Here is a 58,275-nt window from a genome sequence, read left to right as displayed (position 1 = left end):
GTTCCAGCCCATTGAACTATCTCTCTGGCCATACCTATTTTACAATAGGTGTGTGTGTGTGTGTGTGTGTTTGTGTGTTTTTACAGTTTCCAGAGAAAAATTAAATTTTTTAAATTCTTGTATCTCAGATTTCACATACCCCCAAGTAAAAATCCTAAATTATTCCTGGTTTATTCTGCATATAAAAATATATTCTAAGAGGGCCAGAAAGATAGTACAGGAGGTTACACACATGCCTTGCGTGTGGCAGCAGCAGCCATGACCTTAGTTCAGATCCCCAACTCCATTTATTGTCTGCTGATCACGGCTAGAGGTTACTCCTGAGCACAGAGCCAGGAGTAAACAAACCTGATCACATGAGCTCTTCGGGGGGTTACCAAGTACATTCCCACCGCCCTTCATCTTGTGGCTTGCTTTGTTAGGGAATTGGATTAGCACTTACAATGACTAGCTACTTTTTTTCCCCCGTTTTGCTAAACTTCTGTATTCAATTACCTAAATTCTCTTAGTTGTGTCAGATAGGTTGAGTTAGAGTATTTGTTACAACTTTATCCAAATGTATACGTGACAAAATGGGTGGTCATAACTGATCTGTACTAGTATTTGCCACCATGATAAAAAGGTATTTGCTGGCCAATATTTTTAATAATCAAATTATTTTTATTTTTTATTAGTGAATAACCATGAGATAAAGTTACAGACTTACAAATTTTCATGCTTGCAGTTCAGTCAGTTCAGTTCCCTCCACCAGTGCCCATTCTCCACCACCAATGGTCCCAGCATCCCTCCCACCACCCCCACCCTGTCCCCTTCACCCCACCCTGCCTCTGTGGCAGGGCATTCCCATTTGCGAGCTCTCTCTTTTTCGGTGCTGTGGTTTGCTACAGAGGTATTAAGTAGGCATCATGTTCAGTCTATAGTCTATTTTCAGCCCGTATCTCCCATCTCTAGTGGGTCCACCTAGCACCCTTTGCTTGGTGATCCCTTCTCTATCAGAGGACTAGCTACTTTTAAGTAAAAGACTACTTTTTCTTTTAACTCAGATGTCAAGTATGCAAATTTTAACTTTTTAGTGGATAGGAACTTAAATGGTTGCCTGTAACTAAGACTGGTGAGTAGAGTATGCAACAGATTTTAAGCAAATTGACTTTTAAGGAATCGGTGGGGATAGGACATGCGTGCCGAAAGTAGATAATGGACCAAGCATGATGACCTCTCAGTGTCTGTGTTGCAAGCCATAATGCCCAAAAGTAGAGAGTATGGGGAATATTGTCTGCCATGGAGGCAGGGGGAGGGTGGGAAAGGGGGGGATATACCAGGATATTGGTGGTGGGGAATGTGCACTGGTAGAGGGATGGGTGTTTGATCATTGTGTGATTGTAACCCAAACATGAAATCTTGTAACTATCTCACGGTAATTCAATTCAATAAAATTTTTTTTAAAGAACTGACTTTTAGTGGGGAGGTTTTTAATTTTTTTATTGCATTAGTTGAATTACAAAGATATTTGATTTTTTTTAATTTTTGTGTCACATCAGTGATGCTCAAGGGCTGCTCCTTGCTCTGCACTCAGGAATTGCTCCTGGCGGTGCTTGGGGGACCATATGGGATGCCGGGGATTAAACCCGGGTCTGCTGAGTGCAAGGCAAACGCCCTAACCGCTGTACTATCACTCGTTTGATTTTTTTTTTTTTTTTTTTTGGCCACAGCCAGCAATGCTCAGGGGTTGCTCCTGGCTCTGTGTTCAGGAATTACTCCTGGCAGGATTAAGGGAGCATAGGAGATGCCCAGGATTGAGGCCAAGTTGACAAACTGCAAGGCAAGTGTCCTACCTGCTGTCCTACTGCCTTTGATCCCTTACAAAGATATTTACATGGCCTGTGTAATTCCATCAACAGCCAACATCCAGAGACTATAAAACCAAGCTCCCAGGAGACATCTTATAGCCTAGTTCTCCTTTTGGAGAACCTGGCAAACTACAGTTTCCTGTCAGCATGGGAGAGTCTGTCAAACTCCCCACGGCGTATTCATATGCCAAAACCAGTAACAATGATGGGTCTCATTCCCCTAACCCTGAAAGAGCCTCCAATGCGGCACCATTGAGAAGGACAAGTAAAGAGAGGCTTCTAAAAACTCAGGGCTAGGACGAATGGAGACGTTACTGAGACTGCTCGAGAAAATCGACAATCAACGGGATGATGATGATGATGAAAGACCTCAATGTTTAAAACAAAAATTTAAGAGTTCCAAACTCTGGGCTGGAGCGATAGCACAGTGGGTAGGGCGTTTGCCTTGCACGCGGCCAACCCGGGTTCGAACCCCAGAATCCCGTATGGTCCCCTGAGCACCTCCAGGAGTGATTCCTGAGTGCAGAGCCAGGAGGAACCCCTGTGCATTGCCAGGTGTGACCGAAAAAAGCAAAAAAAAAAAAAAGTTTCTAACTCATTGTGTCAATAGATGAACTCACCCAAAGTAATTATTGACCTTAAAGATCCAGACAATGATAAAGTTGAAAATAAAAAGGGAAATATATCTTGAATCAAGAACTTTGCTCTTTTAACTACTAAGTAAACAGACTTCAAAACAGTGACCTACATAGATACAGTGTTCCTTGTCTAAAGAACAAAATGTTCATTATTTACTTCATTGTTTTAAACCTTTTCCTAGATCTATAAACTGTTACAATTTCATTCACTTTCATTGTCCCAGTAACTACAAATAAAGCAATGATTCACACATTTTTTGCCTGTAGGCTATTCTTTCCCCTGAATTGATAACATATACAAACAATTGCCCACTAGATTCTCATTTATTAGATAATCAGCACAGTGGAAATACGTAGATTTCTTTAAAACCATTCATCTTTCAATGTTTGAAATATCTCAGTAAAAATATTTAAGTAATAGCCCATTTTGGCACCCAGAGCGGCTTCTTACAGAAATGCATCTAGACTGTGAGCTGTGCTACAACTCCGTGCCGCCAGGGGAGGGATTTTTCCTCTCCATCGTTTTTCTGCGCGGAAAAGGGCGGCAGCGGCATCATCCACGTGGCGAGAGCCACCTTCTAAAACTCCCAACTCAGAGGTATGAATTTTGCAGTGTTGTGGCTCATAGGCGATCATGGGAAGGGGGCGTTACCGGCACGCCCGTGGCCCAGATAAGATCCAGAGCTGCCGGGCGTGAAATGGACCCTCTGCTTCTAAAGACTATGATCCAAGAGGTCTTCTAACCCATTTTGCCATCCAGAGCAGCTTCTTACAGAAATGCATCTAGACTGTGAACTGAGCTAAAACATCAGAAATCCAAAACTGCATGGCCACGACAGCTCATAGAATCATCATTCTCAGCAATGAAAAGAAATTATTAAATGATGCCTTTTCAGCAGGCCTGATTGTTGGGGGAAAATTCCAAACAATAATAGTGAGTTCTCTATTGAAATATTGAATGTATTCAAAGTATAGAGAGAATAAAGTGAAGATCATTAGCTACTTAGGTGGGGGCTGGGTGGGAGGGGCGTATATTGGGGTTCTTGGTGGTGGAACATATGCACTGGTGAAGGGATGGGGATTCAATCATTATATGACTGAGACTTAAACCTGAAAGCTTTGTATTTTTTCCCACGGTGATTCAATAAAATAAAAACTTTAAAAATATTTAAATAATAAACCCAAAGAAAATTTTTTTAAAAAAACAAATTTATTTTTTCTACACTTTAAAATATTACAATTTTCACAACACATAAAAATATTTTCTTATAAAGGGATAAGCATTTCTTTGGTATAAGAACACAGGTTGTTTCTCTGTAACACATTATATTTCTACTACATATAATACAAGAATGTGTTATTTTTTACTTTAAAAAAATTGGGGCTGGGAAATAGCTCAAAGGACTGGAGTGTGTCTCTCTGGCACGGGATGGTCCCCCAGCGCTGTGGGGAATAATAGCCCTAAGCACCACTAACCAAACAACACCAAATCTCCAAACTGAGCACTCAAACTTTACACCCTGGCTGGCTAAGTCCTGTAAAAAGTACCCCACCTCCAAGTCCTTCCCTGCAAAAACAAGAAACAATCAAGAACTATGACCTAATATGCTACACAAAGCATTTTTTTTTTTGCCCATCTATCCCTTTCACAGACCCACTGTATAGGTTTTAGAATACAGCCCTGTATATTATAGTATATATACATATATTTATTTATATGCTCCATTACTATAAAGCATTAAGATTACAAATCAGAGATACGCACAAGTTATTGAAAATTGGCTTAACTCTTGAAGTAATGATAGAAACCAAAAAAGACAGATTGGGGTGGGGAGGGAGGAGAGAGGGTAAAACCAAAGAAATATTAAGATACAGGGCATGCAAAATATAAGTTTTTCATTAAAGTCAAACAATATGAAAACAATCACATCTTTTAAATTCAATGTACTAAAAAAAAAGATAACCTGTTTTTGAATCACAAACATGCAAAGTTCAAAATAATATCAAGTGGTAATTTTAATAAAATACTTTAAAAAAACAAAATAACAAACATAAGAAACATAATTTATAAAAACAACTAATAAAAAGTAAATAGGGGGAAACATGCATTTTTTTTACAGATAGGATTTCACTTTCTGAAGTTTAAGTTTTTTAGAAAACATCACAGAGCAGGCTGGAGCGATAGCACAGTGAGTAGGGCGTTTGCCTTCCACGAACCAACCCAGGTTCAATTCCCAACATCCCATATGGTACCCCGAGCACCACCAGGAGTAATTCCTGAGTGCATGAGCCAGGAGTGACCCCTGTGCATTGCCAAGTGTGACCCAAAAAGAAAAAAAATTTAAAGAACGGAAAAAAAATTGTTTTAAAAGGCTACAATCAATTAGGGCAATCATTTTCCTTCAAGTCAATGTGATTCCGATTCAAATATTGTTTTTTAGAAAAACTATTACAATCTTCAAGCAAAATCACGAAGAAAATAATAGGTCTTAATTGTTGTCAACTTTTATTCAACAAACACTTCATAAATGTTGTATGACACAGTGTTAGGGAAAGGAAATCAACACAATCATTGGTCCAAGGTTCAAAAAGCCGGACCCAACAATGGTGAAGCTTAAAGTTCCCTCCCATGGTCAATAAAATGAACTCAACCTTGAACTTTGCCATTTTGAGGCATCTTCTTGAAAAATGAGCAGTGGTCTCCCTATTTTGCTACTGATAACACTATGGCATTATCAAGGTTGGCTACTGATGAAGTAACTTTCACAAAGAAGTCTACGGAAGTTTAAAAGATTGAAATTATTTAAAGATAAAAAACAGCCGACATAAAAGATATTGGCATTCTGCTTTCACAAAAGTGGAGCAAACCAAGATGCATTTTCATTTTGCATATAGAGAACTACTAACAAAAGACTATCCTATAATATAGTGTGTGAGTGCCCATATCTTAAATGAAGAAACAGAGTCTGTTCCACAGAGAAATCAGTTGTCAGGCTTCAGAGAATCATAGCCTTCTTTCAAAAGGTCCCGCCAGGTTTTAAGGAAACGTGCGTTTTCTGTGCATTTGAAGGCAAGTTCGTCAACTTGAGCTGATACTGCAGACGTGGCTTCAACAAGCTTGGTTAATGAAAATGCTGCCTAAAACAACAAAGAAAAAGTCAAGTAATAAGGTTTGTTTACATTCTCTTACCATTTAATAACTAGCAAATAAAATGAAATTTAAAAATAATTTTTAAATCTTGACAAACTGACAAAATGTTAGATATGCTTACAAAGAGAAAATACAAACAGAATAGGAAATTAAAGCAGATACCAAATACCACAAAAGATTACAGAAGGCTACTGTGAAAAACTTACATGTACTGGAAGAAATAGTACAATCTGTAGACAAACACAACCTACCAATATTGAATCAACTGGAATAAACAAAACCTGCCAATATCGAAACACAAGCCTTCCAAAATTTGAATCAGCTGATCACGTCTGAAAATGAATATATAATTTAAAAACTTCCCAAAAGCAAGTCTTGAAATAGCCTATCAATGAATTTCATAAAGATACCTTATCCTGGATATCAAAAGCAGACAAGGACGTTACAAAAAGAAAAAAGACAGAAAGACAGAAAGAAAGAAAGCTACAGACCAATATCCCTGATAAAAACAGAAAATTCCTCAACAAAGTACTAGCAAATCAAATTCAATAATACATCAAAAGGAACACATATTACCAAGTCATGATGGGTTTATGCCTAGCACTCAGGGAAGTTCAACATACACAAATCAATAGCATAAATCCTACCAATAAAAGGAAAAGAGCAAAATTTCCTAATATTAATAGATGTGCAGAAAGCATTTGATAAGATTCAGCACCCATGGATGATTCTTTATATCTGTAGCATGGGGGACAGAAGATACATAATCTCAACACAATAAAGGCCATTCACTATAAGCCCATAGTTAATATTATGCTCGCTGGTAGAAAACTTTCATCTTTTACTTTAAAATCAAGAGTAAGACTTCACAGTCACCACTTCTGTTTAATTCAGCATTAGAACTCTTAAAAGAATTTAAAAATAAAAATCTGTCAGAAAAGAGCAAAATTATCGTTATTTGGAGATAATCTATGTAGCATACCCTAAAAATTCTATTAAGAAGTCATGAGAGGGCGAGAGGGGCTGGAGCAATAGCACAGCGGGTAGGACGTTTGCCTTGCACTCAGCCAACCCGATTCGATTCCCAGCATCCCATATGGTCCCCTGAGGACCACCTGGAGTAATTCCTGATTGCAGAGCCAGGAGTAACCCTGTGCATCACCGGGTGTGACTCAAAAAGAAGTGATACAGAGGTCAGTGAGATAGTACAGCAGGAACTAGCCCTTGCACACAATGGACTGGGCACTACATGTGGCCCATAAGACCAGTAGGCGTGATCCCTGAGCACAGAAGCAGGAGTAGGCCCCGAGCATTGCCAGGTGTGGTCCAAAAGACAAAACAAAAAGCTAAGAAAAACAATATAGCAAAGTGACTGGTTAAAAAAAAATCAATAGACAAAAATCTACTGCATTTTCCTATATAAAATAAGAAACTCTGGAACCAGAGAGATAGTACAAGGGGTAAGATACCGCGAGATTTGCATGCAGCCAGCCCTGGTCCAATCCTGAGCACAGAGCCAGGAGGAAGTGCTCCCTGCGCTCCCCCTGTAGCCCACCCCATCCAAGGGAAATGAAAGCAATCAAAACATGTTCCAGGGCTGGAGTGAGAGCACAGTGGGTAGGGCATTTGCCTTGCATGCAGCAGACCTGGGTTCGATTCCCAACATCCCATATGGTCTCCTGAACACCGCCAGGAGTAATTTCTGAGTGCAGAGTCAGGAGTAACCCCTGAGCATCACCGGGTGTGACCCAAAAAGGAAAAAAAAAAACAAAAAAACTAAAGTAACAACATCATCAAACATCTGTTGGGGGGCCTGGGGTATGGGGGCAGGCTCTTGTCGTGGCACAGCCCACAGGGCTTGGCTACCCCCAAGCAACATCAGGAGTCATTTCTGAGTGCAAGGCCAGGAGTAACTCCTAAGCACCACCGGGAGTGGTCCTAACACCCCCCTCCCAAAAAATAAATAAAAAATAAATAAAACACATGTTCTTAAGAAAGTCTTTAATATGAACTAGGTGAATTAAAGAACACACCTCCTTAAGCAGTAACAAGTATATATGAGAAAGGAACAATCAGATGGCTTTTATTGCTTTTACTACTACTGAAAATACCAGAGCCTTATTTAGCTCAACAAGTTGACTCTAGCTAAGTACCAGAAGTATGTGAAGGACTTCACAATGAACTCTAACTGACACTAGGGAAGTAAGAATACCGTTCCACTTTATTTTAAAAAAGAAAAAAAAAATCTGTGAACGCTTCAGACCGTGAAAATGTAGAGATAGGAAGAAAACAGAGCAACCATATCAAAGGCACACTAATGTGGAGGAAAATACTTCTTAGTCGAATGGTATAAAATTGTAGGATTCTGGGATCTGTATACTGGCCGGATTCAGCCAAAACACAGAGGCTGGGTAGCGCCTCAGTCACCGTGCAGAAAACAAAGTACTGGGAGCCGGAGGAGAGCGGGAGCTTGCTCCACCGAGGGGGTGGGGGAGCCCAGGCTGCACCCCCAAGCACCGCTCGGTCCGCACCCCACCCGCGCCCCAGAGCCAAGGCCAGGGGCAGACCCGGAGCATCTCTGGGTGTGGGAGGGGAGGTTTCTGGGGTACTGGGATCACAGCCCAGATGAGATCATCCTCGCCGTGCAAGGGGGGAGGGAGAGGGAGAGAGAGAAATAATGGGATAAAGGGGGGGGGAGAGGAAAGAGAGGAGGAGGAAAGAAGGGAAGGAAAAGGGGAGGGGAGGGGGAAAAAGGGGAGAGGGAAGAGAAAGGAGGGAGAGAAATAGAAAGAAAGAGGGAGGGAGGGGGAGAGGAGAGTGAGGAAGAGAGGAGGGGAGGAGAAGGAAGGGGAGAGAGGGAGAGAGAAGTGAGAGAAAGGCAGGGAGGGGTAGAGGAGAGAGGGAGAGAGCGAGAGTGAGAGCTAGAGAAAGAGAGAGAGAGGGAGAGGGAGAGCTAGAGAAAGAGAGCAAGAGAGCGAGGGAGAGAGAGGAGGAAACAGGAGAGGAGAGGACAGGAAAGGAAAGAGGGAGGGAGGGAGGGAAGGAGAATTGGAGACGAGAGGGAGGGAGAGAGAGGAGACAAGAGAGGAGAGGGAAAGAGAAGGGAGAGAGAGAGAGAGAGAGAGAGAGAGAGAGAGAGAGAGAGAGAGAGAGAGAGAGAGAGAGAGAGAGAGAGAGAGAGAGAGAGAGAGAGAGAGAGAGAGAGAGAGGTGGAGAGGATAGGAAGAGGGAGGGAGGAAGAGAACGAGAGCGCGAACTACGCCGTTTACCCCAGAGCCGAGACTTGGCACCGGCACCGACCAACATCTGGGTCTGGGGTCCGGAGCGCGAACCCCCGCCCCCGCCCCCCTGCGGCAGCGGGGCCCGCGGCGGCCGGCCCGGGCGGACGAGAGCGTTGCCGCTGCGGGGCCGGCGGCCAAGTGGAGCAGAGGCGCCGAGTCGGGCGGCCGAGCCTGCGCGGGGGCCGGAGCCCGGACGGCGGGCACGGGACGGGGGGCGCGCAGGGCCGGGGAGGGGGCCGGGCGCCACTCACGTCTCCGATCCGCATCTCCACCTCTTCCAGCGGGTCCACGGCGCGGCCGGCGACCCTGCTCGGGAGCGGCCAGTCCAGACTCCCCGGGACGCCGGGGGACGCCACCGAAGACGCGTCCGAGGACGAGGGGGAGGAGGGCGGCGGCGACGAGGGCGAAGCAGCCCGCAGCGCCTCGGAGTCGGCCATGGAGCGCCGTCGGGGCGGCGGGATCGCCACGGCCGCCGCCGCCGAACCGCCGCCAACCGCCTTTCAATCGCGCGCGCCCAGCGCCCAAAGGCCCCGCCTTCGCGCCCCCGGTGCCGCCGGCTCCCCGCCGGGCCCCGACGCCCAGAGTTTCCTGGGGTTTTTTGTTTTTTTTTTTTTTCCTCGGGACAGACCAATCAGCTGTGCGTAAATTCCGCTCCAGCCGAGTTTCCAATCGGGCGCCGGGCGCGCGGGCGCGGACTACAACTCCCAGAATGCACGCGGCGCCCGCCCCGCCCTGTTCCCCCCAGGCCGCGCGCGCTGCCCCCTGGGACTTGTAGTCTTTTTTCCCACCCTACGCCCTGACGCCGGCGTGGAACGGAAACCGCCGACCCAATCCGCTCCCTGAAGCAGCGGGAAGGGCTGGAGACGCGCCCTCTCTGGGCGTTTTTTGTTGTGTTTTTTTTTTTTTTTTTCCTCCCCACTCCTGAGGGACACGACCCGGAAGCCTGTGCCGGCCTTGCGTCCTGCGTGGCGCCGGCGCAGAGCGAGGAGGAGGCGGGAACGCCGTGGAGCCGCCGCGGGTCGCCTCGGAGGAGAGACAAACTTTCGGCGAGGCCCGGTGCTCCACGGCGGCGGATGGCGCCCCCCGCGTCCTAGGGGTCCCGCGCCCGCGGCGCGCCGCTGCCAGGCCTGTCGGCCGCGTCCCGCTCGCAGAGTCCCGCTCGCGGCGAACATGTCGGTGCCACTGGCCAGGCTGGCCAGCCCGGGTGAGAGGAAACTCCGGCGCGGCGCGGGGGAGGGGGCGAGCGGGGGAAGGTCGCGGTGTTCGCGCGACGTGGAGCGGGGCCCCTCGTGGGGGTCTGGGGGCTTCCCTCGCGGTCAGCGTCCGCGCCCCAAACTAGAGCAAAGGTGGCGCGGTGTCGTCCCCCGGCGCCCTCCTCCCGAGCGCGTCCCAATTGGAAGCGTGAACTAGGCGAGAGGTCACGCGCCCGGGGACCTTGTCAACACCCGCACCCGCACCCGGCGGACTCCTGACCTTGGGCTTTCCCGACCCGGAACCGCTCTGACCCCGATCTCAACCGGTCACTCACACCCCCCCGCCCCCGGCGTGTTCTCTCTCTTGCACCGTCGGGACCGGGGACATCGGTCATCTCTGTCCCGTGTCCCGCTCGGTACCGACCTAGCGGGCGTCCGTCCGCCTGCGCAGCAGCCCGGTTCGGGGTCGGTTCGGGGTCTCGCTGCCCTGCCCGCCGCCTCTTGGTTAGGGACGTTCGTTCCGGTGCTGCTCGAACCCGAACCCTCGGATGGGAGCAGGAGCCGGGGACGTTCCAGAGTGTCTCAGAGTCGCGCCACGGCGGCGGGCAGTGGTCGTGGCGTGGGCTCCTGCTCGGGTTCAACCGGAGGGGAGAGACTTCGTCCCCTCCCCTTTCCCTTTTTCCTAAAAGTGAGCTTGTGACTTCGTTATCCCGGAGTGGACGTGTCGACCTCCTGCCGTCCTGGGGCACGTTTCATCCGAGGAGAACTTTGCCGGTCCTGTGAAATCATGGGAGCTTCATTTCAAGTGCCCACCCTGTGTTCAGGGGACAGGCTTTGTTTGGGGGGGACCCATCAGAATACTCAGACGCTCGCCACCCTCCTTGTTGAGTTGGAATTATTCTTGGGCCAAGCGGGCATCGAGTCCCAGGGAAACGGCCGTTGTCGTTTTCCTGGAGTTATTTATTTAACCCGTTGCCGTCTTCACAGCCAAGGCTTTGGCGTTCCTTCGCCGGGCGGCGAGTGTGACCTTGCTGCTGGCCGTCTTGAGTTCAGTGGGCTGTGCCACCCTTACTTTTCGGCCGAAATGGGGGTGTTTGGATGTTCGGGTCTCTCAAGTTGAGATGAGCACGTTGGATGGCAGAAAACAGTGAAGGTCATGACTCCTTTTCAACCCCCTGGAGGAACTGGGAACTACCCAGTTCCAAATGCAAGCGAAGGATCAGCTGCACAGCCAAGTGGCAGTTCTGTCCGATTTTGAATCATCGCCCAAATAGGAGTATAGGAAGGGCGATTTAGTGTGAAATCAAGAAATACTTATGCCTGTGCATACACGAAAATATAGGAAAAGAACATTTTGGCAGTATGTGAGATCCTCTAGGGAATATAGACCAGAAAGGAAACCTTTACACCAGTTGGGTTGTACAGGTGCTTTTAACTTTCAGTCAGATGATTTTTGTCACACTTAAAGAAAGCCTCTCCAAGCCTGTCATTTGTTAAAGAACTACAGTGTTTTCCTCACAATCTTTTTTTCAAACAAGTTAGAGGGGCTGGAATCATAGCACAGCGGGTAGGGCGTTTGCCTTACACGCGGCCGACCTGGGTTCAAATCCCAGCATCCCATATGGTCCCCTGAACACCGCCAGGAGTAATTCCTGAGTGCAGAGCCAGGAGTAACCCCTGCGCATCGCCGGGTGTGACACAAAAAGAAAAAAAAAAAACAAAGAAGTTAGAGTTTATTCTTCAGTTTAAATAGACGAGTCTGTGTCCCTCTCCAGATGTCGAGGTACTCTGCCTACGAGTGACATCGTTGTCCTGTCCCTGACATTGCCTTGTCCCATGAAGACCTCCCTGTCCTCCCACGCAGCCTGCTTGCCTCCGGTGCTATGGCCAACTCCCAACCCGCTGTCGCTCGGGCCTTGGTACCCTTTCCTCAAGTCTCCAGCCCTGGCTGCAGGCACATGGGCGACCCTGTGTGCTGTCCCTGTCACTGGGCCTCCCAGCTGTCCCCCAGCAGTTCCCACGTCCTCCCTGGGCTTTCCTAGTCTCCTGCCCTGGCCACACGGTGAGTGAGGCGCCCGTGCTCAGTTTCTGTCCCTGCCTATAGCTGAGGTTTCCTGGGAGTCCGAGCCCCGCCTGGGCCTGTGAGGCCTGACTGTCCCCGGGCGTCTGGGCTGGCCAGGAGCCCAGCCTTCCTCTGCGGTTTGCAGGGAGGGAGCTGCCAGATGCAGTCTGGGAAAAGAGTCCGAGAACGCCTCACAATCTTTGGAGTGTAACTTTTGTACCGTCTCTATTTTTTTTTTCTTTTTGGGTCACACCTGGCTCTGCACAGGGGTCACTCCTGGTTCTGCTCTCAGGAATTACCCCTGGCAGTGCTCAGGGGACCATATGGGATGCTGGGAATCGAACTCGGGTCGGCCTTGTGCAAGGCACACACCCTACCTGCTGTGCTATCACTCCAGCCCTCTGTACCGTCTCTTTCTAAATAACAGCTTTGTTGCTGTAGTACTCATATCACAGTTTACACAATTACCATGTTCAATTAATGGTTTTTCGTATATTCGCAGTTGTATGATCATCACCCCAGTGTATTTGAGAATCATTCCCCCAAAGAAACCCCTTACTCATTTTCAATAATTCCCCAACTCCCTGATCCCTCAGCAACAATTAGTCTACTCTTGTTTTTAAATTATTCTGGATAATTCAGATACATGGGAATCACTTTCCATGTGTTATTTGGGAGCTGACATTCCCAGCATCAGTGTGTGAGGGTTCCAGTCTCTAATCTCTTTCATAGATGACAGCATCCTAGTGGGCCGAGAGGAACATCACCGCTGGGATTTGGGTTTGCATTTCACAGATAGTGGTCCCAAGAATCTTTTCGTGGCTTATTGGCCACTTGCATATTTCCTTAGGAGGAGTGTCTTAGCACTTTGGTTTTTTGAAAATCTTTTTATTATTAGAGATGAGTTCTTTGTTCATTCTTGTCACAAGTCTCTTACAAGATAGATCGTTTACAAATACTTGGTTCTATTCCATGGGCTGTCATTTCACTTTCTTGATAGCATGAAGCTTATTTTGTTTGGGTTTTGTTTCATCGTATTTTGTTTGGGGCTACCAAGTGGTGATCTGAAGTGGTCGCCCAGGAACCACTCCCCGCAGTCCTCAGCCTGTTCAGCCAGCTGGCCAGTGCTTTAATGCTAAGGCCCAGAGATGTGGAGGTACCAAAGCTCCGCTTGCTGGATTACATGTATTGATTTTTCAGAGACCTCCAAGACAACATCCTCGAGTGGTTTTTGTTGAGGGGGTAGCTGGTGCATGTGACTCTAACTCAGTGCCCGCACATGCCTTACACATTGGGTTTTGGTTTTTTGAGTCACATCAAGTGATGTTCAGGACCTATTCCAGCCCAGCCCAAGGTTTTAATTTTGATGAACTACACTTGCCTATTTTTCTCTTTTGTGTTTGCCTAATTCAAGTTCACAGAGATTCACAAACCTATTAAAGTTTTATAGGTTTTTTTTTTCTTTTTGGGTCACACCCAGCGATGCACAGGGGTTACTCCTGGCTTTGCATTCAGGAATTACTCCTGGTGGTGCTAGGGGACCATTTGGGATGCTGGGAATCGAACCTGGGTTGGCTGCGTGCAAGGCAAATGCCCTACCCACTGTGCTATTGCTCCAGCCCCACAGTTTTATAGTTATAACTCACATTTGACCTTTTTAGGTTTCTGTGTAGCATCATAACTTGTTATTTTGGAATAATTTTCACCTTACAAAAGAATTGCAAAGTTAATGCAGGTATTTTTATATTCTCAGCCCCTCTTCTAACATTGCTATAGTATAATTAACAAAACAAAAGTTTTAGTATATGTGCAGTATTATTAATAAAATTGCATATCATATTTAGGGTTCCTTTTTTCATTCTAGGATACAATCCAAAACACTACATTATTTTTAGTTGCCACATATCCTTAGTCTGCTTCAATGGGACATTGAAGACAAGTCTTCACTTGTCTCTTACGACCTTGACGCTTTCAGTGTATATTGCCAAGGAATTTTCTAGAAATTCCTCTATATGAGTTTCATAATGTCTTCTTGTTAGATTGAGATTATTGGTGTTGGGGAAATATGCCACAGATGTATCATTGTATCATTCAGGGAGTATTTAATTTGATCATGTCTTTCTGCTTCTAATGTTAAATCTGATCAGTTAGAGTGTCTGCCATATTTCTCCATTGTAAAATGTCTCTCCCTTCTCATGTTGGAAACTAGTCTGAAGCTTAGAGTGCAATGTCTAACGCAAATCTCAGTTCTGGGCTGGAAAGATAGTACAGGGCTAAGACATTTGCCTGGCACATAAACAACCTCAGTTAGACCTGGTACCACATATGGCCACCTGAGTACCATCAGGTTTAGCCTGAAAACTAAAAGAAAAGGAAAAAAATATGCTCAAAGAAGTGGATTACATTTTGGATCAGATGTGAAGTTCAGTTTCTGGCACCACATGGCCCGAAACACTATCACGTGTATTCTTAGTGGCCCGAAGCACAGCTGGGCCCAAGAATCACTGCACACTGGACAGCAGAACCTTCAGGCCCATACCACAGGGCTGAATATAATAAGGAACTGCCCCTGTATTTTTAAAGTAATCCTAAGACTCAGTTTATGTTTATGACTCAGACTTAACAATACTCAACAAAGGCTATTCAAACTTAGAAGCATTGCATTGTCGTTTTATAGGTAAATGACATCAGCTAAATTGGGTAGTTTATTACATTCAAGTATAATTTGAGGAGCCAGGTAGTATAGTGGGTAGGTACTTGTCTTGCATGCGTCCGACCCAGGTTCAATCCCTGGAGACCCCATATGGTCCCCTAGCTTTGCCAGAGATGATCCTTGAGCACAGAACCGGGAGTAAGCCCTGAGTACCACCAGGTGTAATCCAGAAACAACAAAAGAAAATACTATAATTTGAAAGCTGTGCTTTACAAGAAAAAGGAAACTTATTAGGAAAGAATAACAATACGTTTTTGTTTACATCACAGCTGAAAGTCTACTCACTGCCTGCATTACTGATATGGTCAGAATATGAACAGCAATTCCAAATGTAAAGAAAGCATCATATACAATCACAAAGTACCTTGCCAATTGTCTAGCAATAAAGAAATTGAAATCTCAAGAGGTTAGCTGATTTGTTTGAGGTTCTAGATATAGTTAATAGAAGATGAATCAAAAACCAGACCTGATATCCAATCATTGTGTTTTTTTTTTTTTTTTTTTTTGCTTTTTGGGTCACACCCAGCGATGCTCAGGGGTTACTCCTGGCTTTGCACTCAGGAACTACTCCTGGCGGTGCTTGGGGGACCATATGGGATGCCGGGGATCGAACCCGGGTCGGCCGCGTGCAAGGCAAACACCCTACCCGCTGTGCTATCGCTCCAGCCCCTTGTTTTGTTTTTTTTAAGAACATATGGTATGGGGTTGGAGCCATAGTACTTTGGGTTTGGCATTCGCCTTGCACTCGGCCAACCTGGGTTTGATGCCAAGCATCCCATGTGGTCCCCCAAGCACTGCCAGTAGTACTTCCTGAGTGCAAAGCCAGGAGTAACCCCTGTGCATCACCAGGTGTGACCCCCCCCCCCAAAAAAAAAAGAAGATATGGGGTTGGAAAGATAGTGCAGGAGGTAAGATGCTTATATGTGACCAGCCCTGGTTCAGTCCCTGACACTGCATATGGACCCCCAAGCACCACCACAGGTCACGAGCACAGAGCCAGGAATAATCTCTGAGCACTGTTGGGTGTGCCCCAAAACCTGAAAAATAAAATAAGGTATCTTAAGTTCAGAGAGACAGCTCGAAGGCTGGAAGGCATGTTCTGCATGTGGAGGAGGCTTGGTGTTTGACCCTGGCACAAAATGGTCCTTTTTGTTATGGGGATCAAACACAGAATGCTACTGGGTGGCACCAAGAGCCCCCAAAAAGGAAAACACTCATTGTCTTAGTCTACATCTAAAGCAAGCTAATTGAAAAATAATAATGACAGTTATAATTTTTGTGCAGCATATCAGTGCCTTCATGCCTTAAAATTTAAGAAAAATTATCTACCTCTGTGTACCACAAGATGGTCTTCAACTTCTGCTGTACCTCGAATTACTACCCATTACACTGTTTATCCCCGGGATAAGGACAAGAGATGGGAAGGTAAGTAATACTTCATGTGAAATTGTTTAGACTTGGAAATAATTTGTACCATTTTATCAAAGAAAATTCTTTTTCATGTAGTATAGAATATATTATGCTTACATAAAATCTGCAATTTCTTATTAAGATAAGCCACTGTTTGCTAAATTTATAATCTCAGAGCTGAAATTTGATTTTACAAAAGCAAAATAAGACATGCAATGGAAGACAACATAAGTCTAATGCAGTAGTATACTTGGTATAATTCTTGTACAAAGCAGGAGGTCAGTTTCTATAAATAAAGCTCTACAATGGAAAGGGTATGTATAACCCAACAATTGATTATATTAGATCGTATTCATCTATTCATAAATACAATTTTATATACATGTATGCTTTTAAACTGTCTTTCCTCGCAGGAGTGAGCATGGAGAGGTTTGCCGAAGAAGCGGACGTGGTAATAGTGGGTGCTGGGCCTGCAGGGCTCTCTGCGGCCATCCACCTAAAGCAGTTGGCTGCGAAACACGAGAAAGAAGTGCGCGTGTGCCTGGTGGAGAAAGCTGCTCAGATTGGAGCGCATACTCTCTCGGGGGCTTGCCTTGACCCACGTGCTTTTGAAGAGTTATTCCCAGACTGGAAGGAGAAGGGAGTATGGAAATCATTTTTTATACAAAGTCTGAACTGTATTGTATCTTGTATCTTGTTTCCAAATGACTGAGCTATGACAAATGCTTTTCACATAACCATATCTTAAAGGGTAATTACAGATAATGTTTCTTTTATTTTAAGGGTACCAAAAAGGGCTGGAGTGGTAGTGTAGCGGGTAGGGCACTTCCTCGAGTGTGGCCAGCCCAGATTCGGTCCCATATACTCCTCGACCCCTATCAGAATGATTCTTGAGCACAGGACTAGGAGTAACCCCTGAGCACTGCTGGGTGTAGCCCAAAAAAGGGAAGGGGAAAAAAAAACCAAAGGATAAAAAATTATTGAATCATATCAAGTATAGTTTTAAAGACTTTTTTTTTTTTTTTTTTTTTTTGCTTTTTGGGTCACACCTGGCGATGCACAGGGGTTACTCCTGGCTATGCACTCAGGAATCACCCCTGGCCGTGCTCAGGAGACCATATGGGATGCTGGGATTTGAACCCGGGTCGGCCGCGTGCAAGGCAAACGCCCTACCCGCTGTGCTATCTCTCCAGCCCCAGTTTTAAAGACTTTTTAAATAATCATTGTGCACTGATTATAGCTTCTACATATATGTATGTACTGAGTTTACATTTATGCACTGAGAAGGCATCATCTTGAGAAAGCTTTGGAATAATTGAGCCAGATAAAATACAGCATTGTTGAGATTATTTTCTCATTTATTCTGTTGTTGTATTTATCATTGTTTTCAGCAAAACTATTTAAATTGCCTGGAACAGTTTTTTTGTTTGTTTGTTTGTTTGTTTTCTTTTTTTTTGGGGGGGTGGTCACACCTGGTAATGCACAGGAGTTACTCCTGGCTCTGCACTCAGGAATCACCCCTGGCAGTGCTCAGAGGATCATATGGGATGCTGGAAATCGAACCCGGGTCGGCTGCGTGCAAGTCAAACACCCTACCCACTGTGCTATCGATCCAGCGCCATTGCCTGGAACATTTGTAATATCTAAAGCCAAGGAAAAGAATTTAACCTGATTCTCTAAAGTAATAATTTACTATAAACTACCATGTCCTGAGCAGAAAGACCTTGGTATGATTCTCTGACAGCCAGATTCCAGTTCTGCTCTCATATTTGTTTGACCTTTTTAAAATCCTCTACTCCGGGTGCCGGGAGTTATCTCAGAAGCTCGAATGCGTGCTTTTTGTGCCTGAGGCCCAGGTTAGATTCCCAGCCTCTGAAGGTGCTCCAAGCACTGCCAAGAGCCTCCCTGAGCACTATGCTGGGAGTAGCCCCTGAGCATTGATAGATATAAGCTAAAAACAGCAAGATTTTTTTTTTATCTTAAATCTTACACATGCTTTTTATTTTGTAAAATAATGTTTGGTTATGCAAAATAATAAAGGGTTATGCTCGTCCTACCTTTGAGTTAGGGTATTATTTGTGAATAGATTTCCAAAAGGTCAAAAAATGTGAATAATCCTATATTCTATCCCTGTAAAATAAATTGAATTCCAAGAAACTTACTTATGTACTTTTTCCCTAAGTTATAAAATTCCTTTGAACTGGAAATACTTTAATTATGCCTGACTGACTTGCTCTTATTAATGTTACACAGAAGTAGATATCGTTGATTCATTATTGACATCGGTTCTAATTAGAAAAGGTTCTCACATAAATCCCAGATCATTGCTAGGTAGGTACCCATGACATGTATGTGAATTGTCTTTATCCGAAAGAAAAATAAAACTTCTCTTATGTTTTCATCAAGCAGGAAGTTACAACTTGGAGCAGGCACCTAGGCTAAACTCCCACAGAGACAGGGAGGCAGGACGCCATCTTCCTTGAAGTTCACATCTCAAAGATGTCTCCAGGGCCCCAAGAAAGACATTCCTGGGATGCAGAGGCTGGCTTACTTAGCTTTTTTAAAGATTCCCATACATCTGAAAGAGATAAAGGATTTACAGTTGCAAGTTTTCTAAAGGAAATGCTGAAAGAAAAGTGAGGAGAGGAGTTCCCTTTCACTTTTGACAGTTTTTTTTTTAATTTAAAAATTATTTTTATTAATTGTTTTTATTCCATTACCCTTTAAGTAAAGACTGAAAACTTTTCTTTTTCTTTCCTCTTTGTTCCTAGGCTCCACTTAAGACTCTTGTAACAGAAGACCGATTTGGGATTTTAACAGAAAAAGGTAGAATTCCTGTGCCAATTCTTCCAGGTAAGGTATGATAAATATTTATGAAATTATAAAATTGCATGACTGGTAGGAACTACATCTGAGCTGGTAAAATCCTCTCCTTTACAGATGAAAAAACCCAAGCCCAGAGATTTGAAGGATTCATCCAGAGTTATGTAGCAAGCCTATAATCCAGTTCTTTTTACTTAACAAGCTAGAGACAGCCAGGGATTTTGGTGGGGGAGGGGAGGGAGGGAAGAGTGGGGATTCGCCTTTGGGCCATTCGAGCAAGTGCTCAGAACTTAACTCCTGGCTCTGTACTTGAGGATCAGTCCTGGTAGTGCCCAGACAAATATGATGGAGACTGAAATGAAGTCAGTGGCATGCAAAGCAGGTACCTTAGCAAACCTTGTACGATTATCTCTCCAGCACCCCAACCAAGATTTTTAAATTTAGTCACTAGAATTCTGTGTAGGCTTTTGCTGCAAACTTTTAGTTTTAAAACAAACTGAAAAAGAGTGTGTATAACAGAAATTCTGCATTAATTAGACTTTTAAAATGATGATTTGTTTTTAATATGTTTTATAAGAAAAAGTCAGGTTCATAAGCTAAGGAAGCTCTTTTTGTAGGTCTTCCAATGAATAATCATGGCAATTACATTGTGCGCCTGGGACATGTAGTAAGCTGGATGGGAGAACAAGCAGAAGCTCTGGGTGTCGAAGTGTACCCAGGATACGCTGCGGCCGAGGTTCGTATGGTAGTGTTTACTTTTTTTTTTAATTTTGCTTTCAATGTTTGTAGGAATAATTCTTTTTTTCTTTTGAATGTAAACCAAGAATGATACAGAAGTAAAGAAACAGATATTTTTTTTAAGCCATAGAATTTTAATTGTAAAATTAAAGGGCAACTTTAAAGGTTCTAATCCGAAGATGGGGCTGGAGCTATATAGTACAGCAGGTAGGGCATTTCCCTTGCATGCGGCCAAACTAGGTTCGATCCCATACGTCTCCTGGGCCAGGAGTAATTCCTGAGTGCAAAGCCAAGAGTAAGCCCTGTGCATTGCCGGGTGTGACCGCAAAAGTAAAACAATAAATAAAAGTTCTAATCCAAAGAGTCTTTGAATTCCTTGACAACCAGGTGATTATGTGTTAAGAGACAGCTGAGGCAGGGGATGGGCTGGTCAGTGGGTATCCAAATTTCCCTGTCTCTTTTGTTAGTCTCTCATTATTTAGGTAACAGGATTACAGTACTGTTTAAGGTATTGGTATTACACCGCAGCCACAAAATTGCCCATGACCCAGCCTTCCCTCAGCCCATTCCATCCCTCTCCCATTATTTCTTGATTGACGATTTGTGATTTGGGTGCATACTTTTAGCTCCTTTAACCGTCACCCATGTACTGAGACCCTCCACATATGTTCCTATGTTACTTCCATCAACCTAATCGTTTCCCTCAGCCCCCTCTCCCCAACCTGGCACTTCAGATCTGTAATTCAGTGCTCAAAGTTGATTATCAAATGCTACTATCTATACCCTTGACTGACCATTTCAAAGACTACGTCTGTAATTTGAGACACTTTGTAAAACTTGAAATGCTTCGGATTGTGTCTTGTCTCGGTGGTCATGAGTCCTGTAATAACGAGCATGTTTTCATTTTAGGTTCTTTTTCATGAAGATGGTAGTGTGAAAGGAATTGCCACTAATGATGTTGGGATACAAAAGGATGGCGCACCAAAGGTAAACATTTTCAGAGTATGTGCTTAACAAAGTGACAAATAAAACATCGACTCTGGGAGCCAGAACAGTAGCCCGGGGTGAAGGGGGCGTGGGATGGGGCGCTTGCCCAACATGCAGTTCAATACACGGTACCATATATGGTTTACCCAAGTGACCCAAAACCAGAAAAGTTAACTTTAATTCAGTAGTTCGGTCTCTACAAACTGCACGTTAAGTGCATGACAGACTATAGTAGTTACTATGGCAATGTTTTCTTACAAAAATATAAAAAACTGATAAGATATTCAGGCATGTAGATAAAACACATTCACAAGAATTTTTTTTTTCTTTTTGGGTCACACCCGGCGATGCACAGGGGTTACTCCTGGCTTATGCACTCAGGAATTACTCCTGGCGGTGCTCGGGGGACCATATGGAATGCTGGAAATCAAAACCTGGGTTGGCTGCATGCAAGGCAAACGCCCTACCCACTGTGCTATCGCAGCAGCCCCATAATTTTTAAAGGGAAAGAGCATGAGTCTTACAAATATAAAATAAATATGTTAAGATTTTATTTCACTCACTAACTATTGGGGGAATCAATAATGTGTTACAGTCAGTTGAAGAACTCATAAAACTTCTAAGTCATCAATAGCTATTGCTTTCTTCATTGATTTTTCACATATTTGAATAAGCACAGTTTGCATTACTGTCTATAGCCAAAATGATAGTCTTTGATGTGATTTTTGGCGGGGGCCAAGATACATCTTTTTTTAAGTTAGAGTTGTTTTTTTTTTTTAAGCTAGAGTTCCAGTAATATCCTTACAATAGTGTTAATGTATATGGTCCTGATGTGCAGAGTTACTGTAGCCCACCACCACAAGAATGAGAAAATTTTGACATGATTTTAATATATAAAAAACTGATTGCCTTTTTGTTCAAACATAAGCCTAGAAGATTTTCACAACTATTTTTTACTCCCAGCAGTGCTGAGGAATCCATGAGGTGCCAGATCAATCCTGGGTTCCCACATTCTAACTTTGCAAAATGAGTTCCTAGGATATAGAATTCAACATTCTAAAAGTTTCCTTAGAAAGAACAAGGAAAAACTATTTTGGCTTACTATAAAAGCAGAACAAAATATAAATTAACATCTGAATAAATGTTTATCCATTGACTTAATTTCTTAGCTCAGTTATAAATTCTTTGAGAGCAGCAACGATGGAGAGTTACTCCAGGGCCTGCATGGTACCAAATACCTATTAGAGCCTCCGTAAATGTTTTTTATAGAGGTCACTCCTGGCATTGCTGAGTTGGAGGAAGGAGCATGCAATGCCAGGGACCAAACGCATGGTCTCCCTAGACAAGTGTGCTGTGCTTAGGTGTCTCCCGAGGCCTCTCCAGAAGTGTTCGTTAACCCAGTTTGTCCTCTCTCATTCTTCTTGAACCTGTACAATATTAGGTTGAATATTGGAATTTTATTATCTCTTTAAAAAAATTGTATTGAGGGGCTGGAATAATAGCACAGTGGGTAGGGCGTTTGCCTTGCACGTGGCCAACCCGGGTTCAATTCCCAGCATCCCATATGGTCCCCCGAGCACCGCCAGGGGTAATTCCTGAGTGCAGAGCCAGGAGTGACCCAAAAAGAAAAAAAAAAAATTAAAAAAATTTTATTGAGATAAGATTGGCTTATAATACTGTCTTAGGAGTTCAAAGTCACACCACATCCATCACCAAAATACCAATAACCCCTCACCAGCCCCTTGAACAGCCCATATAATCGAATCTACAACCTCTTCTAGGAACTTCTGCTGCCACCCTAGAAAGCAGGTGGCAGAGCTCTCAAGCCTTACCCACTTCAGTAATGCTTCTAGTGTTTTAGCTCCCTGCAGTAGAGTCATGTGAGACTTTTAGCACTCAGCAAGCCAATAGGAGGGCCCTGAAGCTGGATTAGCTTTAGAGTCACCTAAGAATTCTGCTGCAGAGCCAGGTTGCAAATAACTTATTCTACATGACCGCTCATAATAATAAAGTACTGTTTTTTCCTGAATTCTTTACTGTGTTGTGATTACTATATATTGTAATTAATTATAGATTGTTGATTCTCTCAAAAGTTGTTTATTTAATATTGTAGCACATTTGAAGCAGAAAAAGTCTCCATTATGGTATTTCATTGTCTTTAATTTCCATAGTTGTTCAGATGTTTATTTTTGAGTTCTGTATGTTGTAGTTACCAATTTTTAGTAACGCTTTATTTGGTATATTGCCTTGGGCGAATCACTTTAAAATACAATGCGAAAAAGTTTGTATAAACCAATTTTTGGTATCAGTTGGCTTACATATTCAAATATATTAATAGAGAAGTATTTGAAGAGATAGATTTCATGAGATCTTCAGTGATAATAGGTATTCCTTTATTTAGTACACACCAAACATAAATGCAAAATACAAAGAATGAAAGAGAAAAACACTTTAGTTGAATTTTTTCTCAGAAAATACATTATACAATAATACATTTAACAAGAAGAATAGAAGTAGAAATAAAGTGATAAGGTAGCTGAAGAGTGTATTGAGTGTATTTAGTGTGATGCTGTTTGTATTAAAAGGATATAAATAGACTCATATTCCTGAAGATCTGGCATGATCCTCAAGGAAACTATTAATAGTGATTTTTGCTTCAAATAGAACTGGAACTGGATCAGTAAGGAAATGACCTTTCATTTTCAACCTTACATCTATTTATAGAAAAAAAATCTGTTTTAAATGAGCATGTTTTTTTAAATTCTCACAGACTTATCAAGTGCATCTTAAATTATTATAAAGACACAAAATACATTTTTTAAAAGTGTATTAGATTCTGTGTACAACCGTATTCTTACATGTATTTCAAAAGTTCTATATATTGTAATGCCTCTATACTATACTGGATCATAGTTTAATTCAAAACTAATCGGATGGGCTGTAGCAGTAGCACAGCAGGTAGGGCGTCTGCCTTGCACGCGGCCGACCTGGGTTCAATTCCCAGCATCCCATATGGTCTCCTGAGTGCCACCAGGAGTAATTCCTGGTGCAGAGCCAGGAGTGACCCCTGTGCATCACCAAGTGTGACCAAAAAGCAAAAAATTTAAAAAAAAAAATCAGAATGTTAGTATTTTAAAATTTGTAAGATATAATTTTAAATGGTTTTGTTTTTAGACAACATTTGAGAGAGGACTCGAACTGCATGCTAAAGTCACAATTTTTGCAGAAGGTTGCCATGGACATCTTGCCAAGCAGCTATACAAGAGGTTTGATTTAAGGGCCAACTGTGATCCCCAAACATATGGAATTGGACTGAAGGAGGTATTGACTTGCTTCCTCTGTATTTCTAATTGACAAATATTGTGATTTAAAATATTTAGAATATTTTTTAAGACTATTCAAATACTGCTAATCAGATCCCATTTAAGTTTTGTCCCATTTGTTGTATTATAACAAATTATATACTGTAATTTCACCTATTGCTGTTTCAGATGTCTTAAAAATATTTGTAACTTTTTTATTGTAGCACCATCTGTTTTAATGATTTAACCTGTTTTCCATAAATTGTTACTCATAATTACTCATGAATTATAGATCTATTTAGTATTGTAGTGTGAAGTTTTGAGCCTATGAAATACTCATATTAGCATATTTAATTATCTGCAGCCAAATCTTCAGTTAAGTTAAATATGAGAGCTGTATTCCCAAACCTTAGACTTAACTACCACATAAAAAATTTTTTGATAAACAAAGTATTTTTTTTATTTTTTTATTGAATCCTGTGAGATAGACCCTTACAAAGCTGTTCATGATTGGATTTCAGTCATACAGCATTCCAACACCCATCCCTCCACCAGTGTACATTTCCAGCACCAGTGTCCCAGGTTCCCTCCCATCACCTCTATGACAGGCACTTTTCTCTCCCCTCCTCCCTCCCTCCCTCCCTCCCTCCCTTTCTCCCTTCCTCTCTCACTCTCTCTCTCTTTCCTTCACTCTCTCCTTTTGAGCATCGTGGTTTGCAATATTGGTACTGAAATGTTATCAAGAATATTCACTCCTGAGTATTGAGCATTGCCGAGTGTGACCCAAAAAGAAAAAAAAAAAAGAATATTCCTTTACCTATTTTTAACACTCAGATCTTGTCCAGCGTGATTATTTCCTGCTGTAATTGTCATACTGGTCTCTTCTCTATCTTAACTATTCTCAGCCCCACACACACCTATACCATGTAAAACTTTTATTTACAACCCTTTGTTTAAACATTTTATAGGTTAAATCTCAAAGATTCAAATTCTATGTATAAATAGAGGCATTGCGTTATGAATAAAACATAATTATCTTGTAGGCTACACATACGTTTGATATGTACACAATGTTTGATTTTAGGTGATATTTTACATGGGAAAATGTTTAGAATTTGAAAATAAGGAATGAACTGTTTTAGTGAAAAATAATATTTGCAGATGTTCTTTTTACTTCTAACTTTCCTGAAGAAGTAAACTTTATTTGCAGATGTTCTTTTTACTTCTAACTTTCCTGAAGAAGTAAACTTAATATAATTCTATAAGTCATCTCATAAAATACTCTCGGTGGGTTTTGTTTAGTTATGGATTATTGATGAAAAGAACTGGAAACCTGGGAGGGTGGATCACACCGTTGGCTGGCCCTTGGATAGACACACCTACGGCGGCTCGTTCCTCTATCATCTGAATGAAGGGGAACCCATGGTAGCTCTTGGTTTTGTGGTAAGTTGTCATCCCATTATAAAAACTTTTATTGTTAGAGTTAAAAGATCATCAGTGTTACAAAACGAGCATCCTGAATTCTGGAAAATGTAAAATACTTCATTTGAAGCTTGCGTTACAGTTGTGTAAGCTTGTAAAATGGGCTGGTGGGAGAGATACTTAAGGCCTGAGATACATGGGGCCAACCCTGCTTCAGTCTCCAGTACCACATACGGTCCCTGAGCACAGCCGGATGTGTCTCCCAAAAATAAAACAAAAGAAATAATTAGTATGTAAAGTGTTTATGTGGTTATAGTATAAGCAGTATAATATAGTAACTTATTGCTATACCAAAAAAGATGGTAATCTACAAAAAAAAACCCTTAGGAATCGGGTATTGTGTAATCACAAAATAAATAAGTGAGCAGTGGCGTGGTCTCTCATCCGAATGTGTGTTCAGTGGCCATGAGCCGCTTCCCCATCCCAGCCTACCCCAGCCTACAGCCCGTGCCAGCAGACGCATGAAGGAGGGAACAGGGCCACCAGGCTGGTTAGTGATCAGTCCCCGTTTATTCTGTTCTCCCCACGCACCTGTTCCAATCTCACTAATTGCCCCATCCCAGTCTCAAACTGCCCCTCATTGTTGTCTTCTGTCCCCAATGCTAGTCTCTCCACGGTCCGTCTTGCCACCTTAGTCTAGCACCCAACCTCCAAGCATTGTGGGTAGCAACTACACCTAGGTGAGGTAGCACAATCAACCTATGAAAGACCTTCCTTCCGAGGGAAGCTCTTATAAGACAAACATCTCCTGTGGCCAGGCATCTGCTCAATACCATCTAGGGGCGTATTTCTCCTATTCTTAGTCCAACAACCATCTTAGATTTACTTACTTCTAAGTAATCTTTCTAGTCATTTTTTATGGACACAGTAAGAGATACATTAAGCTTGTAGGGTAGCTTTCCTGGGGACATCTCTCTGTAGATTCCAGATTATAGTGCTCAGGCCAGATTAGTCTTTCCTAACCCTGGCAGGGTCCTAATCCAGTTGTTACTCTTACAAATTCTGTCACGAATTTGTCCATGACCATGCTCTTAACTTATAGTTAAGTATTATGGGGCTTGGTCTGGCCCATTTTGATGCCATTAGCTCACAGCTTGCTCTGGGCCCATCCAGTCCCTCATCGGGACCCTGCTTTTGGGGTGCTAGGAACTAAGGGCAACTGAGTCTTAAATCGAGAAAACAGATGCCCAGGAATGAATATTATTCGGAGTCAATTAACTCCCAAGTTACAAAAGCATAGCATTAACTGTCTTCTTATGTCTATACAAAAAGGACATTGCTGTGAAGTAAAATATGCAAAAGGACATAAGGGAAGGAGAAAAGCAGTATTTCACTTGCAAATACAAAATCAGAGATTTCTGAGGAATTTGACTTTACAAGTCACAGGTACTGCTTAGGGGAAATAGGTGATTATCCCATTGGGGAAGCAGAGCACAGAGAAGAGGTTCAAGATAAACACAGAGGAATGGGAGTGCCTCAGGAGCACTGTGAAGGGTATAACCCAAGAAAACTAAGCTCCCTGCGATCGGGGAGAAACGACAAACCAAGGTTATCTTACAGGTATAAACTTACGTTACTGAAGGAAAAAAATTGAAATCCAAACAAACAGCTTTCTGAAATAAAAATACCAGATTACAAAGACAGAGTTCGCATTTGACCCTGACTTCAAAGTACATTTCTGATTTTGGGTGTGTGTGTTTTGGTTTTATAGTTTTGGTCTTGAAGCCACACCTGGTAGTGCTCAGGGATTACTCCGGTTCAAAATCCATTTCTACTATCCTGCCACTGAATTTGAATTCGTTGAGTTTAAACTTTGTTAAAACTTGTGGTTTTTTCCCTTATGGCCACTTAAAATCCTTGCAGTAAATTGCATTCTGGACATTAACAAGGAATGGAAAAATAATGGGAACAATAAACCAATTGGCAACAGCTTTATATTTTAATGTTATGATTTAACTTTCATAAGATGTTAAATGTCTATATTATTGACATGTCTTGAACCTTGGCTTGATAGTATTCAGTGTATTATCTTTGTACAGTTATATCAGTGATAATGGTCTTCAAAGAGAAAAGTTTGGTTGTTAATTTCAACACTTTGATTACATTTACAAAATATAATAGCCTGTTCTTCATCTTCCTTCCTCTGCCCATAATTAGAACCTTCTGTTGCAATTTTTGCCCCTTTAGTATACATATAGATTATTTCTACATATTTATTTGTCCAATTATTTTTTGTGAAAACTTAGTATGTTCTGAATTTTTAAAATTTTCTAGTTAGAAACACGAGGTACACTTTTGTTTACCCTTTTCAAAGTATTTATTTATTTAAATATGGGTTCTGTGTATATTTAAATAAAGAAAGTAAAGAAAATTTAATGTACACATTTTCTGATGAATATTTCTTATTTTAGAATTTGAAATAAAATGTCTTAATTGTATATCTGTTTGAAAATTTAATTTAAATTTTTTTAAGGTTGGTCTAGACTATCAAAATCCGTACCTGAGTCCATTTAGAGAGTTTCAGAGATGGAAACACCATCCCAGCATTCAGCCGACACTGGAAGGTGGCAAAAGGATTGCATATGGAGCCCGAGCTCTCAATGAAGGTGGCTATCAGGTAATTGCACACTTTTTCATTCCCTGTTACTGTTTATAAACTTAACACATTCAGAGAAAAGGAAATGATCTCAATTAAGAAGATTCAAGGGTTTAAACAAAGCACACACTTTTATAAAATTGTCACACCATACTTAATTACATATAAATTTAATTTTTGAAGTATATTGATTTTAGAAATAAACTCCACAGCTATTATTTTGTGTTTTGGCTTTGGTGCCAAAGGTCAACCCCGGGGCATCTTACGTGTCAAGCATGCTCTCTGTCACTGTCGGTTCATTTATGCTGCTGGCGCTCCCGCCTAACAAATGTTCTGCACTAGGCTCCATCAACAGTGCAGTCCTCTGCTCATTTATTTTTAACCCAAAAATTCAAACTCTGTGGTCCAAGGTACTTCCTTTATTCCTTGCCTACAGAAGATATTCAAGGGCAAATTTCATTTTCAGCAAAGTTAATTCAGCCAAAGACCTAGGTCACCTAAAATCTATGCCTTTTAGAGGGCCTCTCAAGCTTTTTCTCTTAATATTTATTCAGAGTAAATCTTATCAAATATAGTATATTATTAAGTATATACTAAGCAATAAATTTAGTCCTAGGAAGCCTTGGAAAAACAGTATTGTGAAAGTATTACTAGACACCGATAAGATGATCTAAAAATTGGGGTCAGGGCGATAGTATACCTTGCACGCAGCCGACCTGGGTTCAATCCCTGGCATCCCATATGATCCCTGAGGCACCGCCAGGAGTGATTCCTGAGTGCAGAGCCAGGAATAACTTCTGAGCATCACTGGGTGTGACACCCTCAAAAAAAAAAAAAGAGGTGATCTAAAAATCATCTCTAAAATCAGTGATTTTGAGCAATTATTTGTAAAAAGATGATTCCTTTTTTCTCTAAATTCTAAGTCAGAACTATTTCAGAAATTTGACCTTTATTTTAAAAAATCTGTTTAAAGTGATGTTCTAAATATTTTATTACTAACAGTAACTCATAGTCCAGTAAAATCACAGCTAAAATATAAATGGTACCACTATAATCTTACAAATTAAGCTTCCAAGTATGGGGTGACTTCTTTTAGTTGTTTTTTTTTTTTTTGCTTTTTTGCTTTTTGGGTCACACCTGGCAATGCACAGGGATCACTCCTGGCTCATGCACTCAGGAATTACCCCTGGCGGTGCTCAGGGGACCATATGGGATGCTGGGATTCGAACCCGGGTCGGCCGCGTGCAAGGCAAACGCCCTACCCGCTGTGCTATCACTCCAGCCCCCTCTTTTAGTTGTTTTGTTCTACAGTAGTAATTAGTTTGCAATAAATATTTACTGAATAGCATAACTGTTCAAGCCCATTAAACCCTTGAAAAATGTCAATAAATACATGCCGCTAGTCTAATCTGTTTTTCAAAGTATGTAATATGAAATGTATGTCATAGATTTCATGCCTTTAAAACATCTGCCTTAAGCACTTCAGCAGCTCAGATAATGTGGGGCTTGGGGGTTACTTTTTTTTTTTAATTTATTTTATTGAATCACCATGTGGAAAGTTACAAAGTTCTCAGGCTTATGTCTCAGTTATACAATGCTCAAACACCCATCCCTTCACCAGTGCCCATATTCCACCACCAAAAAGAAAAAAACAGTACACCTCCCACCCCCCATCCCCCACCCCCACCTGCATAACTGATAAAATTCACTTCATTTTCTCTTTACCTTGATTATATTCCATATTTCAACCCAAAACTCACTATTGTTGTTGGGGTTTCAACACTGAACTCACTATTCTTGGAGTTTATTCCCCCCAAATACGGCCCTATTGACAAGAAAACATTTGATAATTAGTTCTCCACGAATGAGAATAAGGAGGTAAAAGGAGGTAAAAGGTAAAAAACTGCAGCCGCGCGGTTTAGGATTTCTGTGTTTTAGTAATTAAGTGCATGGAGATTTAAGTGGGAAATTTCATCATTTCCCTTCCTGGGGCAGCATTAAGCAGAAGCTTAGTTCATGGTCTGGGGACATGGTTGTGAGCACTTGCTGGGTTCAGAAGTCATCCAGCTGGCTCTGGATGTTGGTCGTTCAGCAGCAGAGCGGCCGTGCAAACACATGGCCACCCGGTTCGAATCCCGGCGGAGCGCAAGCTGGAGCCAGTACCAGCCCCAGCCCGAGACTTCCCTTAGGGGTTACTTTTTTTGGAGGGAAGCCACACCAGTGTGCTCAGGGTTCACTCCTGGCAGGGCTCTGGGTACTGTATGTGATGACAGAGATCAAACCCTTGCCATGCAATGCCGGGGCCTTACCCACTCTCTCTGTAACCCCTCAGATGATTTTTAGATAGAGAGGAATAGATGACACAGTCTTACTTACATTTTCCTACTCAAGATTGTTTTCATTTCCACAGGGATGGATGAGCACATGTGCATATACACACACAATTTTTTACTTCAGTTTATTAAAGATTGCTAACTTGTTTCCATTTTTAAAACTCTTATGAACTGTCATTGGAACATCCAGTTTTATTTTGAACTAATTAATATTACATCTCTTTCTTTCTTCAGTCTATACCAAAACTCACTTTTCCAGGTGGTTTACTAATTGGTTGTAGCCCTGGTTTCATGAATGTTCCCAAGATCAAAGGTACCCACACAGCAATGAAAAGTGGAATGTTGGCAGCAGAATCTATTTTCACTCGACTAACTACTGAAAATCTCCAATCAAAGACAATAGGTAAAAATTTCCTATTTAAAGTATAGATAATTGAGGCTGGAGCAATAGCACAGTGGGTGGGGCATTTGCTTTGCACTTGGCCAACCCAGGTTTGATTCCCAATATCCCATATGGTCCCCTGAGCACCGCCAGGGATAATTCCTTAGTGCAGAGCCAGGAGTAACCCCTGTGCATCACTGGGTGTGACGCAAAAAAATAAAAATAAAGTATAGATAATTACTAGGTTTTTCTTTGAGATATTTCAGAAGAAGCTAATTAAGACTACTGTCAGTATATAAGCATGAAAATTATATATACAATTAAAATTGTTCTTTTTAAATGTACCTTGCAGTTGATATCAATAGATTCTACATTTGTCCCTTTACATAAAGCACGAAGATGCTGCTGTAGAGAGAAAACTCCATAGCACACTCTCAGAAGAGACTTAACAGCAGTGTTTATGCATCAATGGTGTCTTGCCTAATTGATGCTTGACATTACATGCATGTACCATAAGGAAACTTCTCTCCCTTAAGCCTCGGCTAAACCCTTAACCCCAAAAGACCTTTGCAGATTGTTTTACTTATGTTACTGGGGGAGAAGGGGCATACTCTGATTTTTCCCAAATTGAAACCCAAGTTCCTTCACTATCTGACTAGATCTCTGCTGTGTATTCCAGCTGCACTGGCTTCTTCACTGGTTTTGGAACATGCCTGACCTGTTATGTTCCCATTGCTTGGTCTTTGCTCATGGCTAACTCCTCGTTCTCTTCACGCTTGCTCCTATCTCCTGAAGTGGCTTTATTCTGACGATCACAGCAAACCACTTAATTTGCTGCACCCAGGCATTTCCAGCCTCCCAGGCCCTATTTTTCTATAGTATTTCCTACCACTTGGCACATTTCATAATTTGCTTCTATTGACTTTGTTTCCTGTCTATGGTAGAAAACTCCAAGAGAGGGGACTGGAGTGATAGCACAGCGGGTAGGGCGTTTGCCTTGCACACGGCCGACCCGGGTTCGATTCCCAGCATCCCATATGGTCCCCTGAGCACCGCCAGGAGTAATTCCTGAGTGCAGAGCCAGGAATAAGCCCGGTACATCGCCAGGTGTGACCGAAAATAAAAAGAAAACTCCAAGAGTTGGGGCTAGAGTGGTAGCACAGCAAGTAGGGCGTTTGCCTTGCACGCAGCCAACCCTGGTTCGATTCCCAGCGTCCCATGTGGTCCCTGAGCACCGCCAGGAGTAATTCCTGAGTGCATAAGCCAGGAGTAACCCCTGAGCATCGCCGGGTGTGACCCAAAAAGCAAAAAAAAAAAAAAAGAAAGAAAAAATGAAAAAGAAAACTCCGAGAGCAGGCACATTGTTTACTATGAATCCTAGACATTTGTCACATAGTAGCAATTTAAGAGATATTTGAGAAAGAAGCCTTAATTCTTTTGAAGTCCAGATGATAAACCTTGCATTATATGTATGCATCTTAATTATGACGTCAATACCGTATTGTACTGCATAATAATTGTGTCCTGTTTTTAAGAAATACTGGCACAATTTTTTAAAACTTTACGTAATGTTTACACCCGTTTGCAAAAACATTGGCATAAAAATACGTGCCAAATATTCATGCGGTAAATTGTATTTATCTGTAGTAGCGGTGTCCTAGGGATGTAGGAGAGAAAAGATCCACGGAAGAACATTGAAAAGACAGGACAGTTCAGGCACAGAATAGGTAGAGTTAATGGTTGGGGAGGGGAATGGAAATTTTTTCTAACATAAGAATTTTGTTGGACCACCAGCCATTCGTTTACCTTATCATTTACTTACTACCACATAGGTAGAATAGGAGTAAGTATACCACAACAAAGACTAAATTGAGGATTAAAGGACAGTGACATGGAGCCAGAAAACAGTGATTAGAAAGAACACAGGCACTGTGGCACACAGAAAAATTGAGAAATCTAAATCTTGCCATGTGTTAAATGTATGCAGCACCAGGTTTTATGTCGTTATTTCCCAGAGCTGCCATCGTGAAGTACCACAAGCAAGACAGCTTAAAGACTAAGAGTTTGAAATCACAAGTTGGCAGGACCTAAGGGTGTGCCTGTAACTGCCAGTGTTACTTGAGGTATAGAATTGTAACTTGTCTTTTTCTTCCTGTCTTTGCCGCACTGCTTTCTTTGGGTGTCTAATCTTACAAGAACATAGTCATTGATTCAGGACCCTCTCCACTAAATGACACTATATTAAATCTGTAACAAACCATTATAGCCAATTTCAGTTAATGGGGCTTCATTAGAATTCAGAATATATTTATTGGGTGCCACTATTCAGCCCACAAGTAGCAGTGTTTAAAAGATTGATTGAAGTCTTTCCTTTTTATAGGGAGCGTATACTTTATAATATTCACTGAATTTTGAAAATAATTTTCCATAATACCCGTATAAGAAATCAAATACCTTCTATTAGTATGTATCAAATAGCTTATTTGGGGGGAAGATGCCAACATGTATAACTGATTCAGTTGTGTGACATCACTTTCAGCCTTCTAAGCTGTTTCTTAAAAGATCATCTTATCAGGTGGGTGGGGGGGCAGTAATTTGACGTTGTATTTTGTACTTGAGGATATGTTACTATTTCATAGTTTATAAAAGGGCTATTTCATGTCAATAAAAAAACATTATTTCATTTTAATAAAAGGGCTCCACGTAACTGAGTATGAGGACAACTTGAAGAACTCATGGGTATGGAAAGAACTCTATTCTGTTAGAAATATAAGACCGTCCTGCCATGGATTACTAGGTGTATATGGAGGAATGATTTACACTGGAATCTTTTATTGGATATTCAGAGGAATGGAACCATGGACTCTAAAACATAAAGGTAATTCAGACATACTGAGGATTAAAATGTTACATAATCATTGGAAAGTCCTGAATATGGGCTGGAGAGATATAGCTCAGTGGGCTGAAGAAATGCTTTGCATGCAGGAGACCTAGTTTTGTGCTCCAGCAGCAACATGAAACCCGTAACACTGCCGGGGCAACCCGAGGACCACAGGGTGTGAAATAGAAACCAAAAATAAAACCATGAATATAGAACACATTCTTTTAGAAAGTTGACTTAAATGTGCTTTTATTTAAAACTCATTTTTAAGAGAACAGTGCATGGTTACATATAGGAGGTATCATCCTTTGTCTTTAAGGGAATTGTTACAGGAGAGTTCAAGTATTTCTTTAGGGTAACTCCAATTTTTATTAAAATGTTCTAAGAAAATTCTTTGGAGGGGCCTGTTTGAGGACCACACCCTGCAGTGTTTGAACTGGAGTAGGCACATGCAAGACCAGCACCCTCTTAATCTCTCCAGCCCAAAAAAAGTCCTTTTTGAGATAAGCATTTTGTTAATAATATCAAAACCTTTGAAGGTCGTGACTCTGATCAGCTGAAGCCAGCCAAGGATTGCACACCTATTGAGTATCCAAAACCTGATGGACAGATCAGTTTTGATCTTCTGTCATCTGTGGCCCTGAGCGGTACTAATCATGAACATGATCAGCCAGCACATTTAACCTTAAAGGATGATAGTGTACCGGTAAATAGGAATCTGTCAATATATGATGGACCCGAGCAGCGATTTTGCCCTGCAGGTAATGTGTTTTCCATCCTGCCTACAATGTATTACTTGCTTTCAATGTGTTAGAAATAAGCCTCCACCATTTAGAGAATTTTCCATAGCTGTTCCATTGCTTGGAAATTGTAAATGACTCCAGTCCTTAAGAAACTTATTTTTATGGATCTTAATAGTTTAAAAATTACAGTTAAAATAGCGAATTTTATAACCTAATTCAAATAATTTTTTAAAAGCCTTTCCCTGTCTACACTTACTATATAATCCAACGTTTTACTGTTCATTTCCATTATGGCTATTCATATACACGTGTATTTTATGCTAGGTTATAGCCACATTTCCCTCAAGTACCTGAAAATGATTCTACCTTGAGACCCATTTTACAGTTGAAAGCTTAGCATTAATAAACTTCATGGTGAATTTGAAGTTTCAGGTACTTGAAAGTTGGTACATTCTAGAGGACTAAAATTTAACCTCTTTGAGGGGAGAGACACTGAGTCACTTTTGGGGTTTCTATAAGGATTAAGGACTAACAGTCCTTTTAACTGTTCTGTGCATATGTATGTGTGAAGTAACTCAGCTGTACCTTCAGTTTATATACTTTGCTAATAGCAGATTACAAAAACCTTGATATATAGTGGGTAAACATTCAAAATGTAAAGCTTCAAGTTTCCTCTATTTCTAGGACTTAAATTTCTACTTTCAAGTTTTAAGTTAAATGATTAGTTACTTTACAGTATTATTTGTTTCCTTACAGGAGTTTATGAATTTGTCCCTTTGGAACAAGGTGAAGGATTTCGGTTACAAATAAATGCTCAAAACTGTGTGCATTGTAAAACATGTGATATTAAAGATCCCAGTCAGAATATTAACTGGGTGGTACCTGAAGGTGGTGGAGGACCTGCCTACAATGGAATGTAAGCTGCAGCTCATTTCCTTTGCAGGCAAATAGTACAGCAAGAGAACTCTAAATGTTCAGAAGTGTCTTACAGAATACTGATCAGAATGTTCATAAAATAATTATCAGTAAAATAAAACTTTTATACTATAAATGTGTCAATTAAAAAAATCATCAGTATTTCTCTCAAATAAACTTTTAAGTGACAACAATTTCCTTAATGCTTTAATTCTTCCAAGTAAATGTATACAGGTGTGGCAAACAGTTGAAAGGACTGGAGAATGGCTAAGTTGGATCTTTGCACTGCACGCCCACCCCGCCATTTAGCACTGTTTGGCCCATCACATCACCCTGCCTGCCATGTTGCACATCACAGAGAATGACCTTGGGACTCCCTACTGGTATACCCCTCCCCATCCCCACAAATGCACAGAGATTGGCAATCATCCACCACTTATGCTTTATTGGAAACTATATCCTTTAGTATACATTTTGTACATGGCTACTTCTGAGCTACAAGTATAGAACAAAGAAGTTGTGACGAACTATATACTGATCCACAAAGCCTTTTTTGTCAGCCACTGATGTGCATATCTAGCTGTAAGACACCAGCACAAATAAACCACAGATACAGAGAAGTGAAAGAAACAATATACAAACTTAAGCTTTAATCTGTTTATTCAGTAAGTGTGTCTTTCAGGTTTAAAATAAGCTGGACACGTTCTTTGTGAATAATGCAGATAGCCATTTTTAAAAAAACAATTTCACTGTATTTGGCAAAGTTATTTAGTGAATCCTTATCAGTATTCCTGAACTTTATGTAAACAATGGCGAACTGAAGTATCAAACAAACACTATGAATCACACAATAAAACAAAGACCGTTATTTTCTTACTGCCTTTATATAACCCCCTCATTTAAACAAAAGTATTACTTATTAAGCAAACATTTTTGCATATGCTGCCTTCTCTTTCTCTTTTTGTGCCTTTATCTTCTGCTTGACTTTCAGCAACTCTGCCTGGATTGCTGCAAAGTAAGTACATAATTACTTAAAACATCCAAAATTAAATTAAACAACAAACCAATGGTTTTCTAAGAACTCCTTGATGAAATATTTTCTTAACCAAGCCATATTAATAAAAATTTTAATCTAAGGAAGCCAATCGCAAATATGAAAATCATGAAATACAGGATTATTAAGGGAGCTCTAGTCGATTTATGCACTTTTATTATAGCAATAAATCTCCCATTTTCCAAAGATAAAAGGACCCACAGATATATTTTAGTATTACATGTAGTAACAGTATCTGTTGTATCCAACAGCTAGAACACTTAGTGAATTCAATGCCCTTTCACCGTAAAAAACAGGCCCCAAATATTAAATCCACTGTATTTTTCTTTTTGTGCTAAACTTTCAACTAAAGTTAGTCATGAGCTAGTTCTTAAGTGACAAAATAGCTTTCATATATGTTAATAGTGGGGTTCCTATACTATGGGGGACATGCATGTAAGCTTTCCAAGGGGAGGGACCTTGCTACCTTCTTCATTACATTGTGATCAGTGTCTGGCCCAATAAAATCCTTTAGTATCTGCTGATTAAATGAATAAACTATTAACAGAATGATTTACACACAAAAACTGCCAATTTACCTTTATCTTCTGGTGCTATCTCCTGAGCTTTCTTAAGATCAGCCTGTAATTGAAAAAAAATTATAAAAATATGAAGACTGACTTATGAAGGTGACTGTCTTCTAAAAACTGAAATTAAGAACAAAATTTTACCAGTGCTTGGTCATATTCTTTTAATCCTTGCCATCCTTGAGCTCTACGATACAGTGCTTTGGTGTTTGATGGGTCTATTTCAAGAGCCTACCAAAAAAGAAAAAGATTATTTTATAGAGTATTATATATGCAACATCACAAGGTTTTTTTTTTTGTTTTTTTTTTTTTTGCTTTTTGGGTCACACCCGGCGATGCACAGGGGTCACTCCTGGCTCTGCACTCAAGAATTACCCCTGGCAGTGTCTCAGGGGACCATATAGGGTGCTGGGAATCGAACCAGGGTCAGCCGCATGCAAGGCAAATGCCCTGCCCGCTGTGCTATCACTCCAGCCCCAGTATCACAAATAATTTCCTGTCACTTCCAAATTCCTCCTTCACCACTCTTAATGAAGCTACATCTAAATCTCTCTTAAGATTTAGATGTAGTTAAGGTATGTTAATCTTGTCTGTCTAGAGAAGGTATGTTAATCTTGGTATGTTAATCTTGTCTGTCTAGAGAAGGTATGTTAATCTTGTCTGTCTAGAGAAGGTGTCCCAATGTACAAAGCCACTCATTTGGTTTTTGCAGTGAGCTTGATCAAATCATCTAGCAGTGAGTCACAGCCACTGATGTCAGAATCAAAAGCTGACTTCACTGGGATTCATCTCTGTCTTGGAAATGGCCACTCCTTTTCTACATGTAGCTAAGCCCAATAATTCACCACATAGCTTAAAACTATAGACAGTGACTTGGTTCTATCTTCTCATTGACAGTCTTTAAACCTTCCACTTATCTGGAGAACACACTAATAAAAGAGTTACTGGCACTTAAATAAAACTACTTCAAATATGTTAAAAAGTCATGTTGGGTGGAGGAGAGATATATCTGTGTATCTGTTTCTGTGTATCTGCTATTCCATGATCCTTTATATTCTAACCAATCATTACTATAATTTCATATTCCATTAAACTTTTTTCTGCTCAAATCACTGTGTTTCTATCTCCTTTTTGGTCTCTGATAAAAATCATTTCAAATTAAATATATAACTTATCTTTACTTCTGAGTCACAAAGCTCTTTGAGGTCAGATTTAATCCCCAGCACCATATAGTCCCCCAAATTCCCTAACCATCAACTCCAGGGGCAACCCATTAAATGGCACACCAGAAGTAGCCTCTTGGCCCTGCTAGGTAAGTCCCAAAAACAAACACAAAAATGTACAGGAATACAAATAGATTACTCCTAAGTAATAAACATATCCTTTGGTATTTTCTTCTGTGGTATGCTTCCTTATTTCAGCTATACTACACCAAACTGCAATGTCAAGTTATTTTATTACTACTTGCTCTGGGTATAGCTGATCTATGCAATGCACATAAAATGCAAAAGAATCATGCAGTTTGGAAGTCCTTTTATTGGATGTCCACATAAACCTGATCTGTGTGTTCCAACATACCTATTCTCCCTAAACAAATCCCAATGAACCTAAACTGAGCCGATTTCCTGGCTTGGATGCCAGTATTTAGCATATAAGAAATGCGTAGTACTATGTGAAAACTAACTATACAAATTAGTATGTACTTTGTGGAAAAGCATCTCCATAAAGCATTTGGTAACACTGTTACAAAGTTTAAAAATAGACTGAGAACCAAAGGCCCAGAATATTTAGATATAAGATGACTTTAAGGATCTATACAAGATATAAGTATGTAAGACATTATACAAGACATTCCAAGTATATTAGTATAAGTATTATTCAAGTATAATTTATACAAGTATAAGTAAGTATACAAAGTATATACGGCATTATACAGGAGTTTCTGCTTCCTTTCCTTCCTAAAGTTTAACATTAATATGAACAATGAAGAAACAAAGAAAAATGCTCTAAGTCAGAGTTACCTCCAAACAACTGTCTACCGCTCCTTGCCAATTTGCCATCTTCAGTCTACAAGCCCCAATATTCAGCACACAGCTTAAGGCGACAGGCTGCAACTTGGCTCCCTGGGCTTCCTCAGTGATAGCCTTCGAACACTCCACGTATCTGGAGAAGACAGTAACAAAAACAGGATTATTCAGCAATACAAGGAAGACAGCTTTTCAACTGTCAAAAAACTTCACATCTGATAGAAAACTCTTTCCTGGTGTTCAAAGAGGTCAACTTAAGAAAAATGATTGTACGTAAAGACAGTGCACTAATAGCACTTTTTTAGGCTTGCATTTCAAGCCCGTGCTCTCCCTTGAACATACATCTCCCTTGTTTGTGTATCTCTTTGCTTGCTTGCTCCTTTCAAGCTTATGTTCTCTCTGGGACACGTATTCCTTTCCTTCCCTCCCCATATTTCTAACATTTCACCAGATTTCTAACATTTCAAAGTTTCAACCAGTAAAAACTACACACACACACACACGCGCGCGCGCACTTTTAAAACTCAGGTTCCCATTATGTACTTTCTCCCCATGTAATTATGTCTAAAAGCAGAGTTTTCATTGTGAGAAAATAGAATAGGGAAAGGTGCAAACACAGTGTTTTGAGGGAACCACGCCTGACTCTGTGCTCAAGGGACCATCTACAGTGTCAGGGATCGAACCAGGTCAGCAATGCAGCCCCATGAATTGTATTTTAACATAGTTTCTAGGACCTGGTCACTAAAAAAGGTCCTAAAAACACTGAGCACACCTGGCTCCTGGAATCTGTGTTCACTGTTCATCCCCCACTGTAAAGAGGGCTCCTAAAGTAATTACTGGGACCAAATCTGGTGGTGAGTTTATTTTTTGAGGGGATGGAGAAGGTGCCAAAAGGAGAAAACAAACAGTACTCACAGAATACAAACATGTCTAAGGGAACAAGTGTTCTACCAGACAAATGTGGACCTCTCCTAGTATCAAAACAAATAAAATGACTGAATTGTTTAGATGGATACCAAGTAAGGGGAAAGAGAGCCTAATCCAAATATGAGAGCTAATACTTGTGGAATTTATGACAAAACTAGAGAATTATTGCAACCATTAACGTGAAATACTGAGACGTGAGGTTGGGACTGGTTATTTACATAGGATCACCTTACTTTTTGAGTACTTATTATTCACAAAGGGGAAAACAAACTTTCACAGTGAATACCTGGTTACCACCACTTTAACCAAGTGCTAAAAAAAATAGATCAAACTGGTATATTTTCAGGATATGATACATGAAGCCCACTATTACCAAAATATTTACCTCAAACTAACCTTGAGGAAGCACAGAGTATTCTGCAAGAACACTGACTTACACTCCACAAACAGGAATGAATGAAATAAATGGAGCAGGAACTAGTAAAAATTAGAGAAGCTCTAAGACAGAATAAATGATATAATGCACAATTCTGGGTCTGAACTAATAAAAAAAAGAAACCATTTTGGAAATCTGATTATAGACTCCGTATTATTACATAATTTTGGTAATGTTTTACACTAAGGTTATATAGCACATCCGTATTTCTTTAAAAATATCTGCCAAAAATAGGAATAAGTCATGGAACCTGCAGCTTTCAAAATGATTCAGCAGAGACCAGAGCAACAGAACGGTGTGTAGGCCTAAAGTGGCTGACCCAAGTTTGGTATCGGGCACATGTGGTGAACCAGCCAGGAGCAATGCGTGAGTGCAGAGCCAAGAGTAACCCCTGAGCACCACCAGGCATGCTCCTACCTCATCCCCCATCCCAATCAAAAAAAGAAGTTTCAGCAAAAACAAATATAAGAAAAATCTAACATACCACATTACTGAAGTAACTTGCCAAAAATAAACTGAATTTCAGTTTATAATTCAGTTTACAAGATCTAAAAAGTGATTTATTAAGATTATTACCTTAAAACCTTTGTGTATTTTTTAACAGCCATCTCCCAGTTCTGGGATTTGAAAAAAGTATTTCCAATGTTTTTTAAGTCTTCTGCTATTAATAAAATTTTATCTACCTGTATGAAAGACAAATATATTGGTTTTTAGTAACAAATACCAGGTTCAGTCATTAGGACAGATTGATATATTCGGTCAAATATATGAACTCAAAGTTTACCATTAAGTAGTCTTAGTAATCTAAGTAAAGACTGACTAATCAAAAAAGTACTTACATCCTTTAAATCTATATCTGCATCTTCAGGGAAATCTGGATGACAGTCACCAGAGCCATCTTTTGGAACTATTCCCCAATCATCCCCTTCTTTCAATTCTCCACATTCTGCAATAACGCACAACTGTAAAAATAATCCTCAATTAAAGAACTGAACTACCATATTGAGTTTAAGAAAATGTCCTCAGCTTAAAATCTTTACACTAAAAGTCATGTGTAATACTATTCAAGTCACTTCTGAAACAGATTCTTGTATTAAAAGGCTTATTTCTCTGCTCTAGTTACAATTATGCCTGCCCTTTATATGATTTCACTTCATGTACAAAAATATTTTATGCTACTTAGCAGTGCAGATTACAGAGTAAGATGAAAAGTCTCTCATTACCTATGTAATTTTCTTCAGGTGGGGTACGTGTTTATTCACTGTTCTTTCCTTGATGCAACTGTCTTATCTCGGGCAGTATTTAAGTTTCCAAGTCCTACTCACAACCCGACAGTTACACAGGGTAATAGTACAACCATTTTGATTTGTAATTAGAACATAAACATCTTAAAGTCAAACAATCTAGCCTATTCCTAATCCATAATCATACAGGATGTGCAATAGGTCAAGAAAAATTAAATAACAAAATCAAGGTCAGAAAAAGAAACCCGCTATCCACTGCTGGTGGAATGTTGATTGGTTCAACCTTTTTTGGAAATTATGGGTGCTTCTCAAGAAATGAAGAATTGAGCTTCCAGATGAGTCACCAATTCCACTTCTGGAAATCTATCCCAAAAGCCCGAAAACTGTATTCCAAAGGAGATATATTTGCACAGTTATATTCACTGCAGCACTATTCACAATAGCCAATATCTGGTAACTACCCTTCCCCCCCACCCCCGGCCCCGTGCCCAAGAGCTGATGACTGGATAAAGAAACTACAGTATTCATAAAGCATTGGAATACTACTCAGCTATATGAGAAGATGAAATCATGCATTTCGCTGTGTGGACAGACCTAGAAAGGACCACACTAAATAAGGTTAGTCTGAAAGAGAGACAGATACAGAACAATCTCCTGCATACCTGGGACATAAAGAAACAACAAATGCCCAGAGGCAACAAAAGTGAGAACTTGGTCTTTAAAGGATCATTACAAAGGGGAGGGGAGAAAGGAACAGGAAGTGAAGGTAAGTGGGCACTCTGGAGAAGGGTGTAGAGTTCGAATGTTCCATGCATGAAACCCAGTAATCAATACTGTCAATCAGTGCCTAAAACTTTTAATAAAAATTTAAAACAAAGATCAATGCCAATTACCAGTGTCTATAATGTTTCCTGTCTTCTTTCTTCTATGTATTAGTGCACACACTGACACAAAGTTTTGCATTAAGTATCCTACTAAAAACTACCAAGATTGAAGTTGAAATAATTAAAATCTTTTCAAATGCTTAAATCTTCGTTTTTGATTATTAAGAAAAATAGCAGGTAAACCCTCCTGTACCTAACATTTTTTTTTCCTTTTTGGGTCACACCTGGCCATGCACAGAGACTACTCCTGGCTCTGCACTCAGGAATCATCCCTGGCGGTGCTCAGAGGACTATATGGGATGCTGGGAATAGAACCCAGGTCGACTGCGCCCTACACACTGTACTATTGCTCCAGCCCCGTACCTAACATTTTGCAGCATGTAACTATTTGATTCTTTAGCTTATATTAAGAAATCCAACTAACACAAGTGTATTTCAGTAATTTTAACTTACTTTCGCAGGTTTTTCATCTTTCACTTCCACATTTTCCAGTATCTTTGCCACACCCATCCCCTTAATTACTTGGCCAAACACTACATGTTTTCCATCCAAATGAGGAGTTGGAACTGTTGTGATAAAGAACTGAGAACCATTGGTATTGGGGCCTGCGTTTGCCATGCTCAATAAACCCTCCTGGTCATGCTGTAGAAATACAAATTACAAGAAAACAAAGATTAGCACAGTGTACTAGTCTGAACAGTTCTTTTACTCATCATATATATAAAAGTAGGGTGTAGTGTAAAACCATTTAGATCCAAAATCACAGTGTAATTTAACTTTTTATACAAATTGCAATTTTCACAATCACTTTTTAAATTTTAAAAAAAACTTACAGATGTAGAGTATATTTGTCAAACTACAGTGTTGTATATCTGAAATTTATCTTATATGCCAATTACTTCAATAAAAATTCACTTAAAACCAAAAAATATATTTAAGCAAATTAAATAAAAAATTGAATTTGTTATTAGAAATAGTTATTTCTAAATTGGTCCTATTTAATAAGGAAAGACATGTTAAACTTTATCTTTAAGACACCGAATTAAGTTACACTTAAGATACCACATTATTATACTGTCCTTTTTAATGATATTTTTTCAAGACCCCGAAGTCTTCCCACCTTGATGGACTTATGATTCTTCCTTTACACAACAGATGGAATAGTCAACATAAATATTAAGTGATACTTTTCTAATCGAGATACTTTTCTAATGTCAAAAAATAAACAATTTTTTAAAAATCAACAAATCTTACGCTTTTTACTTTAGACTGGTACATCACTTCCCTCAGGAAATACCCCAAAGTGCTACATACATGTTTATTGCAAATGTCTGCCTTGGCATCAACTTGTTCTGTAAACCCAGTTTATGTCTACCTTGTCATCAAGCTTCCTAAACTTGATCCTAGTTACCCACACACTCAAACTTACAGGTCAGTCTTTCCACCTAAATGTCTTTTACTCCTTCAATCTAAATCTAAATCACCTTGTTTCAAGGCCACTGAAATTGTAGAAAGCAAGAACTGTGTGTGCTTCCTATAGGCTACTTGTTTTAATCACATGATAATCACATAATTTAGTCACATCTTTCTGAGGGCTTCCCTCCCCAAAGAGTAGGTGCTTTTCCAGCTGTAATAGAATCTTAGGACTCTCCCTCTCGGGAGAGCCTGGCAAGCTACTCAGAGTATCCTGCCCGCATGGCAGAGCCTGACAAGCTACCTGTGGCGTATTCGATATGCTAAAAACAGTAACAAGTCTCACAATGCAGACGTTACTGGTGCCCGATCAAGCAAATCTTGAACAAGACAGTGCTATAGTTAACTTAGTCTAAGTACCCATTTCTCCTAAATATTATCCTTTAGTTTGAACCATATCAATCACACTTCTTCCTATAAAGTATATACAAGGAAGTCTCAAACTAGCATATTTCATACTTTTTTATTCTCCAGTTGTCCGAGGTATTCTAATTTTGTCTTCCTGATAGATCAAAAATTCCATGTCATTCATGAAAACATTTTATTTTTAAAAGCTCTTTGGTGCCAGTGAAATTATTCAATATATAGGTAGTCAATAAATACTATTTAAGAGACAGACGACATTTTTCTTTCGGATAATCCTAATTACCTTGTTCAAATTCCTCATTTCCAAAGGTAGCACTTTACTTTTGTACTTACATGTCAATTCTTACAACTTGAGTGATGCAATATACCCGATTACATCTTGGACAATGAAGATAAGGCACAGGCACACTAATGTCCTTTAGGAGCTTGGACATTAACCATATCCGCTAGTTTGCAAATCCCCTGACATCCTGGATATTAGCGATGGTTTTGTTGCTCTTCAAATTCAAGCATAAACATGCACAAGTTACCATCCTTCACATAATGAGAACACCTTCCCTGGAAATAATCTTGCCAGGTGGTGAAACACTTAAAATTCACTGGCTTTACTGAAGCATATCAACACACTAAAGTAATTTAGGTGTGTTTGCCAAATGAAATCATTAACTGGATAAAACTTTCGTAATATAGATGCATACATACAAATATTCACAAGAAAAGGAGCATCTAAGCACACCTGAGATATTTGTAGGTGTCAATCCAACAAGTATCCCAGACACATAGCAACTGTTACTATCAGCAATGACATGCATTTCTGTCTACTTTACCTTGTAGTAGAAATTTTCATCTTCGAATTTTTCACCATAAATACTTTCTCCACCTGTCCCATTCTGATTGGAGAAGTCTCCACCCTGAATCATAAATTTCTTAATAACTACAAAAAAAGGAAGAGAAATGAATCACTTCAACGTTAACTCATGAATATGTAATTAAAACCTACTACAACATGAGTCCAGTAATGTCAATATCCTTTCACCACATTCCTCCCTATAATTTCAAACTCTTCTCAGTCTTTCTCAGTGAGTCCAAACTACTTTAACTGCCTGATCCCAGTAATACTCAGAATTAGTTAACATGACCCCTCTGCTATGAAACTATCATTGAGACCCCAAAGTTGGATGTAATTTTTCTTCCAGTATTTAAACTCTACCTTCATTTTATAACATATTATCAGTATCATACCTCTACCTCTATTTTATAACATATAATGATCTGTCTCTTCTAGTAAGCAACTTCCTTTTAAGTATGGCAACTCTATTTTTATCCTTGTAACTGTATTCATGACTGGATACATCTTAATAATATCAACTGAATGTTATTCCCAGTATATGTTACCTTAATGAAAATAATTAAACAAATTATCACTTGGTTCTGGGGTTCCTAAGACCACCCCATGAGGAAATTCCCTAGACTCATCATTTGGTTTTATTAATTTCTTAATAACTACAGAAAAAGAACAGTGAGAAATGAATCACTTCAACAATGTTAATGCGGCACACAGGTAGGTTATAAAAGAAAGAGTTGAGGAATCTGTATGCAAGCTTCCTTATGCTTTCTTTCTCCCATGAAAAGTCAGTGTTTTTTGCCCAAGAACATGCAGCAATATGTGTAAAATGTTTCATAATAAGCCTAGGAAACTATACAAAATCAAAATTAAATTCCAGAAGAGAAAGAGGGAGGGAGAAAGGGAGGGAGGAAGGGAGGGAGGAAGGGAGGGAGGGGGAGAGGGAGAAGGGAAAGGGCGGAGAGCGATCAATCGATAAATCATGTGGGCTCTCTGCTTGGCATAGACCATCTTTCCAGACTCCCAAAAGGAAAGCAGATGCTCAGCACAAATCAAATTGTTTATAAAAATAGCTTAGGCATAGTAACCCTTATGATTTAGTGAGCAGATCAAGTAACAAGTACCAAATTCCCAGGCTCCCGCCAAGGGCTCCTCACAGACATATTTTTCTAAGGACAGCAGTTTTGGGTCTACTAGGTTGACACTTTTCTAAATATACTTTATTACATTACTTCAATATTTTATTAAACATGACTATTAATAGTTTAAATATTTACAAATTAATGCCAAGTTTTTTCCTAAATGAATCTTTCTTAAAAATATTACTACTCATAAAAGTGAACTTATTCACTAATACTTACTGAAGGCTCACTCAATAGTCAATGATAAAGACAAAAAGCTAGGGGCCGGAGCGATAGCACAGCTGGTAGGGCGTTTGCCTTGCACACTGCTGACCCGGGTTCGATCCCCGGCATCCCATATGGTCCCCCAAGCACCGCCAGGAGTAATTCCTGAGCATCGCTGGGTGTGACCCAAAAAGCAAAAAGCAAAAAAAAAAAAAAAAGACAAAAAGCTAAGATAAAGTTTCTGAACTCAAGGAGTCTACAATCTATTGAAAGCAGCATCAAATCACCACTAAACTAAGCTATACAAGCAAATATGATAAGCAGCAATATAACCATAAAAATCGCAAATAGGCCAGAGTGATAGTACAGCAAGTAGCACGAAGACAACCTGGATCAGATACCCCGGAGCCAGCCAGGAGAATCCACTGGCCACAAAGCAAGGAGTAAGCCCTAGGCACTGCGGGTGTGGCCCCAAAACAAAAACTAAACAAATCACAAATTACAGTAGGTTGTTCAAGATGCTGTACCACTGTAACTTTTTACACCAGGCAACAGTCAAGTTACCTTAGGTCTATTTATAAATTATAGTTCACTCTTTCTCAACTTAATTATATTAAGATGAATAGGGCTGTTAAAGTAGTTCATATCTCAAATAAACTTCAGTACCTTCCATAGTTAATTTCACCTTCCACAATCCTCCCTTATGACACTGAGCTACTTGTAGCCTACACTCCGTATACTTCCACTTCCTACCCAATGCCTGCTGTCCTAACTCTTCTAGAACAGGATTTGTTCACCTCTTAAAAAAAAAAAATCAGGCTCAACTTTACACATACTTCGATGGAAAGGGCATCCTTTGAAATGGAGCGGTTTCCCAGTGCTGGCACCAGTCCCTTTTTCTCCTGTACACAACGCACGGAAATTTTCTGCAGTTTTGGGTACAATATCTGCAAATAATTCTAAGACAATTCGGCCAACTGAAAGAAGAAATGAAACCACATTAGTACATGAAACAGTCAAACAAAGGACAAAACGGGGGGGAGATGGGATTGGGGAGGGTGGGAGGGACACTGGGTTTACGGGTGGTGGAGAATGGGCACTGGTGAAGGGATGGGTTCCAAACTTTGTATGAGGGAAGTACAAGCACAAAAGTGTATAAATCTGTAACTGTACCCTCACGGTGATTCTCTAATTAAAAATAAATAAATTTAAAAAAAAAAAAAAAAAGGACAAAAGTTGGTAAAAATAATGGCCCACTTTTCTTATATTCACATTTAGTCTTACCTGCTGGAAAGAACTGCACAAAGGTTACAGCGCTTGCCTTCAGGCAACCCACCCAATGGCAGAACTGCTTCTCCAGGAAATGCCACCCACACACAGAAACTGCCCCGAGTTTTGGTCCAGATATGGACCAAAAAACCCAGTCTATCTAATGTGAAGTTGGGTATACCATAATGAATTTTTTTTTTTAAGCTTTTTGGCTCACACCCAGCGATGCACAGGGGTCACTCCTGGCTCATGCACTCAGGAATCACCACTGGTGGTGCTCAGGGGACCATATGGGATGCTGGGATTCGAACCCAGGTCGGCCGCGTGCAAGGCAAACACCCTACCCGCTGTGCTATCACTCCAGCCCCACCATAATGAATTTTAAACAATCAACTTCCCCCCCCCTACACCTTATAAAGGACCAAAACAGCAGCTTAAAATCTTCAGACATCCCGCAGTACAATCAATTTTTAAATGAGTCATTTCTTCACCCTGGACTCCGAATCCCCAATCGCCAAGCGATCGACCAAAGAAAAGTCCATATTCTAGGTGGTCGCGCCGGCCTAGTGTTGGGTTATTGCTCCAGCTGTCGTCTCTGGGGGCCGTGGAACCCGCCTGGGCGGAGGTCGGAAGTGAAAGGTGAGATAAAGTTCCAGACGAATCTAAGGACGGCGAATGCTAAGCGAGGCTCGCGCTCGCCTCCCAAGCAACCTGACCGTCCGCGGCGTGCGCGACCTGTCGCGAAAGCATCCTTGCACCCGAGGCGGCGGTGTTCTGGCGCGTTCCAGAACGGGAGCCGTTTGGTTACCGCGCAGAACAGGCGCATCCCCACGCCGCTGGAGTTGCTAGGCAACCACGGGACTACAACGGGCTCTCGTTTGGCCCCCTGGGCCTAAACCAGAGAAAAATGACCCCACCCCCACCTCGATATTAAGAGTCTAGAAAAAAACGGGGGGTGGGGGGGCGAAAAGCAATATGCGAGGGCCACTCAAAGGCACTGATGGATTTCTCGCGGGCGACCAGGAATTCAGTGGCGTCCCCACACCAAAATAAAATACGCAAAGGCAGGCCACGGGCCTCCTGAATGTCCTACTACAGCCAAAAAAACCAAGTGGGCTGATTTTAAAGCCAACTTGAAGCGCACGCACAATCGCGGCGATGCTGAAGGCCGCCGCAATCCCCGAGCCAGAAATTTCCAGAAACTTCCACAGGACCGCCGAGCGCCGGCCCGACCCAGCCCTAAGTCTCGGGGTTTTTTTTTTTCTTTCCTCCTCCCCGCCCCCCAACCAGGTTCCCGTCTGGAAGTCATTTCCCCGGGTCGCCTCGGCCCTGGGCCGCCCCCCGACCTCGGACGCCATCGCACCCCACCCCCACCCCCGAATTCGGCGCGCAACCTCCTCGGGGTCATTTCGCGCAGATCCCAGTCCGCTGACCTCGCTCCCCTCCGATGTCCACATCCAGGAAGACTCGGGGGTTGCTGGCGTTGGAGGGCTTCGTCTCGGGGGAAGGGTGCGACATTTCGACTTGCAAACGCGGCGAGTAACCGGCCCACGGGACCTCGTGGCCGCGCCGAGAACGTCTCTCTCCGCACGGCGCTGGAGGCGGCGCTGACGAGCCACTTCCGGCCAGAGGCCCGCCCTCCGAAGCCTTCCGGAGCTTCCGGGGCGGTGCCTTCCGGTGCCGCCTCTGCGGCGTTTCCTAGCAACGGCGCGGGTGACTGGCGTTTGCGCCTAATATCCAGTTCGCCCCTTTTGCTCACGCGCTGCGCATAGGATCGCCCCAACCCCTTTTACTTTTTAAGTTTCTAAGTCAGTCTCTCTGGTTAAATTCATGTCCTCCAGCCTTTACATCCGTCTCTGGGCCCCACGACAACCCCCCCCATTGTTTTTGTTCATTTCACTAGTTTCTTGCTCCTTTTCCTTCCGCCGAGATGGACACGCCTTCGGAGCAATCACCCCAGAGCAGCACCGGGTCCGCCACTTGAGTGACTTGTGAAACTCAGTCCGTTTGGCGGGGGAATGAGACCAGGTTTATCTGGAGCGCAGTGCCCGACTCGGCCAGGTGGTGGTGGCTGGCATCTCGTATTAACAGTCTAAGTGGCGAGGCTAAAACTGCAGGCTAACATGAATTGGAGAACCTGATCTTTTTTTTTCCCTTGTCAACATTGTATTTACTCCCATGACAAGGTAACCTCGCCACCGATAAACCCTAATTTTGAGGAAGGTAGCATGTTCCGATATATATAAAACTGTATATACACTGGAGCCAGCCACCGGGAACCAACTTGGTGTTCAGGTTTCCTTATTTTTCTTATCAGAAAGTTTAAATAAAACGTCTATGAATACAACACAGAGTTTGTTTCCAAAAAACAAGGAGTTTTATGTCCAGAGCTGGATATAAACTGTTGCTTTACGGAAGTGAAAATCCAATGCTGCTTTTCCTCTACCAAAAACTGCCACCAGTTTTGGGGTGAATCATGTTCTGTTTACTGCCCTGTCTTAAAAGGTTAAGAAATAATTTCTACTCTTAGCTACCAACTTGAAGTAGCCTAAAATGCTACACACTGGACGAAGTTCAAGTTCTGACTGATAGATCCTAAGCCTGTGCTCTAAGAAAAGACTGATTTCTCTGAACTTGCTTCCGTTTCAGCAAAATGGGAATAGAATTAATAGAATTTGTTTTATTAGGATTGTTTGATTCAAATTATTAGAATTTGTTAGGATTTGTTTTCTAAAAGCTGAAGCATTGTATGTTTGCTTTGTAAGGCGAATGTGGTCTTGTGAACACTATTTCAAAACTTTGTGACAAATAGTATATTGTCTGTATTTATGTCAGCAGAATCTAGGGGAAGGAGAGATTCCTTCCTAGGGGAAAGAGCCGGAGTGCATGCAGAAAGCTGGGGGCTCCAAGTTTAAACCCTGGAATTGCATGATGCTGGTACCTGCAGCACCGCTGGCGTGGACCTGGTGGCACTGGGCCACACAGCCAAGCTAGTATTGCCAGAGTTCCGTAGAATCACTTGAGCACTTCTTAGGAGGTTACCTTCCCCTCAACAGTGTTTAAATCTAGTCAGGGGACTGGATAAGGTCATGAATGAAACTAATTTGACCAGGATTGGATTAGCTAAAAGCAAATAAATCGCTACTTATAACCATATGATGTGTAATCACAAAATAAATATGAGGTGACCATGAGCCTCTTCCCAACCCCAGCCAGCTTGGAGCCACCTACAGACATGAGGGAGGGAACAGAGCCGCCAGGCTGGTTGGCGATCAGTCACTGTCCCACCGTTTATTCCATTCTCCCCGTGTGCCTGCTCCAGTCTCACTGCGGGCCCCATTCCTGTCCGACACTGGCCCTCATTCCCCCTCCTACTTTCCCCCGTGCTACTCGCCCGGCACCCAGTCTGGCCGCCTCAGCCTAGAGCCCAGCCTCTCAGCATCGGACGCTGCAAATACACTGAGGTGAGGTAGCACAATCAACATCTGAAAGCATTTCCTTGGGGGAGGGGAGGAAAAGCTCTGCTAAGACAAAGATCTCCCGCTAGGAGATCCCTCCAGGGTGTGCTTAAAAGTCACCTTGAGTTTACTTCTTCTTCTTCTTCTTTTTTTTTTTTTTTTGCTTCTTGGATCACACCTGGCGATGCACAGGGGTTACTTCTGGCTCTGCACTCAGGAACCACTCCTGGCGGTGCTCAGGGGACCATATGGGATGCTGAGAATCTCAGCCCCTAGAGTTTACTTCTTAATAATCTTTCTTGGGGGTTGGAGCAATAGCACAGCAGGTAGGGCGTTTGCCTTGCACAGCAGGTAGGGCGTTTGCCTTGCACGCGACCGACCCTGGTTCGATTCCCAGCATCCCATATGGTCTCCTGAGCACCGTCAGGAGTAATTCCTGAGTGCAGAGCCAGGAGTAACCCCTGTGCATCGCCGGGTGTGACCCGAAAACCAAAATAATAATAATAAGAAGAAGAATCTTTCTTGTCATTTTGTGTGGACACAGTAAGAGATATATTAAACTTAGAGGGTAGCTCTCCTGAGAGTATCTCACTATAGATCCCAGACTGCAGTCCTCAGACCAGATTAATCTTTCCTAACCCCAGCAGGATTCTTGTCCAGTCACTTCATCTTAGGTCATGACAGAATTTGTCCATGACCGTAACTTATTTTAAGTATTATGGCACTTGGTCCGTCCCATTTCAATGCCGGGGAGCTCACAGCTTGCCCTGGGTCCATCAAGTCCTTTGTGAGGACTCTGCGTTGGGAGTGCTGGGAACTAAGGGCAATTGAGGCAAAGTCAAGCATGAGGCCAAGTATGAGGCCGTAGTCAAGAGGAGGCCATGCCTTGACAGGAGACTTCCTAAGCCGAATGTCTGAGTTGTTTCAGGAAGGATACTGTGATGTGCTCCTTCTTGGAGGGCCCAGATCTCTCTGTGAGACCGTGATTGTGTCAGTTGTATTTGGCTTTTGAACCACCCAGCTTAAAGGGTACTCGTACCTCAGTGCTCAAGGATCACTCCTAACAGATCTCAGGGGCCATATGGAGTACTGGGGCTCGAAGGCTGGAGACTGGGTATTTTGTTTTGCTTGGAAGGCTACAGGCTGGTGCGATAGCACAGCAGTAGGGCGTTCACCTTTCACACGGCCGACCAGTGTTCAATTCCTCCACCCCTCTCGGAGCCCAGCAAGCAACCGAGAGTATCAGCAGAGCCTGGCAAGCTACCCGTGGCATATTGGATATGCCAAAAATAGTAACAATAAGTCTCACAATGAGACACGTTACTAGTGCCCCCTCGAGCAAATCAGTGAGGAACGAGGTGACAGTGGAGGGCTACACAAAGTGGTTCTGGGGGTTATTCTTGGCTCTGCACTCCGGCATTGCACCTGGCAGTGCTCGGGGGACCATATAGGACAATTGGGTTCACCAGCCTGACCTGCTGTCTCATTACTCCATCCTGCTGCCTTGTGTTTTTTTTTTTTCATATTTATTTTTGTGCCACAGAGGAGGTGCCCAGGCTTTCTTAGCTCGGTGCTTGGGATTCCCACCTGATGTGCATCACAGGCTCTCCTGGGGTGTACTGGCCTCTTTTGCACACTGGCAGCTACAGTGACTCCACCCACAGGACATGCGTTTCCCCTGTTTTGTCCTTCCCAGTCCGGAGAGCCTCGCCTGCTCTGTCACACAGTGCGGCTTTCACTCACCGCTCTGTTTGCAGTTCTGGGCATGCGCTGGTCTGAGGGAGCCTGAGCAAAGGATCTCTGGGGCCGGCAGAGCTGTTGGGTCAAGACACTTCTATCGATTCGAGAGGCATTTGGCGTGGCTCTGAACCAGGATCAGAGTCCTACAGGCACATATGTGCACGCACAGCTTTAAGTCAATGGCCGGACAATGAGTGTCCCCGTCTCCCTAGAACCTGGGCTGCAGGTTGAAGGAAGTGTACATTTAGTGTTTTGGGCTGAAAGCAGGGTCACTCCTTTGGGTCCCACTTGTTGTGTTCAGTTATTACTCTGCACTGCTCATGGGAGCAGTGACTGGGATGCCCTGGGGTCAGGAGAAAGACTGCCACCTTCAGGAACCTTCTAGTAGAGCATACTCAGATTTTAGCAGATGCAGCTGTCATAGATATTGGGACCGGAGTGCACATGGAGGCTGGTAGTTCCCAGTGGGACGGAAACTGAGCCCCTCTAGGGCTTTGGGGTCCTGGCCTCACAGCCCAGTGAACAGGGTGAGGACAGACCTGACTCTCACCCCATTGTGTGTGCGCAGGGTAACCGTGACCTTCCCCCATGTGGCCGTGAGCTTCACCCCAGAGAAGCGTACGTGCCTGGAGGCCTCAGCGGTAGCTCTCCAGGGACATGATGCTGGAGACCTACCAGCATCTGCGGGCCGTCGGTGAGAGCAGCGTGGGTCCGACCGTGTCTGGACCCATGGCTCCCTGTGCCGGGCCACAGCTGTGTATCCAACAGCAGCTGTGACTGTGACAGGCCGGGTTGTTGGATAGCTGTGCGGTAACTGTTCCTCTAGTTCCTTCCCTGGTTTTCTTTTTGGTACTCACCTGGCGATGCTCGGGGCTTACTCTCAGTTCTGTCCAGAGGAATCACTCTTTGTGGATTTGCAGGAATCTGTGGAGTATTGGGAATCGACCTGTGTTGGCACCTTGCATGGCAAACTCCCTGCACGCTGCACCATCGCTCAGGTCCCTCTAAAAAGTCCCTGTTTCCTACCGTTTCTAAGTTCTCTTCTCAGCTTACTTCTTGTACTACACATAACTTCTTTTATGTTTTGGTTTTGGTTTTAGTTTTGTGGGCATACTTGCAATCCTCCCATCTCGTGCTGAAGGATCACTCCTGGTAGTGCTCAGGGGCCATGGGGTGCCAAGGTTGGACCTGATTTTCAGCTTAAAAGGTTGCTACTTTACTGCTGCTACTGTTGCCCCAGGCCCTCAAGTTCAAATACTTTGTTTGGTATTGGCTTGGTTTTGGGGTCTTGTTGTGTATTTAGTTGTTCACGCCATAGTCTGGGACCATGTGTGCTGCTGGGGATCAACCGTCTGTGTCCTATCCACTGTAATGACTCTCCCACCATGGTCATTTATTTCTTAGGGTCTCACCCCATCAGATGCTGCTCTATTTCAGTGCCCAGGGTCCCTTCCAATAGTTCTTGGTTCGTCAGGACTCAGGGTTTGCCTCTGGACTTTGCATAGAGGGATCACAGCTGACGGCTTGAGTGACCCTATGGAATGTCGGGATCAAACCTTTATTGGCTATGAGCAAGGCCGGTGCCCCACCCGCTGTGCTGTCTGTTTGGATCCTTTTTTGTTTACTTTTAAAAACAATTGAGGGCTTTGCCCATCTTTGGCAATTTTTGGATTTGTTAAGCTTTTGGGGGAACTGAAGCGATAGCACAGCAGGTAGGGCGTTTGCCTTGCATGTGGCCGACCCAGGTTCGATTCCTCTGTCCCTCTTGGAGAGCCTGGCAATCTACTGAGAGTATCTCGCCCACACAGCAGAGCCTGGCAAGTTACCCATGGCGTATTTGATATGCCAAAAACAGTAACTACGAGTCTCACAATGGAGATGTTACTGGTGCCTGCCTGAGCAAATCAACGAGCAACAGGATGACAATGATGACAGTGATAGAGTGGTGGCACTTGGCCTGTCCCATTTCGATGCCAGGGTAGCTCACAGCTTGCCCTGAGTCCATCAATTCCCTTTGTCAGGACCCTGCTTTTAGAGTCTAGGTGCTAAGGGCAATTGAGGCTAAGTCAAGTAAATAAGACAAATGCCCAGGAGTAAATACTATTTGGAGCCAATTAACTCCTAAATCACAAAAGTATAGCATTAACTATCTTCCTGTGTCTATACAAAAAGGACATTGCTCTATAGTAAACTATGCACAGGACATAAAGGAAAGAGAAAAGCAATATTTCACTTACAAATACAAAATTCAGAGTCTTTAGAAGGACCTTATGAATCAGAGGTTCTGATTAGGGGAAACGAGTGATTAACAGATAGAGAAAGCAAAGCACAGAGAAGTTAAAGATGAATACCAAGGAAATGGCAGTGCTTGGGGAGCACTGTGATGGGTATAACCCAACAAACCTAAGCTCCTTGTGGCAGAGGAGAAAGCACAAACCAATGTTATCCTACAATATTATACGGTCCTCTTCACTTTTAAATGTTTTAAATTTTCCATAATAATAAGTTTACTTGGTTTTTTTGGTCTGATTCTTTTTGTTTGGGGGGCATGTGAGTAGAGTTCAGGGCTTACTCCTGACTCAGTTCTCAGGGAACCATATGTAGTGCCAAGGATCAAACCAGGGCTGACTGCATGCATGGCAAGTACTTTAACCTTATACTGTATCTCCAGACCAAGTTTGCTTAATTTTTATGTGTATAACTTGTGAGGTGCTCACTATAAATTTATTTGTAAAGTACCAACATCCCTTTTGCAAAGAAATATATTGGCTAAAATTCAGGACAAATCAATAATACACTGATTAAATAACCAGAGTTCCATTATTACCAAAAATGCTTACCTACTTAGCAAAAGGGGATAAAAGCATACTAAATTCTTACTCTCCACCATTTCCTATTAGAGTGGAATATGAATTAATGAATAATGAAATTCATTAATTTCAATTCAATAATAATGAGATTAATTAATTAAATAATGAATGAAATTCAATAATGAAAAAGAATCCTGTATCCTTAAATAAATAAATTTAAGAGTCCTAATTGGAGAGAAAGAGGATTATACCTCTATAATGTAGCCCAATTAGTGTACTAATGGGAAAACAGCAATTATATTCAACACTCAGCAGAAGTTTTTTCTAAAATTCAGTAATCTGAAATCAATTAGTGGGGTATGTGTGGAATAGAGATACATCGGAAACAAGTGAAATGCACGTTCCAAGGAGTGGGAACTAGAGTTAAAAACTCACAACAAGGGGCTGGAGCGATAGCACAGTGGGGAAGGCATTTGCCTTGCACGCGGCCGACCCCAGTTCGAATCCCAGCATCCCATATGGTCCCCTGAGCACCGCCAGGGGTAATTCCTGAGTGCAGAGCCAGGAGTAACCCCTGTGCAGAGCCAGGTGTGACCCAAAAAGCAAAAAAAAAAAAAAAAAAAGCAAATAAATAAATAAATAAATAGATAAAAACTCACAACAAGACCAAGAGGACTGGTGAAGCCCTCTAGCTCTCAGTCCTCACTTGCACTTCTCATGAGAAGCCAGCTTTTCAAGTATTGCTTTGATTTCAGGACAGCTTGGGTTAACTGTTTAGAACTTGGATCAGAAATATTTGTTTGTTTGTTTGTTTGTTTGTTTAGGCTTTTGGCTCTTGGGTCACACCTGTGGTATTCAGCTGCTATTCTGAACATGATATTTGGGATCGCTCCTAGGACCTCAAGGTGTCAAGATCTAATCCAGTTCTCTCAGATGCAAAGCATTCAGGGCTATTGACCTATCTCCCCAGAAGTCATTTCATAACTTCCCACTTATCCCTGGATTCAAAAGGAAAAGGAACAATGAAGAGAATCAAAGAAATACCCCTGTAGAAAGTCCCTGATTCTTTCTGCCCCAACATCTATCTCTTTGTAATACTCTTGTTGTTTACTCATTTATTTTTTTAGCTATCTCCTCCCATTAGAATAAAACACCAGGAAGGTAAGACTCTGGTTTTATTTGTTGTTGTTTCTGCTGTCTCTAGCAAGTCTCCCAGTGTCTAGCCCTGACATAGCAGGTGCTCAGATATTTCGTGACAAATGTACCATATATATAGTATGCTGGGCCTTTAGGATGTTCAATTTTATTTTCCTGTTTCTGTACATACATATATATATGTTTCTGTACATACATATATATGTATATATACATATATATACACAGGTTTTTTATTACTTATTCATGCTGGTCTTTTCAAATTCCAGCATTAAAATGAACACAAAATATTAATTTCTTGTGAGTTAACTCCTTTCAGTTCCATAATTCCAAAACCACATTAACTATGTTTCCCTGAAGATTGAGGACAACTCAACACATAACCCTTATGTTCCTTAAGAAGCAAGAGAAGCAAAATAAGCTATTCTCTATCCTATTCTCATACCCCGGCTGCAAACTGGTGTCAGCATGTCTCACATGTAGCGAATGAGAACTTGTCTTTAAATTTATTTAGTTATTTTTAATTTAGTCATTGTGAGATACAGTTACAAATTTGTTCAGGATTGGGTTTCAGTCATACAACGTTCCAACACCCAACCCTTCACCTTGTACATTTCACCACCAATGTCCCTCCTACCACCACCGATCAGCATGCTTCTATGGGAGGCGCTTCTCTCTCTCTCTCTCTCTCTCTCTCTCTCTCTCTCTCTCTCTCTCTCTCTCTCTCTCTCTCTGTCTCTCTCTCTCTCTCTCTCTCCCTCTCCTCTGTGTCCTTTTGGGCATCATGGTTTGCAATACAGGTACTGGAAAGTTATCATATATATCCCTTTCAGCACTCAGTTCTTGTCCAGAGTGATCATTTCCAGCTCATTTTCCTAGTTGTTCCTTGTCTGTCCTAACTACCCTCCTCTCTCCACTGCTCCGACCAACTTGGGGAAGCAGGAGGTCTATATTGTTTATTTTGATTTTAGTGTAATACAATAATCAGCTTATTTTGTGAATTTTTTGTTGTTTGGGGACCACACCCAGCGGTGCTCAAGGCTTATTCCTGTCTCTGTGTTCAGGAATCACTTTTGGCAGGCTCAGTGAACAACATGGAGGGCCAGGGATACAACCCAGGTTGGCCCTGTGCAAGGCAAGCGTCCTACCCACTGTATTATCTCTCTGGCCCATGAATTAATGTTCTAATGCCATAACCT

At 41.8% G+C, this 58,275-nt stretch overlaps 3 protein-coding genes across 3 annotated transcripts; 1 reads left to right on the top strand and 2 right to left on the bottom strand.

The window, feature by feature from the left end:
* Window positions 1–3,682: 3,682 nt before the first annotated feature.
* C7H4orf46 (chromosome 7 C4orf46 homolog) lies at window positions 3,683–9,543 on the bottom strand. Its single transcript, XM_055144613.1, has 2 exons — window positions 9,169–9,543; window positions 3,683–5,623 (listed from the first exon to the last, which is right to left on the bottom strand). The coding sequence occupies exons 1-2, from the start codon at window positions 9,352–9,354 to the stop codon at window positions 5,468–5,470; spliced, it is 342 nt and encodes a 113-aa protein (XP_055000588.1). The 5' UTR covers window positions 9,355–9,543; the 3' UTR covers window positions 3,683–5,467.
* A 280-nt stretch (window positions 9,544–9,823) lies between these two features.
* On the top strand, window positions 9,824–35,774 carry ETFDH (electron transfer flavoprotein dehydrogenase). The gene is made up of 13 exons (XM_004606150.3): window positions 9,824–10,121; window positions 16,170–16,310; window positions 16,709–16,938; window positions 19,067–19,148; window positions 19,736–19,854; window positions 20,766–20,843; window positions 24,018–24,164; window positions 25,448–25,588; window positions 28,101–28,244; window positions 30,791–30,959; window positions 33,634–33,816; window positions 34,359–34,580; window positions 35,319–35,774. The coding sequence occupies exons 1-13, from the start codon at window positions 10,088–10,090 to the stop codon at window positions 35,480–35,482; spliced, it is 1,854 nt and encodes a 617-aa protein (XP_004606207.2). The 5' UTR covers window positions 9,824–10,087; the 3' UTR covers window positions 35,483–35,774.
* A 131-nt stretch (window positions 35,775–35,905) lies between these two features.
* On the bottom strand, window positions 35,906–49,526 carry PPID (peptidylprolyl isomerase D). Its single transcript, XM_004606149.2, has 10 exons — window positions 49,347–49,526; window positions 47,481–47,621; window positions 45,282–45,388; window positions 43,069–43,257; window positions 41,327–41,449; window positions 41,064–41,170; window positions 39,119–39,260; window positions 37,242–37,328; window positions 37,110–37,152; window positions 35,906–36,485 (listed from the first exon to the last, which is right to left on the bottom strand). The coding sequence occupies exons 1-10, from the start codon at window positions 49,429–49,431 to the stop codon at window positions 36,397–36,399; spliced, it is 1,113 nt and encodes a 370-aa protein (XP_004606206.2). The 5' UTR covers window positions 49,432–49,526; the 3' UTR covers window positions 35,906–36,396.
* Between the last annotated feature and the right edge of the window lie 8,749 nt (window positions 49,527–58,275).

Source organism: Sorex araneus, chromosome 7, assembly GCF_027595985.1.
Source record: "Sorex araneus isolate mSorAra2 chromosome 7, mSorAra2.pri, whole genome shotgun sequence".
In the NCBI taxonomy this organism is placed as follows: Eukaryota; Metazoa; Chordata; class Mammalia; order Eulipotyphla; family Soricidae; genus Sorex; species Sorex araneus.
This window is presented reverse-complemented; position numbering and strand designations above follow the sequence as displayed.

What these genes read in the sequence shown, in the direction of transcription:
- ETFDH (XM_004606150.3), top strand. Translation starts at nt 10,088, where the DNA reads ATGTCGGTGCCACTGGCCAGGCTGGCCAGCCCGG. An exon ending in TGGTAGCTCTTGGTTTTGTG is followed by an intron (nt 25,589 to 28,100) that starts GTAAGTTGTCAT and finishes AATTTTTTTAAG; the next exon opens with GTTGGTCTAGACTATCAAAA. An exon ending in ATGGACTCTAAAACATAAAG is followed by an intron (nt 33,817 to 34,358) that starts GTAATTCAGACA and finishes AAACCTTTGAAG; the next exon opens with GTCGTGACTCTGATCAGCTG.
- C7H4orf46 (XM_055144613.1), bottom strand. Translation starts at nt 9,354, where the DNA reads ATGGCCGACTCCGAGGCGCTGCGGGCTGCTTCGCCCTCGTCGCCGCCG. An exon ending in TGGAGATGCGGATCGGAGAC is followed by an intron (nt 5,624 to 9,168) that starts GTGAGTGGCGCC and finishes TTGTTGTTTTAG; the next exon opens with GCAGCATTTTCATTAACCAA.
- PPID (XM_004606149.2), bottom strand. Translation starts at nt 49,431, where the DNA reads ATGTCGCACCCTTCCCCCGAGACGAAGCCCTCCAACGCCAGCAACCCC. An exon ending in AAGATGAAAAACCTGCGAAA is followed by an intron (nt 41,450 to 43,068) that starts GTAAGTTAAAAT and finishes TTATTTTTACAG; the next exon opens with TTGTGCGTTATTGCAGAATG. An exon ending in CGGTAGACAGTTGTTTGGAG is followed by an intron (nt 37,329 to 39,118) that starts GTAACTCTGACT and finishes CTTTTTTGGTAG; the next exon opens with GCTCTTGAAATAGACCCATC.